This window comes from Euleptes europaea, chromosome 2, assembly GCF_029931775.1.
Source record: "Euleptes europaea isolate rEulEur1 chromosome 2, rEulEur1.hap1, whole genome shotgun sequence".
NCBI classification, from domain to species: Eukaryota; Metazoa; Chordata; class Lepidosauria; order Squamata; family Sphaerodactylidae; genus Euleptes; species Euleptes europaea.
The window spans coordinates 26093504-26165205 of record NC_079313.1 but is presented as its reverse complement, the minus strand read 5'-3'; the positions used below and the strand labels follow the sequence as shown (position 1 = coordinate 26165205).

The window sequence follows — 71702 nt, the reverse complement described above, 5'->3', positions numbered from 1 at the left end:
TATGAAGCTACCTTATACTGAATCAGACCCTTGGTCTATCAAGATCAGTATTGTCTACTCAGACTGGCGGTGGCTCTCCAGGGACTCAGGCAGAGGTCTTTCACATCATCTGCTACTTGATACTTCTAACTGGAGATGCTGGGGATTGAACCTGTGACTGTCTGCATGCCAAGCAGATGCTCTGCCACTGAGCCACAGCCCCTCCACATGTTTGGATGAATGTGTGCTTATGCATGCACTGATGTCATCATGTGTTCAGAAACTCTCCAGCATTCCCAGTTGCAACAAGAATATACCAGGCACATAGGATCTGTACACACAAGCCATTTTCAGACATTTGATTTGGGTACTCCAACTGCACATAATGGGAGCATGCGCTTTTTGTGATTCCCCTCCATATGTGCTGTTGTTGTTTTCTGTGAATGAAGCAACGAGTATTTTTTAAGCACTTAAAACTTTGGTGCAAATGAATGTGCTCCCTCAAAATTCTGTGGTTCTGCCTATGTGAACTGAGCTATTTGCACATGGAAAATATGCATGTTACCCCATTCACACAAAATGCATATTGGGAAGGTCATGCATAGCGTGCACTCCCCTTATGCATGGCTGGAGTGCCAAAACTCAACAGCAGAAAAGGGCCAAGTTCATTCGAAACAGTGGAGGTCAGAAGTGGGGACAGCCCATTCAAAGTAATGCCTGTCCAGGACTTGTGTCTCTTCCATCATGTCCACAATTACTTGATCATGTCGCTTAACCTGTCCTAGGGTTATCATACCATGTCCAAACCCAAAGCTGCTGCTGGTTTTGCTAAAGGGCATGGATATGGGGAGCTATTCCAACCCAGCCGGTGTGGTGTAATGGTTAAAACGTTGAATTAAGATCTGGGAAATCCAGATTCGAGTCCCTACTTGTGCCATGGAAGCCTGCTGGGTGACTTTGGGCCAGTCACACATTCTCAGCCTAATCTACCTCACAGGGTTGTTGTGAGGATTAAGTGGAGGAGAATGGTGTAAACTGCTTTGGGTCCCCATTGGGGTGAAAGGGGATATAAATAAAGTTAGTAAACAAATAATAAATAAAGCAATATATGTATGTACTGGCGTGCAGCTGAAGGACGAAACAAATGTGGCTTGTGAAATCCATGAGCAGATCTCCTGGCTTGCCCCCCGACTTTAAAGCATCTGTGGACTCCTTGGACTGGGGACATAGTAGATTTTTTAAACCTAGTATTCCATACTTTCCATCCAATTTAAATTGCTTCCAAGCTGTTACCCATGGGTATGTTGATACTTGGAATACTGAAATGGGAGCCAGGCCCTTGGGACACACGATTTTTCACAAGTATCTGAGAGATGTCAGGAGTTCTGGAAATTGCATGCATGCATGCATGCCCCAGGGCTTTTTGCACTCAACGTTTCTACTGAGTACTGAGGTACCCTGGAAGACTACATACCCCACAGCCCTTGCTGATCTCCAGATGCTCAGAAGTTCAGTTAATATTCTTATCTACAGAAGAACTTTCTCTCCTTGCCAGACTATTTCTGTTGGCTAGAAATTTATAAATTCGGATGTGCTTTCTTATTGGCGAGATGTAATGCCCTAGACTCAGCCGAGACACAAGGGCAATACAATAAAATTACTGCAGAAGAATGAAAATGCCCATTTTGTCTGGATCAAATAGACTACTTAGCCCACACTGTTTTAGCATGTCAACAAAATAATATTGCACAAAATAAGTATATCACTTCCTGGATAAAACAGCTAAAGACACTTTCTGAGAAGCGGATACTGCGTTATCTGCTGTCAAATAGATCGGTCAATTGTGTGAGAGATGTGGCAACTTTTCTTTTTATAGTGTCAAGGAAAACTTAAATTTCATTTCCCCTTTTTAAAGTGTGAAGTGGTTGATGGATAGCCAGTGGCTGTTAAATCTAGGGAAAGAAAGAAGAACTTTCTGAGAAAATGGCACTGAATTAATAATACAACTGAAGACTATCAGTTAAAGAAATATGTATTACAGGTAATCAACTTTGTTGATCACCCTAGAATCTGTGGGTTGGATCCCAGGTATCCATTTGGTGTATCTGGCACTTCAAGAGTTTCATAAATAAATAAAAGAAGGGTCCCTGCCAAAAGCAGCTTACAATCTACATTGTGACAGCTGCAGAGAAGTGAGAAAAGGGAGTAGTGGGGAAGGCAAGCATGAAATGGGAGGAACATGAAGAAAGTGGATTTCAGGACAGCTCACTCTGGTTTAGTGCTTGGAGCTTTGGCTTAGCTTGGGGATATGAGAAGAAAGAATAGAGGCAAAAACACCTCTGGGCATGTATAGATTGTCTTTTCTTCATCAGTGAAGTGTCAGGAGGCTGCTCACGTGTGAAGTTAAGGGGATAACTTTTCAGAAGGCTTGAGCCTTGGCACCCTGCATTCTAGAAATTGTACTGGGTGGGGATTGCCTTGAAACATGCCCCGTTTACTTTTGGGATGAAAATGCATGGCTGTTTTGTCTTGCGATTTCCCCGGTAAAGTAGCGAATCTCCGTTGCCCATACGCATGGACGTCTGCCTCCTGCAGGACCAACCCACTCCCATTGCAAAACTTTACCTGGTTTCCAATCCTGGTGTTGTTCCGATTTAAGGTAAAGTATCGCTGCAATTGGGAGTGCTCGCTGGTGCGTTTCTGCCTGCGGGTCGACTCCCCTTCTGTCTGGCGCCCTTCTCCGCCCCCTTGGCAGGCTCTCCTTGCTTCCTTCACTGCCACTTCCAGCTGCCTCTGGGACCCTTCCAGACCGGGGCTGGCGGGGTGGAGAAGTGCAAGGCCAGGTCGGCGGAGAGGCGGCCATGGTGTCCAGGGCTACATGCGGCGGAGACTTCTTCCGGCACCCCTTCTTCACGCATAGGACACCCCTGAAGAGTAGTGCTGGTGTTGGTGAGAGTGGTGGTGAGTGGAGTTAGTGTGAGTTTGTTTCGGGTGGCCGGTGCTGCTGATCTTGTGGGCGAGAAGGGAAGGCAGCTTCGGCTTGCTTTCACCATGCGTTCGATTTTTTGAATGCGGGATGTAAAAGCGTGGGACGTAACAGGAACAAACCAATGACATCCCAGCCATGTGTTAACGGCCTTGGTCCCCCAGATGAATTTTTAAGAAATCTCTGTCTAAATGTTTGTATAATGGACTGCTGTACGCATAGTTTAATTCACACAAATGGAAATGGGCTGCGATGTTCTTACATCTCTGCAAGAGGAATTCGTACTGTGTTTGTTTCCAAAACATTCTTGGGTATAAGTGTTAATGGAAACGTTAGCGTAGCTGGGGTGTTAGCAGGGTTTGGCACAGCATCCCAGAGGCTGGCTATCACACAGATAAATACAGGGAGCCAGCAAGGTGCAAGGTTGTGTGGTGTGGGCTTAGCATCAGGGGTCACGGTATGTGTGCTCAGGCATGGCTGATGAAACCAGCGAAAAATGTGTCTCCTGCTTAAGCGCCTTCCATCTGCCTGGCATGACAGCTCAGTCCCACTAAGAGCAAGGATCCTGCCCCAGGATGTGGTGATGGCTGCCAACTTGGAAGGCTTTAAGAGGGAAGTGGACATGTTCATGGAGGAGAGGGCTATCCATGGCTACTAGTCAAGATGGATACTGGTCATGATGCATACCTATTCTCTCCCAGATCAGATGAGCATGCCTATTATATTAGGTGCTTTGGAACACAGACAGGATAATGCTGCTGCAGTTGCCTTGTTTGTGGGCTTCCTAGAGGCACCTGGTTGGCCACTGTGTGAACAGACTGCTGGACTTGATGGGCCTTGGTCTGATCCAGCAGGGCTTTTCTTATGTTCTTATGTTCTCATGTGGAGTCTGTCCTTGCAGAACGCTGGGGGGAAGTAATAGTTAGATCCAGGGAGTTGGACTTGGGAGACATGGGTTCAGATCTCTGCTCAGTTGGGAGGCTGACACGGTATCCTTTAAGTCAGGGGTGGGGAACATTTTTTCTGCCAAGGGCCATTTGGATATTTATAACATAATTCGCGGGTCGCACATTCTGGCCCTGCCCCCTTTAACCCCTCCATTGTTGCCACTTCTGCCCCCAGCCCTCTTGTAGTACAGAGGAAATACATTTCTCCACAGCCCAGGTGGGAAAGGGTTAACATAGTTTCTTGGGCGGTCCTAGCAGCTTCATAGCTAATGACTCTTCTGCAAGGGAGAAAGAAGGTTCCTTTTCTCGGCAAAACAAACTCACATCTGCCTTGAATAGAGGCTATTCCTGGCCGCGGGACGATCGCCAGTCTTAGATCCTTCTGAGCTAGAGATCTGCCAGGACCCACGAAGGGCCAGACCAAATGATTTCACGGGCCTTATATGGCCCCCGGGCCTGACGTTCCCCACCCCTGCTTTAAGTAGTGTTGTCTGTCTTAACCGGCCCTGCAAGACGTTAAGCAGATGTAATGGCATAACCCCAGACATGCTGCAATGAAGTCCTTGGAGTAAAGGGGAGATACAAATTAATCAGGGCAGGTTTAAATTGTTTTTTAGGCTGCACTGTCTGCCAAAGACTTTCTCTGTGTGCGTAAAGTGCCGTCAAGTCGCAGCCGACTTATGGCGACCCCTTTTGGGGGTTTTCATGGCAGGAGACTAACAGAGGTGGTTTGCCAGTGTCTTCCTCTGCACAGCAACCCTGGACTTCCTTGGTGGTCTCCCATCCAAATACCAACCAGGGCTGACCCTGCTTAACTTCTGAGGTCTGACGAGATCAGGCTAGCCTGGGCCATCCAGGTCAGGGCTAGGCAGCTTTAAAAGAACATTAAAAACAACCATAACAGCATAAAAATATAACTACCAATGTTAACTGTAGAGAACATTTTAAAGACCAAGGATACAAACAAAGCAGCCACACTTAATCTGGTCTAAGCAAGACCAAGGTTTTGTATGCATGGCTGTTTCCCATGCCATCACCCCTCGGACAACTTTGGATCTTTGTGTTGGTTATGCATGCTGTTTCTGACCATCAGAGGTCGCCTCGCTCTCTCCCTGCGTTTCCCAATTCGAGATAAAACAGGTCCCTCAAAATGTGGGCAAAACGTGGGAAAACAGAGGGGGAGAGCCAGGCGACCTCTAACTGCCAGAAACGGCATGCATAATCAACACAAAGACCCAAAGTTGTCGGAGCGGAGACGGTGAGGGAAACAGCCATGCATAATAGAAGCAAGTCGCTTCAGCGTGGATCTTTTGCTTTGCCTTTCCTTGCCTTCCCACCTGCAGCAGGTCTTTGGGGGGCTTTTGCACTACATTGTTGTTTGGGGGGCTTTTGCACTACATTGTTGTTTGGGGGGCTTTTGCACTACATTGTTGTTTGGTCTTCCCCTTTCCAGGTTTCCCCTGGCTCCGCTGCAGGTGTTCTCAAACCTGGGCTGCTTTCACATGGAGGATTTTTCCCCATTTCAGCCAGCCGACCCTTTTCACATGATGCCATAGGCAATCTGTTTTTTTCTCTAAGAGATACACTTAAAAAAAAAAAAACTGGGGGGGAAACCCTGATTTCCCCCTGTACAGCAATGCTGGGGCATTCTTTTTTAATGTGTCCAGAATGGAAGGTGTTCCTTCGATTTCAATGAAAAGGAATGCCTCCCCCACTCCCCATTTATACATTAGGGTTGGTTTTTTAAAAAACGTTTTAAAATCTCAGTGTCACTGTCAAGTCACAACTCCCAGGGAATGGGGGCAGCTGTATTTAGGCTTTTCTAAACATGCTGTTTTCATATTTGTTTGTTTAGTATTGCAGAATTGCAGGATGTCTGTTACATTGTGTGGATCTTGGCATTAAGAAGAAAGAGGGGCTGAGGATTGTGAAGGAAAGATTCCAAAATGCAGGGTTGACAAATTGTGTACAGTTTCACCATAAATCAGCTGTAACTTGATGGCAAAAAAAGAAAAAAGAAAAAGAATCCCGCTCCAAAATTTAGGAGCCAGGTTCCTATTTCAGCCTTTAGGGTTTATATGACCACATTTTCTAATCATTGTGACCACAATAAAATGCTAGGTGCTGCAATGAAATTTCTAGGCACCATGGTGACCTGGCACCTGGGATTTGTTGAGCCCTGTCCAAATGGAAGGCATGCCTTCTGCCATTTATCCGTTAGATTTTTATTTTGTTCTCTGTAACGTTGTAATGTTGTTGCGCTGTTACTCAGCTACAGCACCCTTTTGCGTGTGTTTCTCAGTGCTGCAATTATCTCAGAAAGGGCTGGGCAGTCACCCACAGTCTCCTGCCCAGTGCTGAAATGTAGCCCTGAAGTTGGGCGAGGGAACTTACTCATTAAGAAAGCGGCTGTTTTGGTCACATTGGCAAGAATAAATTTTGCCAGATATTGGAAAGGAGCGAATTCTCCAAGCTTAAATACTTGGTTCGACAAAGTAATCTATGTGCTGATTAAATTAACTTATTATCAAAATAACAAAAACGTAGAAGAATTGGATAGAATATGGAAACCTACTATATCCAGGATGAAGAACACGCTTAAAAGTTTAGATTCTGTTGGTGGTGGTTCATAGAGTGTTTATTTAGAAAGTTATATGTTGTATATGTTTTATTAGTTGTATAAGTACTGGTCGAGTTTCGTTTATTCAACGTTTTTTAATATTGTATATTTGTTATTTTTAATAAAAAAATTTTAAAAAAGATTTTAGAAGTCAAGCAAGGTTGGCCTTGGTTAGTACTTGGATGGCAGACTACCAAAAATGTAAGCCCAGGGCAGCTCTGCAGAAGCAGGCAATGGCAAACCACCTGTGTTTGCCCCTTGCATTGAAAAGCCTATGAGGAGCCACTATAAGATGGGCTGCACCCAGGCAGCATTTCCCACCACCATCACAACTCTGTTTAGGATTGCACTATTAATCGGTTGCAGCCTCCAGCCAAATGTCTATTTAGAGACAGACTCAGTTTGTTGCCTTGTAATGTGTGAAACTGCCCTCAGTGAGTGTCATTCATCCTGGGAAAAATTACATTATAAATAAATTTCCAATTTATCTTTAAAAAAAAAAGCGGCTGTTTTAACCCCATGAGCTTATTGGTGTTGAAATTAACCCTGATAAGTGCGAGGGGAATCACCGACAGTTTCCTGCCCAGCACTGAAATGTAGTCAGCGCTGGAGAGGGATCTTTGTTAAGAGGGTGAAGAGTTGTGCTATAAAAGGCAGGCAAATACAAAGCCTGGAAGGCGTCACATTTTTCGTTATTCCTGAACAGCACTGTGTAAATATGCATACTTTAAAGGGGGGGGGGGCTTGTGTTATTGTGCAATTCCTCTTTAGCACTGTCCATGTGCTTGAAAATAAGAAAAGGAAAAAGAGTTGGCAAGGGTTCATGATGGAGGAGACACAGCAATGGAGGAAGAGGTGATGGTCATGAACACATGAACACATGAAGCTGCCTTATACTGAAATCAGACCCTTGGTCCATCGGAGTCAGTATTGTCTACTCAGACCGGCAGCGGCTCTCCAGGGTCTCAGGCAGGGGTCTTTCACATCACCTACTTGCCTGGTCCCTTTAACTGGAGATGCCGGGGATTGAACCTGGGACCTTCTGCATGCCAAGCGGATGCTCTGCCACTGAGCCACAGCCCCCCTAAATGCCCATGGTAACAGTCTCCCGAATAACATCAGGGCCCTGCAGGACCTCACTGAGGTCTGCAGGCATGCAAAACGGATCTGTCCCGCCAGGCCTATAACTGAGGGCAGCTGCTAGTTTTGTTACATCGTTCCTGGCCTCCCCATCCTCCCCCCCCCACTTTTTTATGGGGGGGGTTTATACTGCCTGGTCAGATCTCTGGTAGCTGTTATCCGATACTTGTAGCACGTGTTATACTCTGGTTTTCTCTCTTTTGGTTGTGGTTATCCTAGGGTTGCCAGGTCCCTCTTCACCACCAGTGGGAGGTTTTTGGGGTGGGGCCTGAGGAGGGTGGGGTTTGGGGAGGGGAGAGACTTCAATGCCATAGAGTAGGGTTGCCATTCTCCAGGTATTGCAGGAATCTTAGGCTATAATTAATACAACACAAATGAGTGGAACATCAAAATGTAATCAATGCATACAATAGTGGAAAAGGACAAACATACAACTATATACAATAGTATTTAAATAATCCACAAAGGTATGTATAAATATATTTTCTTCAATAGTCCATAAGGGTACATAGATCCAAGAAGATTCCAATAGTTGGTCACAAGAACTCAGCAAATGTGTAAAAGACTATTATGAAAGGAAGACGACCGTTTCATTCTTCATCAGTTCCATTCAATTCATGCAGTTCAAAAGGTATACACAAAATTCAAAAATTTGTGTCTCCCTTGTGGAACGATTACATTTGCAATGACTTCTGTTTATTCTAACTATATCCTCTATAGATTTTAAGTCATATGGACTATTGCAATTGCCAATGGATATAGTTATAAGATTTATCCCTAAGGGGAAGAAATGAACCTGGCAACCCTACCATAGAGTCCAGTTGCCAAAGTGGCCATTTTCTCCAGGTGAACTGATCTCTATCGGCTGGAGATCAGTTGTAATAGCAAGAGATCTCCAGCAATTGCCTGGAGGCTGGCAGACCTATGTTATCCCCTTTCAATGACTGCCACCTTGTTCTGATTGCTGTTATATAGAGGTAATTGTTTTAATTTATGTAGTTTTAATCCATGTTTTAATCTTTGTTTTATGGTTTTGAATGTTGTAACCCACTCTGAGCCCAGCTTGCCGGGAATGAGGTCGGGCTATAGGTGTGAATTAATAAATAATAAATCTAATGTGAAAGGAAAAACACCAAATACCGGATTACTCTGTGCCATGTGGCATCTCCATTGCAAGTGCAAATGGAGAAAATGTCACACCAACAACGTTATGAGCACCGTAAAACTCCCTAGTGTGCCAGCATCCCTGCTTTGGTACGATTGTTCCTAAAATATCATATCCAAAGCAGGGTTGTGGGAAGTGTAGAAGGGAAGATATAGATTTTCAAATCCCCATGGGCACATCTGGTGCCATTTTCCTGCCTGCCGGTCCCTTCCTCCACCTCCAGTGGCCTTTTTGCCATTTTAAAAAAATTATCAGTAAGAAATACCGTATATCGCTGTAGTATTAAAACACAATCCGATTTAATGTTCCGATTTCAAATACTGCCAATACATTTCTAGCTTATGGAGGATTTGCTGCCAGAGGGCTAGAAATTTGAAAGAAGAGATGTTGACGTATCCAATGCCCACAGACTTTGCATGACAGAACCCCCCCCAAGCCACAGCCCACTGAGCCCCCCCCATTACGTTCTTGGTGTGGGGGGGAGTCAGTGGACCCACAAATGGACATGCCATTCTGTCAGTAATGGTGTGATTGTATATGTGCCGCTTTATTGGTGTAGTACAGTGTTCCCAAAGTGGGCAGTACCACCCCCTGGGGGGCAGTGGGATTACCTAGGGGGGGCACCAAGAGGCAAGGAGCCAGCAGGGGGGGCACTAGAGGTGGGCCCCTTCAACTGTGTTGTTGGATAGGGTAGGGGGCGCTGGGGTTGAATTTGGGGAACCAAGGGGGCGGTGGCCCGAAAAGTTTGGGAACCACTGGTGTAGTACAGGGGTCGGCAAACTCATTAGTCAAAAGAGCCAAATATCAACAGTACAACGATTGAGATTTCTTTTGAGAGCCAAATTTCTTAAACTTAAACTATATAGGTAGGTACACTGTTTATTAACTTAATAAACTTTAATTAAAGTTTTAAGTCTTAATTAAACTATAGGTACACTGAATAAAACTTGATATCATACTTAATAGTGATCTTATTTATTGATAAAAATTAAATTGTAAGTCCCTGCCATTTCCCCCTCCCCGTCCAGAGTCCTCGTCTGGAGGCCTGGTCTACTGCCATAAAAGCCTATTGGTAGACCTGGCCTCCGGCTGAGTCCCATTGGGAGGAGAGGTCTACCCATTGGCTTTCTTGGCAGTAGACCTGGCCTCCAGAGGCCCATAGAAGCCAATTGGTAGACCTGGCCTCTGAAGGGGGACTTTTCCCCCTCCTCGGAGTCCAGGTCTACCGCCAAGAAAGCCAGTGGGTAGACATGGCCTCCCAATGGGACTCAGCCGGAGGCCTGGTCTACCAAAGGAAGCCTGCCCCGCCCAACAGCTGGTAGGCGGGGGGGGGCAGGAACCGCCGAGCTGCCCGCCCAGCAATCATGCGGCTAGAGGGGAGGGGAGGCTTTAGCCTCCCAACCATTGAGGGCAAGGGCAAGGGGGACCCAACCATTCTCCACGGCAGGGGGGGAGAGACAGCGCCCCCGCTCGCCCACTCTTTCTCAGGCGCGCCAGCTCCGCAGCCCAGCTGCCGGCGCAAGCGGGCGCAAGAGCAGGGGCTCCGAACCAAGTTCGGAGAGCCGCACTCAACGGGCCAAAGAGCCGCATGCGGCTCTGGAGCCGCAGTTTTGAGACCCCTGGTGTAGTACATTAATAAGTAGTCAATATCCTGGCCTGGTGGTAACTAATGTTTGTTGTAAGGGAGCTACAGGTATGTGAATTGTAATTTTTTCCTACAGGGATTTTGTTCTACAGACCTTGGTTGCTAGAGCACTGCTTTTTGCTGTCGTTGTTTTAAACACATCTCTTAACCCTCGTTTCTGGGTTCATTCAAAGAAAAAGAAAACCTTGTGAAAGTGGGGGAAATCCTCTGTGTCCCTTTGGTACCTTAAGCATTTTCCAGCACAAACAAGATGTGCGACAAATGAAATACGAAGCACATTTTTGCTGATGAGTCAGACTATAATTTACAGATTATCCTGGATTTTCAGCAGTGAGATCTGCATTCTCAATCCGTGAGTCACAGGAAGCAATCAACACCACGTCAAGCTCTACGGCTCCTTTCGAGCCGCAGAACAGCTCAAAAGGAGTTTGTTTCCATCCCCGCAGTTTGACGGTTGGGCCCCGTGAATGAGATATCGTCGAGCTGAAGAGTTTAATGGTTTAGTTGGCGGATTAATCAATGAAAGGTTTAATTGATTAACCGGTGGATCTGGCAGTTAAGGGTGTTTATCTTTACTTGGGCAGTATTTTTTATTCTGGTGTGTGGTTGACTTAATAAGGAATGGGAAAAAATACTGAAGACGGCCATCTCTTTTAAAGATTTAACATGTTTTGTTTGTTAAAGTGTAAGTTACCTTCCGCAATGCCGGCTCAAAAAGCCGACTATGAAAATGTATTTAAATGTAAATCTATTAAACAGTAAATGATAAACTAAAGTATTTTAATCTGTTGTAAACCCTCATATTTACACACTTCTATGGGTCACTTTTAGGTTTGTTTTTAAAAAAATACAATTTTCTAGCATTAATTCATTTATTTGAATGTTTGCAAACAGCTTTTCTCCCTGAAGAGATCTAAAACAGATTGCAACAATTAAAAATACAATATAAATCCCCAGACAATGAATGACATCTTTGGCTGGTCCTGGATTCAGCGGCTGCCTAATCTGAAGGCACAGTCTGTGAGTTATAGAGCCTTTGGTTCTTGCCCTTTGGCTCACGCATTTGGCCACACCATACCTTATACCTAGGGTTGCCAGCTCTGGATTGGGAAATACCTGGAGGTTTTGGGGGCGGGGCCTGAGGAGGGGAGGTTGGGGGGGGAGGGTCTTCAATGCCAGAGTCAAATTGCCACAGCAGTGGGACTAATAGTGGGAGCTGGCAATTCTACTGCAGGGCCATTTTGGTTTGGGAAAACTGGATGGGGACTTCTGACGCCCCTTGTCCACCTGTACCGCAGTCCCAATCGGAATCAGGCCCCTACGGGGTTTGGCAGATTAGTTCCAAGATTAGTGGAATGAGAGTTGTCCCCCAACCCAGCTCGTGAAGAAGTGCAACATCAAGTTTGGCCCTAAGTGCACCCAATATGAGATCAGAGGATTGTAGTGTCATGTCCCTCATCCTTTCATCTGAGCTGTGGGTGAACTGGCTGGATTTTATATAGGGTTTAGGAGAGCCATGATTACCTGTAGATTTAGTCAGTATCCGAAACTATGCCATGGATTAGGGCAGGGGTCCCCAGTGTGGTGCCCAAGGGCACCATGGTGCATGCTGACACCTTTTCTGGTGCCCACCAAGTGTTTTTAGGGAGTGGGTGGGCCCAGATGGGGTTTTTGCCCAGCCAGGCTTCTTCTTGACTATTGGAGACTTTCTTGGCTGTGCAGATTTTTTCAAATGTTGTTTTGGCAGCCGCTGCCACTACAGTACAAGGATCTGCACTGTGTTACTGAAGTTAAGCTGTGGCAATCGTTTTGTGGCTGGTTCCACCTCCTGTGGCAGCCATTTTGTGGCCGCCATTTTGTTGCTGCGCCCACCATGCCATGTCAGAATCCTAAATGTGCCCTCAGGTTAGTGACCCCGGCTTAGGGCCATGAAAGGGTGGATATATTTTCATTCTCCTTGTCCTGTGGGAGTGTTTGGAGTTACACCAGATCATCACCAGTGAAATGTTACATTGGCTCAGCCTGGAGTGGTTTAGGATACCAGCTAGGCCTCTGTCTACCCTTGATATCTCCCTATGTCCCCAGTTCACTGCTGGTGCTGGGGTTGCATTGGTGTATCTCCAGATACACTGGCCTGTCTTCCAATTATGCCAAGGTATTTTGGCATTGCATCCACATAAGGCTTAGCGGGTATCCTAAAATATTCAGAGGCAGCATTTAGGCTTGCTCTCTGAATGTGCTGCAGTTAAAGGGCCAAATGACACATTACGGTGTTCCACAGGTTGAGTCTGGATCCCCTAACCTGACCTTTGCTCAGTCAGTCACTCAGCAACCATGAATTTTCTTCTGGGATCTTGGTTCGCAAACATGTCGGGCTCCGATTTAGACCAAGACCAAGACGCAGGTAGAGAAGGGGCTTCTGCTTTCCCCAGGGCAAATAGTGCCTCCCAAGGGCCATTTCAGGTTAGGAAACCGGAGTTGGTAGCTGCTTCTCCCCCTGCACTGTAGTCCCAGTCTAAGTAGTGTAAGCTGGGCCCTAAATTAGGGTTCTAAACTGCAAAATCTTTAAGCCAGCCATGTTCGCAGTGTAAGACTTAATGACGTATTCTGTTCTTCTTTCTCCATGTTCTTACTGTAGATACCAGAGTCTTAAAACTGTTCCAAGATGCTCACTCCTGCTTGGGCAATAATAGCTCTACTGGTGCTGCTGGATATCCCAAGTGCTGCAAAAGCCCAGGTCAATCCAGGTAAGGGATAAGTCTGCTATTTGCTGGGACCACAGAACGAGAGGTCTAACATACATCGTGGCTTCCTGACACTGGGCGGTTGACTCCAGGAAGCTGGAAAAAGGCAAAGGAGCAGAAGGAGAGGAAGTGTAACTATAAGATCTTCCTAATAAATAAATGGACAAGAACCACAGAAGCAACGTTATAGAAAAGGCTCGTGTAGACTTTGGTTGGAAGGTGGAATAGCAGTAGAGGTCATAGCTATAAGGGAACCAGGATGAGGTTCATGGTGAGGATGACCCTCAGGAAGGGATCAAGGCAGAAAATACTTGGAAGGCCTTGATATACAGGGTGATAGCTTAATTGGGCCAACCATTAAATGATTGTGGTGTTTGTCTGTCACATCTTCATCTCACCTTTCCCTTGAGGAGTCAAGACAGGGCTCTCCTCTCCCCACATTCAACCCTCACAACATGACTGGGAGAGCATGACTGGCTCCGGATCACCCGAAATGCTTTATGGCCTGAAGGGGGGATTTGAATTTACATCTCCCCAATCTCAGTCGAACATTCCAACCATTGTACCACGTTGAACCTCAGTTTCTTTTTGCAATTGTTTCAAACCTCTGAATCACTCAGATCTGTTGTCCTAAGGGCTGTGGTATGGTCCACGGGAGCACGGAAGAGCCACAATATGTGGTACTACAATTAACCACAGAAAACAACTTCCTAAGAAGCTCAGCTTCCACTTCTAAAAATTAATCTTCTAGACCTTATGGTTTTAGTGAAAGGCTTGAAAGGAGTTTGGGCAACACTTGGTGAAGTTGCAGAAGCCAAAAAGATGTCCTGGGGTCAGAGAGTTGGGCTGAATAGCTCTTTGCCCTTCCCCACATTCACGAAAACATAAATGATTCTAACTAGTAAAAGATGTAGAATAAATAATGTAAAATCCGAGAAACAAAGCATATACAGAATTCACTTCTTGCTTTGAGTTAACTATGTGCAGTACTATCGTTCTTAGCAAAGACAGCAATGCTTAAGGGTTGCTACCTCTCACACTGCTAAAAAACAAGTCGAAGGTTGATTTCATCTTCAGAGGGGGAAGGCATTCCTTTGTAATGTTTTAATGACAATTCAAGCATTGGGTTGGATCGGCTGGAAAAATTCACTGAAGGTGTTGGCAAAGTGGGCGGTTCCCCGCCTCTCCCTTCCCCAAGCATAATTTGTCCTAAAACGTCTCTCTCAGCCAGTAAACTTAAAAACTACAGAAACTGGTCAAGTTGCTTCAGATCCTCATTTTGAAGCTAGAGCCCAGCCCTCTCTTCTGTATTTGAAACATGTTCAATAATATGTGAAGTTTGAATTTCTGGGGCCTCTCACCGGTTTCCTGGGGTTCCTCCCCTGATCTAATTAATGGCTTTTTGTATGGTGTTTTTCTGGATTGATTGTCTCTTGCTGCCTAAGTGAGAACGGGCTTCCTCCTCCAGACTATCAAACTGATGTTTCCATCATACGAAGGTGCTTTGTTTGATTTGCTCTATTTGACTAATTTTTAAATTGATTCGCTCTATTTGACTAATTTTTAAAATGCTGTCTTTACTCATTCTTTCATGGGCTTAGAAATATACTCATTCTGGGCAGTACCACTGCAAGATTTCAACCCATCGGAAACCCTTAAATGTGACTCTCTTTTTAGTTAAGCAGCGATGTAAATAAGCTGCTTGCTAGGACTGCTTGAAACTGTCTTGCAGGGAGGCAGCCAAGATGGGTGAACCCCTGCTTCTTCCCCAAGTTGACATGGCTGAGGCTATGAACTGAGAACTATTTGTAAGTCAGCTTCGAAACCTTCCGGGAGACAGTAAAGAAATATTTATGTTCACCTTTTTTTAAACATTATTTTAAACCAACTTTTCTGCTAGCAAAAAAGCCATTAAAACACAACCATTTAAAAACAGCAACAGCCTGACACCGGATCATGTAAGCCATAAAATAAACAGGCCAATGTCATTCAAACAAGCCAGGACATCCAATGTCATTCAGACAAGCCAGGACATAAACAACAACATAAAATACACACTGAGCAGCTTAAAACAATGTTGAAGAAAAGATCCTTTTTTTTTTAGTATAAATTTTTATTATTTTTATAATATAAAACAAAACAAACAAATACAATAATAACAAAAAACATAAAAAGAAAATACAAGAGTATCAGTTATAGTTGTACATAGTTATAAAGTTCAACAAAGCAAAAATACCCTTTTGACCCTCCACCCACCTTAAAAATGACCCATCACCTGACTTCCGCAGAAGTGTCTAAACAGTTTTGAAAATTATTAATAGTAATAATAGAAAAGTAAATAAACTTGTTTCTATAACTCACTAACTAAATTAGTAAAATCCATTTTTGCCAGTTTATCCCAATATGTGATGGCCTTTGCCCAAGTTTTTTTTAATTCTTCCATATCGTTTCCATGTAGGAATTCCGTTAATTTGGCCATCCTCATATACATCCATAATTTCCAGTCACGAATTGAAGGTTTATTCACTTGCTTCCAAACTTTAGCTATTGCAATTCTTGCAGCAGCAAAACTATATTGACAAATAACTCTATCGTTACTACCCATTTTTTCTTGTGGGATTCCCAATAAACAAAATGCAGGTTTTCTTTTAACTCTCATATTGATCAAATTATTAGTTTCTATAATAACTATAATAAAAGATCCTTGAGCTAGCGGCAGACCATAAAATGTTTAAAAGATAAAAACCCCTCACCCTTGACAGTTGGGACTTATACCCTCCAAAGCATTCATTTTGTCCAGGGGAATTGATCTCTATTGTCTAGAGGTCAGTTCTAATAGTGGGACACCTCCAGGCCCCAACTGGAGGCCGGTAACCCTAGGGGAAGGCCTTGGCCTCGGCACCAGGCATATTCTATGGGAAATAGGGTGCAGGATAAGTTAGACCGGGCTGTTGAACTCAATTGTTATGAGGGACGGATATGACATAAGTATCACTGGGTTGGGCCGGGCAGAGCCAGGCCTCGCCAGCCCAGATCGAGAGTGGTGTGTGTATGTGGCTGGCTCGGCTGGCTCACGGTGGTCAAATTATTCTTGTTCACAGGAGTTCCCTACAGTATGCACTACAGGTCTCCCCCCCCCAGCCCTAATTCCTGTGTTCAAATGGGCTTGAATGTGGTCAAGGTATTTTTGATAGTCCCCAGGTTGCTTTCTGATTTAATATTGCTCTCTCAGTCCAGGGTATCATGGGTATCAGTCTTCTTTCTAAAGTGGTGTAGCATTGGGGGGGGGGGATTCCCTCTTTCCTCTCTAACTACATTTTTTCTCCAGACCACAACAGACATGTTTAGAGGAACCCCAACTGAGCAAACAAGTTGGGGGCAAGAATTGGAGGGAAGAGACGGTACAAAAGAGAGTTTAATACGGTCCAAGACCAGCATAAAAACGTACCAGATATACATACATAATATAACACATATAAAAGTGCATCAGGTGTGAGCCCCTATAACATCTTACAATCTCTCACTCATAGAAGCCATTAAGCGCTTAATTAAAAAATATTACATGTTTAGAATTAGTATAAACATAAATATAAAATCGCTCAACCATTAAGTTCGACCCATGCACGCCTGATCCTCATTGCTTGCCACCCAAATTTGGCCACTTTAAAAGTTAGGGAAGAGACGGTAGAAGGAGAAAGGGTAGACTTACCATATGCCCGGTTCTGGCGGGTAATTGCCTGCCAATTAACCGGGCCGAACACAAAAGTCTTTCAGTCCAGTGATCCCGTGCGCACAGCCACATGCGGTGCAATTACGTCACTTTCAGGTTTACCCAGAAGCGCTGCATTGTGATGGGGACGCACTAGCATGCCCCCAAAACGTGGAAATGATGTAAACACTGCATGCAAGATTGCCACCCTCAGCACCACCCCAAAAAGTTCCCGCCAGTGCTGAAGGAGAACCTGGCAACCCTACGAAAGGGTTACACATGCTTTCTTCATTAGCTCTTTCCAAACTGCACCCTCCATACCTCATGTGTGGCAAAGACCTGGTTGCCCAGGTTCAGATCTTCTGCCAAATAGTTTGGCCCAGTCTGTGTCATTAAAGAAAAGACAGAAAGAGAGTTCCAGCCTAGATCTTGTATGTGTGCATGCCTTAGGGTTGCCAGGTCCCCCCTCTTGATCAGCGGGAGGTTTTAGAGGGCGGGGCTGCGCACACGCGATGACATCATTTCTGGCGTAGGGTTGCCAGATACCCAGTGGTGGCGGGTAAAATCCTGCCAATCCACCGGGTTGCCTGCTGGCCAGCTGAGGGCCAGCGGGCACAGCAGGCATGCGTGCATCACTTCTGGGTAAACCCAGAAGTGATGTACATGCGTTGTGGGGAGTGCATGTGCGTGCCGCGCAGGCGCGCCCGCGCACCACGCACGTCTGCCACAGCCCCGCAAAGCTCCCGCTGGTGGAGCTGCAGGGCCTGGCAAGCCTACTTCTGGGGTTTACCCCTGGAAGCGCCACATCGCTGCGGCTGCTTGGGGGTTTGAGTGCTAAAGCAGCTGTGGCCATGCGGCGCTTCCAGGGGTAAACCCGGAAGTGACGTCATCACGTGCATGCAGCCACGTGTGCAGATGATCACCTCTCTGGAGCAGCTGGGTGGATTGGCAGGCAATTGCCCATCAAAACCACCCACCTGTCTACCCTAGCATGCCTGTTTTGTCCCTCCCCCCCCCATTTCAGATGTAAAATATCTGTGTGTTGAGCATTAGGTAGCGAGCTTTGTTACATGTCAGACAGTTAAGGGTTAATATTGAATGTATAGATGCTGACCAGTTCAAGGAAATGATGTAATGTGTTAATTAGCCAAGTGGTCAGCGAGTATCCATTGCAGACGAGTTTGTTTGTCACGTACACATGCAATCTGCATTTTACTGCTTTCCTACTTCCTTTGTGTAGAAGCGAAAGCAGTACTCTGTCTGAGTTTTGATACCAACTTGAAAGGATGGAGAGGCAATCTTGTCTCCCAAGAATGCCTACTCGTGTGTAAGTGTAGTACCTGCCAGCTTCTGGCAAGGTTAGGAAACTTAGCTATGTAGAAAGGATTATTTGTTTTACTCCCGGTGAACCCTACCCTTGAGTTAACATAGTAAAGATTAGTTTTTACAAAGACAAACGACTTTGTCTGTTATTGTGCGTGTGCATGACTCATCCTTACTTTCAATAAGCCATAACCAACGATCCTATCCCTCTGAATGGTAGCAGTCATAAGCAAGTTCCAACACTGTGTGTGCTTATTTGGGTTTTAGTTGCTTTAAACTCAGTAGGACCTCTGAGCAAACCTGCCTAAGACTGAGCTGCAGAGCACCATCATTCTCTCCATTTGGGGCTTTTCTCTCCTTCCTCAACCGGATTCCTTTCAGCCACACTGTATGAGTACTCTGGTTCCGATTTGAAGCGGCCTGCCTTGCCCGCCCACTCAGAGTAACAAGGCAAACACACGCCTGATTTATTTCGTTCCCAGATTTCCCTCGAAGAGGGCCCCTCATCCCTGAGAAGCAGAGCCCATTTGGATTGTGTGCAATACCATCCCTTTGTAGACAGAAATCCCTGAATCAGCTTTGTTTCCAGTTATCCCATCCAGGGTGAGTTTCAAGTTAGGGAGGAAAACCTGTTGACTTGTAAAAGTCCCCACCACCCCCCTCCGTGATGGATGACTACTTGGATTGTGTATATCAAGGCTTCTTTTAGAAATGTTTTGCCTTCAGCAAACACCCAGGCCTCCAATACAAAGTTTTCCGAATGTTTTATAACAGGTTTCGCTGTCAAGCTGTGCCGCAAGAACTCTGGGATATGTAGTTCTGTGCGGTGCCTTCAGCATTCTCCACAGCCAGGGGTCGGCAAACTCGTTAGTCAAAAGAGCCAAATATCAACAGTGCAACGATTGAGATTTCTTTTGAGAGCCAAATTTCTTAAACTTAAACTATATAGGTAGGTACACTGTTTATTAACTTAATAAACTGTAATTAAAGTTTTAAGTCTTAATTAAACTATAGGTACACTGAATAAAACTTGATATCGTACTTAATAGTGATCTTATTTATTGATAAAAATTAAACTGTTAGTCCCTGCCATTTCCCCCTCCCCGTCTGGAGTCCTCATCTGGAGGCCTGGTCTACCGCCATAAAAGCCTATTGGTAGACCTGGCCTCCGGCTGAGTCCCATTGGGAGGCCAGTCTACCCGTTGGCTTTCTTGGCAGTAGACCTGGCCTCCGGAGGCCCGTAGAAGCCAATTGGTAGACCTGGCCTCTGAAGGGGGACTTTTTCCCCTCCTCGGAGTCCAGGTCTACCGCCAAGAAAGCCAGTGGGTAGACCTGGCCTCCCAATGGAACTCAGCCGGAGGCCAGGTCTACCAAAGGAAGCCTGCCCCGCCCAACAGCTGATAGGCGGGCGGCGGGGGCAGGAACCGCCAAGCCGCCCGCCCAGCAATCGCGCGGCTAGAGGGGAGGGGAGGCTTTAGCCTCCCAACCATTGAGGGCAAGGGAAAGGGGGACCTGGCTATTCTCCACGGCGGGGGGGAGAGACAGCGCACCCGCTCGCCTGCTCTCTCGTGCTCGCTTGCTCTCTCAGGTGCGCGGCTCCGCAGCCTGGCTTCCAGCACGAGTGGGCGCGACAGCAGGGACTCCGAACCAAGTTCGGAGAGCCGCACTCAGCGGGCCAAAGAGCCACACGAGGCTCAGGAGCCACAGTTTGCAGACCCGTCCACAGCTACAGTTCTGAGAAGTGAAATGATTATGGTTAAATTGGTATATCCTGTATGCCCCATTTGCTGGCGTACACGAAATGTGCTTCTAATCCTGGAGCATATCCTTCAAGTCTTCCTGTTTAGTTAGCAGAACAAATTAAGGCTGTGCTGGAGTTGGGTAGGTAAACTAGGGTTGCCGACCTCCAGGTAGGGCTTGGCGATGTCCCAGAATTACCACTGATCTTCATACTACAGAGATGAGTTCCCTTGGAACAACATTCTGCTTTGGAGGGTGGACTGTGTGGTATTATACCCTGCTGAGGTCCCTCCCCTCCCTAACCCCTCCCCAGGCTCCACCCCAAAATCTCCAACAATTCCCAACCCAGAGTTGTCAACTTCCTTGAGACTTGGGCCATTGACTTTGCTGGTGAGGGTCAGCCAATCGGAGGCCCCTTCAGGGCAGAGTCTGGGTCACTCCTAAGGCAGCTGGTGCAATCCTGGTAAACGGAACAGGGTCGGAGCAAGGGTCAAGGTCAAGATGGGATCTCTGAGTTAGGAAAGAGGAGTCTCAAGCAAGAGGTACAAGTAAGAGGTCCTAGGAACCTCTTGCATACTGCCTGCCTATTAATGGTGCCCAAAGTAGAGGAGGCCCTATTTGTTCAAATCAAATCAAACCTTTATTGGCATAAATCTTTTAAATACTATATTCAATTATTAAAATACAATCTTTGAATAGTAAGATACCAATAACCTAGTTAAAACCTCTGAGTCTTAAAGTGCTATATATTAAGTGATTAAAATACAATCTTTGAATGATAAAATATCAATAAACTGGTTAAAACCTCTAACTCTTAAAGTGCTATGTAATCAGTTTGATAGTTTGACTCTGTGGAGGAGCTTGGGGCAGCGCCCCTAGAGAGATTTCCAAGAATCTTGCTACCATCAATGTTGTGTGTGCATTACTGTCTTTTAATAGGTAGCGCACTAGGGCCACATCTGTTTGGGTTGGGCTATCCTTAAGTAATGGTAACAGGAATTTTTCCTGCAGGAGCACATAAAGATCGCAGTGTAGTAAAACGTGGGCTACCGATTCAGGTTGCCTCTTTGTGCAAACACAGAGCCTCTCTTCGTAAGGGATTTTGATGTATCTGCCTCTAGTCATTGCTGTTGGGAGTAAATTTAAGCGAGCCAGCATAAACTGGCGTCTTAACATTGGAGAGGTATCTCTAAGTGTGTTGCCTAGCCGGTGCTATGTTTAGAGTCGGGTTTAAACCTTTTGGAATCCAAGGCATGGCTGCACATATTTAAATTCTGGCTTCGTTTGCATTTCAGAGCCTCAGAGGCAAGCTTGGTTTGGCAAATGCTCTCTGACAGTTTTCAGTCATCCTGGAGAACTCGCATTGTTCAGAAAATCAAGTCTATAGGAGTTCCCTTTGAGTCCCTTCTTCTTTTAAATGAAGCTCAAGCTTTTGGAGTGCTAAAACAAAGGATCCCTGACCTGGATGGCCCAGGCTAGCCTGACCTCGTCAGATCTCAGAAGCTAAGCAGGGTCAGCCCTGGTTAGTCTTTGGATGGGAGACCCCCAAGGAAGTCCAGGGTTGCTGTGCAGAGGAAGGCACTGGCAAACCACCTCTGTTAGTCTCTTGCCATGAAAACCCCCAAAAGGGATCGCCAAAAGTCGGCTGCGACTTGACTGCACTTTACACACACGCGTATAAATTGCCCTGACCTGGATGGCCCAGGCTAGCCTGATCTCGTCAGATCTCAGAAGCTAAGCAGGGTCGACCCTGGTTAGTATTTGGATGGGAGACCCCCAAGGAAGTCCAGGGTTGCTGTGCAGAGGAAGGCACTGGCAAACCACCTCTGTTAGTCTCTTGCCATGAAACCCCCCAAAAAGGATCGCCAAAAGTCGGCTGCGCCTTGACGGCACTTTACACACACGTGTACATTGCCCTGACCTGGATGGCCCAGGCTAGCCTGATCTCGTCAGATCTCAGAAGCTAAGCAGGGTCAGCCCTGGTTAGTATTTGGATGGGAGACCACCAAGGAAGTCCAGGGTTGCTGTGCAGAGGAAGGCACTGGCAAACCACCTCTCTGTTAGTCTCTTGCCATGAAAACCCCAAAAGGGGTTGCCGTAAGTCGGCTGCGACTTGAAGGCACTTTACACACATACGCAAAACAAAGGATACTAGACATTGAAAGCCAGTTTGTATACTCCAATGCAGCAAGAACATGTTCACCACTCCTTTTTGGTATTTATCCGGCTCAAGATAAGCTTCCAGACTACCTCTCAAATTTGACCCTATTTGTTGCTGGACATGCAGAAGCCTTTGAGGCTAGATCATTTATCAGGCATTTTCGGTCTCCTGAAGTTCAGAATTTGAAGCACGGACAGGCCAGAGCCAGGGAGCTAAGGGGCAATGCCTGGCAGATCAGGGCATGGACCCAGATAATTTCCACTTTAGAATGGCTGCACTTGTTTCTGGGTTCATTTTTAGGTGCTGCTTTTGACTTTTCATGACCTTCACAACCTGGGACTTGAAGGACCATAGTGAGCCCATGTGTCAGTTTTGTTGCTTCTACCTGCCTCTTCTCTTTGTGGTGGCCCCAGCCCAGGGCCTTTTCAGTTTATTGCCAGTAACTCTGGATTGGACTGCCAGTGGAGGAGAGATGTATGTCTTCCCTATTTGCATTCTGGAGAGGATATAGGCTCTTCCTTGCTCGCTTTGGCTTGCTTTGGCATTGTTTTCCAGTTCTGTAGTCCTCAGCCTACTGCACTGTTGCCTGGATGTCTAAGCAGTTTTTAAAAATATTTTGTAATCCGCCTTGAGTCTCACTGGGAAAAGTGGGCTGGACATAAATTAAATAATACATAAAATATGACTGTTTTAGAGTTTTCTGCTGATTATAGCATTTGGTTTAATGGCTGCTTGTATAAACTATTGCTCTGGACGTGAGCGGCTGCTGCTTTAGTGAAGGCGATGCTGGTCTGTGGTTTTATTGTTTCCACTGGTTTGTGTGAGTGTGTGTGAAAATGCTTTTATAAACCATTGCGGTCCCAATAGGAAAGGTGATCTACAGATATCGAAGGATAAATAAAAATAGCTTGGGGTGGTGCGTGATGGAAGCAGAGGATGGCATCTGCTGAGTTAAGGTGACATCTGCTTGAGGGGGGGAATGACACACGGGTCCCAAACCTTGTGATTTAACTTCTTCCCCTGCAAAGTCTGTGAAGCCATCTCAAGCCCTGAAATTTCAGGGTCAGTCTAGGGTTGCCAACGCAGGCTTGAGAAATTCCTGCAGATTTGGGGGTGGCGCCTGGGGAGGGTGGGGTTTGGGGAAGGGAGAGGCCTCAGTAAGGTGCAATGCCATAGAGTCCATCCTCCAAAGCAGCCGTTTTCTCCAGGGGAACTGATCACTTTCCTCTGGAGATCAGTTGTAATAGCGGGAGATTTCCAGGTGCCACCTGGAGGTTGGCAACTCTACCTCCAGGGGAAGTGATCTTGGTAGTCTGGAGATTGTCATTCTGGGAGGACTCCAGGCCCCACCTTAGAATCTAGGTCAGACCCAGAGACCTGTCCACATCACAAATTAAACACATTTCACATCTTTTCTATTGTCAGGGCTGTCCTAACCAAGAAACACTGGGGTTCGTGATCCTCTGAAGACACATAGGTCATTTGAGCATGGGTTCTTTCACTCACTTTTGCCCCCGGACTGTCTCAATTGTTCCTTGGAGTTATGCATGAGTTTTCCGTCCATTAGAGATGACCTCGCTGCCAGCCCTCACAAATTCCAGGATTTCCCGTTCCTCTGTTAACCCGATTCTTCCATCTCCCCTAAGCTCAGCCCGGGTGAAATCCCCATGCATAAGGCAAAGTGTGGGGCACGGAAGCTAGCTTTCTCTCACAGCCAATTACAAAGCAGGGTGTAAAGAGGCAGGGATTCAAATGCTTCCTGCTTCCTTGGAGCTCTTTCTGAGCAGAAGAAAGGCTTTTAAAAAATGAGGCTTGGATTTCTCCCCCCCCCCTTTTCAGATTGCTCCGTTTTTTTGTTCTTAAAATGCTTTTTTATGCTGCCATTGGATTTGGGTGGTGGTGAAGGACTTTTCTCTCACAATAAGCGCTACGAAGTCAGCCAATTACAAGGCAGCATTTAAAGGGGCGGGGACTTGATTTGAGCTTGAAGACTGCTGGTGCATAGATTCCCAACAGGAGTGGGGAAACCAACCCCGTCCACCAGATTAGCGTCCGCCGCTCATGTGGAGGAGTGGGGAATCGAACCCGGTTATCCAGATCAGACTCCACTGCTCCAAACCACCGCTCTTAACCACTACACCACGCTGGGTGTGCTTTAAAGTAAAGATAGACAAGTTGGGAGGTTGGATCGGTGCCATCCCACTTCTTATGTAGCTTAGGTCTTACTGGAGTGTTGTATGCTGGGATCTGTAGTCCTTTCAGGCAAGACCTCTTTTGAAGATAAATTCATACCTATGGGAGGGAGGCAAACGACCTCTGAACATCTCTTGCCTTGAAAATCCTACGGGGTTTCCATAAGACAGCTGTAGCTTGATGGCCCTTTAAACACACGCAAAGGCTATATGAAATGTTTTGGAACGTGCTTTTGTCTGTGTGAGGGATTCAGATTGGCAGCATCTTCTTTGCCACACTTTAGCTGATGTGGCTCAGTTTGCTAGGAAGTAGCTTCCAGGCAAGTTACGGACACGGTTTTATGGGCTGGGGCCAGCGGTCAGACAGTAAACACTGTGGAACAAGCAGCTCTTTGAGAAGCTTTCTTGGCAGCTAATCATGAAAAAACAACACTCAGGTAGCTGTGCGGAGCTTGCCGAAGCTCCTTCGGCCGTCTCTTGCAAATCCAAACCAATTGCACGCTACAGGCATTTTTCTGGTATTTTTCCACTGGGCCCTGGGAAGTCGGCATGCAAAACTGCTCCATTCAGTTGTCCCTTTGGTGCTCATTTGACTTAATCTTAGGGCTCAACCACACAACCACATCAGGATGTGTTGATCAGTATGTGCCACGTGCATCGGTGGTTTATGTATTTGCATTGACTTGTACAATGCAGTTTTGTACATATTGTGAATCAAGTGAAAATGGCATAGTCAGAGGCATGCATTGTATGGTCATGTGAAAGAGTCGGAGTTGTTGAAATGAGTGTCAGTGTGACGTAGTGGTTAATACAAACTCATAAACACCTGCGATGTACAATCTGACATTGGCCAAAGTAGGATCCTTTGATCTAATACACTGCTTGATATATACACATCCTCAAGAGCCCAGCATGTAAAAGAAGGTGAGACATGGAAGCCATGTTCTCGTATGCAAGGAATAAATAAACTTACAGGGAGCTTCACTGTACTAGAAGGGCTTTTATACATTTTTTTACTGTTTAGTATGACACAATTATATTATCAGGATGTGTGCTAAATTATAATTCTATGACTGACCACTGAGGAAGGCCTTCTCAGGCCGAAACGCGTTTGGTCCTTTTTGGATCCTGCTTTGGTCAACGTAAGATTGTACATCGCAGGTGTATTTATGCTCCCTCGTTGCTATTTTACTATGCCAAATAAAGGTGTCTGAATCTGATTTTAAAGCTACATATTGGACCTTGTGGATCTGTTCTGCTCTCAATGGGGCTTAAATGAGAGATCAAGGCACCTTAAATGAAAAATCCATTAAAATCCAGTACTGGATAAATGATGTACCCTTCTCCTCTCTTTCTTTGCAGCCGTCTGCCGCTATCCACTGGGCATGTCAGGTGGGCACATCCCTGATGAGGACATTTCTGCTTCCAGCCAGTGGTCTGAATCCACAGCCGCTAAGTATGGAAGGTAAGAGTTGGATGCGCCCATGTCTGCACCAAAGCCAGACTGATGGATCTAGAGTAAGCAGGAGTTGTGTATTTTCTCTCTCCCCCTCCTCTTCCTTCTCTTTTTAATCTTATTTTGGAATAACTATCCTCTTGCTTGACTTCATTTACCTTTGCCCTCTGTGGAACAGAATTCTCTGGCTCTACTCATTTGGGACGGATTTCACAATAGAGTGGCCATCAAAGTAATTGTCCCTTCTGTATCCATGGCTGGCTTCTCAGGTTGACAGTTGAGCAGCTGAGGACCATGACTGCCATCTAGGCTTTCTCTTAGTACTGGATCCAACAACTCAGTGGCACACATACCACCTTCCACCTGTCCAATCCCTAGACCAAGTGAGAAATGTGCCCCAAAGTCCCCTCTGACAATGCAAGAGATTTGCATTGTCTGTGCCTCTTATTAGCTGTGCACCCTTCCCACTCACAGGTTGGGTGTTTAAAGTGTCCTCCTAGTCCTGGTTGCCCATGAACCCTCCAAAAGCTGGAACTGGTTTCATGTCTACCATCACAAGAATCTAAGGATAATACGAGGCACCAATCCCTTGCCAGAGCTTGGCCCTCAAACCTGGTTTCAGGGCAGGATTTCAAGCTGTCCGTTTGCAAGGCCTCAGAAATGGAGCAAGGGAACTTAACATTGGTTGCCACTTTACTCCCAGCTTTGAGCTGTTATAGACAAAGTCTCTCACACCGCCATCTGTCTTCCCCGGCCTGTCATAAGCACCACACTTTTATGGGGTTACTGTCTCCCTCTACCCTGCCCACCATGTCACCATTCCTGCCTCCCCAAATTACCCCAAGAACCGTCAATGGCTTTCCCCATCTTGTCCCAGTCCGTGTTTGTCATATATGAAGAGTTGAAGAAAAAGAGTTGGTTTTTATATGCCAACTTTCTCTACCACCTGGCAACCCTAGGTGTACACCGTGAAGGGCTTGGCAAAGTCCGGATTCTGCAGGACTGGAGAATGGGAAACAGCCGCCCGAAGGTCACGCCAAGCCGGGTCTCAGTCCAACGGACTTGATTTGATTCGGACTTCCGCAGACTGTCAGTGAATGGACTGGTGCGCATTGTGTAATGGGGTATGAAGAACCTGTAATACCCAACTATGCCCAGGAACCTACGGAATTGCTTCTTGGTCTGTGGTTGGGGGGCTTGCTCCAATGTCACCACTTTTTCCGGCGGTGGGTGGATGTGACAGCGGCCCACTTGGAATCCAAGGTACTTCAACTTGCCCAGTTGGCTTTTCCCTGGATTGACCTTCAGCCCTGCTGTGTGGATTGCTCGGATGACCTGCTCTAGGTGCCCTTTATGGGATTCCCAGTCAGGAGCACTGTGGTGGAGTCCTGAGATGGCGAGGGAGGGCCCTGGCTGGGGACACAAGCTTTGAAAATGTGCAGCAATAATAAGGCAAAACAAAGAAGTGTCTTTGAGCTTGGCACATTTTCCCTACCATGGTTATAATGGCAGCAGCCCCCCCGCCCCCGCTAGAATTAGGAAGCCAGGCTTTCAGGCTAGAGGACACACTCCTAGGTAACCTAGGGAAGTCTGTTTATCTCTTTCTTCATCAGTTTTTTTACAGGGCATTTTCTCTCTATCTGTGCTAGAACATGAATAAAAGTCCTGTTGCATCACACCAAAGATCCATCTAGTACAGTTTCTGGTTTTAATTGGTAGCCAGCCAGATGCTTCTGGAAAGTCCAAACACAGGGCACGAAAGCAACAATTTGTGCCTCAGTAATTAGTATTTGGAAATATACTGGATCCTGAATAATGTGCAAGATCACTTACAAGCTATAGGCCCCTGTTAGGCAGATGTAGACTAGTGCATTAGGCAAGTCTGTTGGTTTCCAGAGGGAAACAATATATGCAAACCAATATCCTCTGAAGGAGAAATTTCTGGCATTTGTGATGGGCAGCAACAAAATAAAAAGATGAGCAGACATATGCAGTGGCAGAAAATCAAAGTTTCCAGATTGTTTTTCAGATTCAGCAAGGGGATAACAATTTTCAATAGGAAAAAGATACGGAGGAAAGGGTTACATTGCCTGTCTCTCCCTGGGCTGGCTTTCCTTCCCTTTTAAGGCCTCTGCAGATACAGTCTTTTTTAATTCTGGAAAAGCAATCATAGAACTATACATAACATGAAGTTCTTCTCTAAATTTCTCTTATGGTCTAGGGTGGAAATATCAGAGACCTAAGTGATTTATTTGTAATTTCTCATATTCCATATTTATATTTTCCTCTTTTACCAAACCAGTGTCCTGTGTTAAACAGTGACCTAAATAAACTTAGACATCTCTTGGGCTGAAAGTCTAGGGGATTATGTATTAGCATAGTCTAAAGCAGTGATGCCCAGTAAGGTTGCCAACCTCCAGGTACTAGCTGGAGATCTGCTATTACAACTGCCAGCCAATAGAGATCAGTTCAACTGGAGAAAATGGCCATTTTGGCAATTGGACGCTATGGCATTGAAGTCCCTCCTGTCCCCAAACCCCACCCTCCTCAGGCTCTGCCCCAAAAACCTCCCTCCAGTGGAGAAGAGGGACCTGGCAACCCTAATACCCAGTGTAGTGACCATGGCCACCACAGTGCCTGTCAATGTATTTCCTGGCACAAACTTCCCTCCCATCCCGCAAAAAAAATCTTGGTTTTCTTCTATCTCATTGGAACAAGAAGTACTTCAAAGAGCCCAGGAGGCATCACTTTTGTGTATCCATCCAGACACAGTTGCCTCCATCACAGGATGACATTTTACTTGGAATCTCCAAACCTTCTGCAATAGGCCTCAGCTTCTAAGACAGCCATTTTGGTTGTTGGCTCAACCCCCTTGTTGCAGTCATTTTGTGGTGGCATCTACTAGCTAAAGCAAATAAATGCTACAACAACAACCACCACAACCACCACCACCACCACCACTACCACCACCAGCAGCAGCAGCTTTTATTTATATCCCTCCCCAATGATGCCAGGCTCAGGGCAGCTAACATCAGAATTAAAATCCAATATAACAAATATAACAAAGTAATGACTACAGGAGAATTACACAACTTTAAGGTTGACAATGAGGAAATTGAAATGGTTCAAGACTTTCTATTCTTTGGCTCCACCATCAACCAAAAGGGAGACTGCAGTCAAGAAATCAGAAGGAGATTGAGACTAGGAAGGGCAGCCATGAAGGAGCTAGAAAATATTATGAAGTGTAAGGATGTGTCACTGGCCACCAAGACTAGATTAATTCATGCCATCGTATTCCCTATTACTATGTATGGGTGTGAAAGCTGGACAGTGAAGAAAGCTGATAGGAAGAAAATAGATTCCTTTGAAATGTGGTGTTGGAGGAGAGTGTTACGGATTCTATGGACTGCCAAAAAAATAAATCAGTGGGTTATAGATCAATCAAGCCTGAACTGACCCTAGAAGCTAAAATGACTAAACTGAGGCTGTCGTATTTTGGTCCCGTCATGAGACGACAAGAGTCACTGGAAAAGACAGTCATGCTAGGAAAAGTTGAGGGCAGCAGGAAAAGAGGAAGACCCAACAAGAGATGGATTGACAATAAAGGATCTCTAGTGCCTCTTCCTTTTCGGAAAACAGCTTGAACATCAGGCATTTCTCGTTCCATATATGGTAACAGCCTTTGCTGTAAGATTTTGAGCATCACTTTACTTGCATGAGAAATTAATGCGATGGTCCGATAGTTGCTGCAATCTTTGATGTCTCCTTTCTTGGGAATTGGAATGTAAATGGATCGTTTCCAGTCTGTGGGCCATTGTTTTGTTTTCCATATCTGTTGGCATATTCTTGTCAAGATTTTGATGGACTCTGTTTCTGTAGCTTGGAATAGCTCTATTGATATCCCATCTGCTCCTGGTGATTTGTTTCTCCCGATTGCTCTCAATGTAGCTTTCACTTCACTTTCTAAAACTGTAGGTTCTTCTTCAAAAGATTCTTCTTGGAAAGAATCTTTTATCCTTTCATCTCTTCTGTATAGTTCTTCAGTGTATTGTTCCCACCTTTTCTTTATTTTGTCCTGTTCAGTTAATGTATTTCCATGCTGATCTTTCAGCATGCCTAACCGTGCTTTAAATTTCCCTTTGATTTCTTGGATCTTGTGGAACAGATCTCTTGTTCTTCCTTTTTTGTTGTTCTCTTCTATTTCTTTACACTGGTTATTATAATAGGTCTTTTTGTCTCTACGTGCGAGTCGCTGGAATGTTGCACTTCCAAGACCACGGTTACACAGCCTGGATAACCTACAAGAACCAATGAACTCTGACCGTGAAAGCCTTCGACAATATGTTGCACTTAGACTTTTGATTCTATTTCTGTCACCTTCTACTTTTGTTTCTCGTCTAAGAGTTTCCTCAGACATCCATCGAGGCTTTTCTTTTCTTTTGGCTACGGGAATAGTCTTTGCACATTCTGCCTTGATAATATCTCTAGTTTCCACTCATAGTTCTTCAGGTTTACATTCACTTGAACTCAGCAATGCAAATCTGTTCCTTACATAGTCTTTAAACTCTTCCGGAATATTGCTTAGATTGTATTTTGGTGCTATGAATGTTTTGGTGTTTTTCTTAAGCTTTATCTTGATTTTCGATATTAACAATTCATGATCTGTACCACAGTCGGCTCCTGGTCTTGTTTTGGCCGAGAGAATAGAGCTTCTCCATCTTCTGCTTCCAATTATATAATCTACTTGATTTCTGTACTGGCCGTCTGGTGATGTCCATGTATACAATCGTCTATTTGGTTGCCTGAAACATGTGTTTGCAATGAACAGATTGTTGTCTTCACAGAATTCTACGAGGCGTTCTCCTGCTTCATTCCGTGCTCCTAGCCCAAATCTGCCAACAACATTTAATTCTGCTTTGTTTCCTACTTTTGCATTCCAGTCACCTATGATTATCAGCTTATCTTGTTTAGGTGTGTGATCAATTTCTTCCTGAACACTGGCATAAAAACTTTCAATTTCTTCCTCATCAGCATCTGTAGTTGGGGCATAAACTTGAATGATGATTATGTTGATAGGCTTTCCCTGAAGTCTGATTGATATTATTCGGTCAGACTTTGCATTATAGCTCCTGACTGCCTTTGCTACATCTTGCCTCACTATTAAAGCAACTCAATTTCTTCTCTTTTTGTCATTCCCTGAATAAAACACTTTGTAATTTTCTGATTGAAAATGTCCTAATCCAGTCCACTTTAATTCACTTACTCCCAGGACTGAAATGTCCATACGTTCCATTTCTTGTTTAACAATTTCAAGCTTACCCTGATTCATGCTTCTCACATTCCATGTTCCTGTTATATGCGTCGAACAGCTTCGGACTTTCCTTTTGCATCTATTAATGTCAACCACTGAACGTCCTTTTGGCTTTAATCCAATCGCATCATTAAGAATAGCGCTACTCATACTTGTCCTCAGCTCTACCCCAGTAGCAGATTGAGTGCCATCCGACCTGGGGTCCATCTTCCAGCACTATATCTTTTTTTCATTTGGATTGTCTCATCATAGGGTTTTCAAGGTAAAGGTTGGTCAGAAGTGGTTTACCAGTGCCTTCTTCTGCGCAGTACTAACCAGGGTTAGCTGTAGTGGCACTGCCGTTGTCTACGAAAGATCCTCTGCCAGTGTCACCTTCACTACTGCTGCTGCCCAGTAGCTAACCTTCAGGGATTCCTCTGCCCCCATCCCCATTGGAACTGCCTGTTCTCTTCTGCGGATGTGGCCATTGATCCCTTAAGGGGGTGGATGCATCTTCGTCTGGTGTCTCAGCTGTAACCATTCCGTCTTGAGTGACTCTGCTAGGAGTTTAGTCTCTTGATAGAGCCTAGATCCCTTACGGTATTGTTCTCAGCTTCCCTGACACACACAAACCCCCTCACCACATTAAGGTGTGCATCCAGAAGGGGGTCTCCTAATTTACTAGAAGCTAAATAGCTAACTGGTGTGTGTGATACAAGCATCTGATGCAGTTAGCAGCAGACCGCGGCAATCTGGTCAGTTTCAATTAAAGGGGCCACAGCCTCAAATGTACTGATGAATCTTACAAAAAACAAGATAGATCGTTCTCCATATTCAATCCATGTGGTGTGATAGTATTAAGGAGATGAATGAAATATGATTCTTTTTGTCTAAGTATTCTTTCCTTATCAGATCTATCAAATTTCCTTCCTACAAGGTGCCAGATGACAAAAAAACTTAGTTCGTTTTTGTTATGTTTAAACTGGAGAAAATGTTCTACAACCGGGGCAAAAGTCAATTGTGCATGGATTCTGGACCTATGTTCAAGAATCCTATTCTTGATTGGTCTAATGCTAGATCCTACGTAGGTTTTCCCGCTTGGTATTCCATAGTGTCTAAAAAAGCTACTTGCTGAGAATCGGCTTTGCTGGTGAATTGAATGTCAAAACAAGAATTTAACCATGACAAAAAATTATCAAAATTGGTATCTGAAGAAAGTAGAAATTGTGTTTGTTGCCTTCTCTGCTTGTGTCTGCTTTTTCCACCACCTGGAGGTTGGCAATCCTAGTGAGGGCGTACACTCTCCCTTACTCGTAACTAGCATAAAATAAATCTGAAAATCTAACTTCAAACCTTAAGTCCAAATAAACTAATTAACGAGCAGCAGTTTCTAAAGTGTGAACTAAATCTGCTGGCAGGAGCTCAGAGCTAACGCTCCTGCCGCAGCACCATCAAAAGCACATACAGGATCAATAAAGTTGGTGATCCCTGGTAGAGACATATGCATACACAGTATGTACAGTGATCGGTACTCTCTGGTTTAGGGACAGATTAAACCTTTGAGCACAAATGCATTAAAAATGACCAGTAACTAAGAAAGTCTATTGAGCCTGTGAGCACTTATGCAATTTTGAGAAAGGGTAGTGGGTGCCACCACAAAAGGGCTGCCATGGCAGGATCAGCCACTAAATTTCAGCCATGGGGAACAATGTTGGGTGGTTTCAAGCCAAGCATCCTTCCATAATGGGAGCAGTTATTTCTGAATGGGTCTTCCCTGAAGACCCCAAGCTGATGTCTCCTTAGTTCTTGTACAGTACCTCCTGTTCCAATGAGAAGGAGGAAAGCTCTTTGCTTTGGTGAAGAAGTGTTTTGCATAAGAAGCAAGTGGGCACCGGGAAATGCTTTGGAACCATGTTGAGGATCACTGGCCTATCGCTAAAAAGGTGCTGTGTGATGCAGCAGGGCCAATAAAGATGGGAGTTTTGGAGCCCAAAGCTCCAAAATTAAGTACTCTGAGGTCAAGGACAAACATACATAAGGGCCAAAATTAATACCAAGTGATAATGAACTTCTGTAATTATATATAATGAATTTATTACAGACAAAAATCAACAACTTGTATACAGCCCTACTATAGCCTCTATATTTTTATAAAAAATGTGAATGTGAAACACACTTAGACACACAATTGCAACCAAAGAATTAGACCCAAACTAAGGCCAAACGCATTTCGGCCATGTAGCTTTGTTCAGTGGTCTAAATCCATTAAAATCCAGAATGCAATTAAACCATTATACAGATATACAAATATATGTCATATTGGGTCTAACTGTAGGTCTGTATGCAAGTTGTTGGTTTTTGTCTGTAATAAATTCATGATATATAATTACAGAAGATCATTTTCACTTAGTATTAATTTTGGCCCTTATGGATGTTTGTTCTTGACCTCAGGGTACTTAATTCTGGAGTCTTTAGGGTTAAGTTCCCCCCCCCTCTTGTTGTTGGCCCAAGGCTCCAAAGCCTGGAAGAATGAGGCAAGGCAACCTTGTGCCTGGAGCCTTAGGAAGAGATCTCCTTCAGCTCTAGAGTGATGGGCTGTGTGTGTGTAAAGTGCCGTCAAGTCGCAGCCGACTTATCTGACGAGATCAGGCTAGCCTGGGCCATCCAGGTCAGGGCTAGAGTGATGGGCTAGATCTGCCATATTCACTGTCCTGTCTCCTCTGTATTGCTCTAGGTTGGGTTCTGAAGAAGGGGATGGTGCTTGGTGCCCCGAGATCCCTGTGGAACCAGATGACCTCAAGGAGTTCCTGGAGATTGATTTGCATGCCCTGCACTTCATCACGCTGGTGGGGACCCAAGGCCGCCACGCAGGAGGGCACGGCAACGAGTTCGCTCCCATGTACAAAATTAATTACAGCCGGGACGGTGCCCGCTGGATCTCCTGGCGGAATAGGCATGGAAAGCAGGTAAAAGCAGCAGGAGGAGTATTGCTCCAGAGAGGTACCGTTATTAGTAATTAAAAACAACCAGGGTTATTGCAGAGTCTTCAAGAAGAACCAATTCAGAGGGCACTTCCTCATCTGATGGAAACAGGCTCTAGTCTGCAAAAGCTGATGCCGCAATGAAGACATCTGCTAGGTTGGTTCCACCTGGCGACAACAGTACAATCCAGCATTTTGTGTCTGTTTCCCAGAGCTGATTTGTGCTAATTCTCCCCCCCCATTTAAAATACAACAGCAGCCCAGTGATAAACAACACTGTGAGTAGTAGAAAAGAGCAAGAGTCCAGTAGTACCTTAAAACTAACAAAATTTCTGGCAGAGGATGAGCTTTCGTGAGCTACAGCTCATGAAGTGAGCTGTGAAGTGAGCTGTGGCTCACGAAAGCTCATACCCTGCCAGAAATGTTGTTAGTCTTTAAGGTGCTACTGGACTCTTGCCCTTTTCTACTGCTATTGACAGACTAACACGGCTACCCATCATGATCTAACACTGTGAGTAGTCAGTCAAAATGCTCGGGCGGCCTCCTTGGTCTATATACGAATGTGCCTTCAAGTCACAACTGACTTATGGCGAACCCAGCAAGGGGCTTTCACGACAAGTGAGAAGTGGAGGTGGTTTGCTCCTTGGTCTACCTCCCCCAACCCCATGTGCCGTTTTCTTGGGCTGAAACATCCCAGCAATATTCTGTGCATTATTCCGTGCACCTGCCGTTGTAAGAAGTGAGAAAATCTCTCCCCCTCAGGGCTGTTTCAGCTTTGGAAAATGGCATGCAGGGTTGGGGGATGAGCCCCTCTTCCCACCACGCCACAGTTTCAAGCCAAATCATGCTGATTTCCCAACAGCTGCTGTATAGCTGCGGGGAAAGTAAGTTGAGTTGGGATCTGAAGTGACTTGACTTCAGGACTTCCTTAGGTTTTATATCCTGATTGGAGGCTTCAGGAGACCACTTTGAAGATTGCTGAAGGGTTTAGGATAGAAGGAGACCCACCTTGCCTCTTCCAAGATTTAAAATACCTCTCCAGATCTGCAGTTGCCTTTTGCAAGGAAATATTCTTGCAGCATTGGGAAGGCTTTTTAAATCATAGGAAAGAAATGGGAGGAAAGAGCTAAACACCTTCACCAGTTTTCAAAGCAGCCAATTGCAGCTGCGAATTAGCATTTTAAAAAGCCCACAGAAGGCCCCAATATATGAGCTTTTTATGATTGGCCCTAATAAGCACTAAAGTGGTGAATCTGTGTTTGGACTGTAGCATTTCTGCCTCCAGTGGGAGCTCACATGATGTTCATCTCCCCCTCCCCTCCCAAGCTCTGCATTATAAAAATTTAACACGTCAGGGAAAAGGGTGCTAGCCTAGACTTCTCGATATGTTAAGGTTTTTTAAATTTATGTTACTGTTTTGTATGGAGGACAATTCCTTAATGTTAGCCCTCACTTGCAGACTGGTGGAACAGCAGCAAAGACACAGGGCCAAACTAGATGTTATGGTGGCCTCAGGTCAAACCCATGGCCACAGACACCATTTTCGAGAAGATTTTGCCAATTTAAAAATGTTGTGAGGGGCAGTTTCGGCACATGACAAGATGTGTGTGGGGGACAAAGTCTGCTGGTCCCTCTGCACCTTGGTCCAGATCAAGTTTGGACCCTCAGAGTATTTTTTTTAATGACAAAATCTTCTCTAAAATGGTTGGACTCGTGGTCAAGGTAACGTTTAGTTTGGCTCCCAGATTTACCACCTCAATGAGAGCCAGGCCAAGAAAATCAGAGACTTCTCAGTATTATGATAAGATTCCAGTTCCCAGGATTTTTAGGGAGAAGCCATGACAGTTAAAAGCGATTTGAAACCGGTTTCATAACTAGAGGCTTTTCCACATGGATTTTTTCCATAAGTTCTGGTTCCGTTCTGCCTCTGTTTATCCCCTGATTTCTGACTGCTTTTTTTGTGCCTTTAGTTTTTACTGTATCAATATATTGATATAAGCTTTCACAGAAAACAAAAAACATCTAAGTTCAGTAGTTTCCCTGAATTCCCAGCTTTCATTTTTAAAAAGCTTCTAGCCTCTTCCCTTGCAGAGATATGCCTTTTTCCTGATATCTCTACAAGGGAAGATGCTGGAGGCTGACTTATATTTTTTAATGAAAGCAGGGCATCCAGAGAATCTGGTGAACCTATCATTACAATGGTGTGTCACTATAGTGATATTTTAGTGCCTTTTAAAAAAATATATGCAAAAGACCTGGTGGGGAAGGGGTGGCTACTTCTATCACGAGAATTTTTTTTGAAAATGATATAGCACTTCACATATGAGTCATAAACAGATGGATGATGGAGCTGCTCCCTTTTTAGGCTTCCCCATGCAAAGACAGGCAGACATGGGGGGACTCACATCAACCCTCCCCCATAGCCAGATGCAGACCCCTTGGGAAAACTACCCTTCCTCCCAGCACCTTTGCATGTTTCAGTGGAGCACCCCCGCTCTTTCTTGTCATCCCTAAGTGTATGTTCGTTTTCAGTCTTTTTAAAAATTCAGCCATTATATCAACCTAAGCATGCACAAGAAATTAAAACTGTGCGTGTGCTATGACTCCACCAATGATGCCACTGATGATGACCGCACTCTCCCTGGAAAATCTTGATTCTTTAAGGCACATGCAGAAGAAAATAAACTGACTCCACAACTGTGAAAATGCATAGGGAGGGCAGATGTGTGGAAGAACTGTATCCAACCCAATTCCAGTGCTTGTGGGTTGAATGCCAAGAAAATCAAAAGTAAGTCGAGTATGGCCTTTTATGCAGGAACGTTTCCCCCTGTTCATCCCCGCCGGCTGCATCAGGGCTTCCTTTTGATTATGCATGCCTTTTCCACCCCTCAGAGGTCACCTCGCTCTTCCAGTGCGCTTTGCCCGTGTTTTCCGGATGTTGTTTAAAACAGAATCTGGAAAATGTGGGCAAAACATGCGGGAAGAGCAAGGCGACCTCTGACGGTTGGGAAAGGCATGCATAATCAAAAGGAAGCCCTGAAGCAGTCGGCGGGGGTGACCGCAGGGAAACATACCTGCATAAAAGGCCTATGTGGAAAAGCCCAAGGTTAGACTCAACCTAAAATTGAATTAATTTGATTGCTAACTGGAAAAATTATCCATGCGCAGCAGTCAGAAGGCACCGTGGGAAGAATATAATGTGAACACCAGCGCCCCATTTTAAGGAGACTTCTGGTATGTGTGTCTCTGGCTGCTAGATGCTTTCCCCCTGCTTATGGTGTGTTTTTTCTTCTCAGGTGGTTGACGGAAACACCAACCCATATGATATTGTCCTCAAAGACTTGGAGCCACCTATAATTGGTCGATTTATTCGGTTTATCCCTGTGACTGACCACTCCACGAATGTCTGCCTCCGGGTAGAGCTCTATGGTTGTGTCTGGCTGGGTAAGTACCACAGTCCATTAGCTATGACCCAATAAGACGATCCATGGTGAAGACTGGTGTAATATTTTTAGAGCACTGAAGCTACTCGCAAAGTGCTCTTAACGTCTTTCAGTCCAAACTTACTTTTTCTATTCAAGGCTGAACTCTGAAAAAGAATGGCTCTGCAAGTTTGAAAGAGAAGCTGAATGTGCACACTGCTTTTAGTTTTTAAAAGGTGAACGATGCCCCTGAAAAATGTGTGTATGTATGTATGAGATGAATTGAGATGTATGTATGTATGAGATGTACTGTTGATGAACTGAATTTTCATACACTCATAACTCAACTGGGTGTCGATCAATTTAACGCTTTTCCTGACTAAGGGACATTTGCAGCATTTGACAGATTTCAGAAGTGTTCACCAGGCTGACTGAACCAAAACACAATGGTCTTTTATGCATGGCTGTTTCACTTGCCGTCACCCCTCTGACGACTGCGGGTCTTTGTTTTGATTATGCATGCCGTTTCTGACCGTCAGAGGTCGCCTCGCACTCCTCCTGCGTTTCCCTTTGTTTTGCCCGCGTTTTCAGGGACCTGTTTTATCTCGAATTTGAAAATGCAGGCAAAACGTGGGGAAACACAGGAGGAGAGCAAGGCCGCCTCTGATGGTCAGAAACGGCATGCATAATCAAAACAGATACCTGAAGTTGTCGGAGGGGTGACTGCAAGGGAAACAGCCATGCATAAAAGGACACTTTGTGTTATGCTAGCCATGGGTGTGGCTTTTGTAGGACTGCATCTTAGTTAATTCCAAAAGCAGTGGTGTGTATCCTATGGCGATGCTCAGCAGAGTTTGAACCCCTCATCTTCCAGTATTGAGTATATGTAGTAGTTGATATAACAAAGCTGTACAGTCATAGAGGCATGGTATTGTGTGCAGTAAACAAACTCCAAATAAGTATATTTCAAAAACGGTAAAACTTAAATTAATTGAGGTAGATTCAGTTCACGTTCATGCTGTAACTGGAAAGAGAGAAACAAGCCTAACTAAAGAATACTATTCCCTATCGCATATGGCCAGGCGGCACGTGTGTGCAAGTAAGATTGCATGGCTTCTACAGGAGAGAACTGCAGATGCATCTGGCTCCTTGGAGAGAGAGAGAGAGAGAGAGAGAAAGGGCACAGGAAGAGAAAGAGGAGTCAGAGAACTCCCTGGTAAAGACAAAGGGAGGCATCTCATTAAATGAGAAGTCAGGGCTTTCCGCAGGTGCCAAGCTGCAAATGGGCAAAATAAGCAACTGCCCATACAGGTACTTCCTCTGCTGTGGCCCTACCTTGTGGAATGATCTGCCAGAGGAGGTCAGGAAGGCTCCCCCTTTCCCAGCTTTCCACAAACTATGCAAAGCTGAATTATTCTAGATAGCTTTTCCGTGCTGGTAATAGGGCCGTTTGGTACAAAATGACTCTCAGTTGTTTGGATAAACTATTAGGAACTGTTGTCTGTACTACTATGTGTAGTTTGCTGTGGGTTGGATCCTGTTGTGTAATTTTGCATCCTTTAATGTGTCATGTTAACATTTATGCTTTGCTTCAGTTCTGTTTTTTAGATTTCTGGTTGGTTCTACAACCCAAATCCTATTTCCTTGTTTATTGAATATCCCATTCTGTTGATTGCATTGATTCATTCTGTGTAATCTGCCTTAAGTCCCAGTGAGAAAGACTGACTGTCGTAAATAAGTAAATCAATAAATAAAATCTAGAGCACCCCCTAGTGATCCAGCATACTGAAGTCGTCTTAATCCAACATAAGGAGCTGCTGGAGAAAAAGCTGCTGCATTGGAAAAGGTTCCTTAGGCTGGAGGAAGGCTTCCGATTTTGCTGAGTGGCAACTTAAGATACAGCCAATGACTATTCCAGATGGGTAGCGAAACAAACAGAAGTCACTGGTATTTTAAAGATTAGCATTTATACGCACGCACGAGTCATCATGCTGCTGATGAAGTGAACTCTGACTCATGAGTCTTATTGAAAAAATCAGGGAATGATATCGATGTTATAACTGTAGTGCTATACCATTTATCAGATTTTTTTTTTTAAAGCCCTCCAAAAACCCTCTGGTGGCACAGTAGGGAAAATGTAGGGGAAATGGTGGCAGATGGAGGAAAGGCACAGAAAATACCTGTGTGGATGCTGTTTCCTGTGCACATACCTCTGCATTCACAGCAGCAATGAATGCAAAATGGATAGTTGTCACCCTGTGGCTGCAGGACTACAGACAGTGGGTGTAGTGGTTAGGAGTGGTGACTCTAATCTGGAGAACTGGGTTTCATTCCCCACTCTTCCACATGAGCGGCGGACTCTAATCTGGTGAACCGGGTTGGTTTCCCCACTCCTACACATGAAGGCAGCTGGGTAACCTTGGGCTAGTCCCAGTTCTCTCAGAACTCTCTCAGCCCCACCTCCCTCACAAGGTGTCTGTTGTGGGGAGGGGAAAGCGATTGTCAGCTGCTGCGAGACTCATTAAAGGTAGAGAAAAACAGAGTATAAAAACCAACTCTTCTTCATCTTCTAGTGAATTCATGGCAGAGGTCAGCTGTGAAGCAGACTGTGTTTCATCACCTCTCTTCCACATCAAAGCCAGAGATGGAATAAGTGTTGATTACAGATAGGGTTGCCAGGTCCCTCTTCGCCACCAGCAGGAGGATTTTGGGGTGGAGTCTGAGGAGGGCGGGGTTTGGGTAGGGGAGGGACTTCAATGCCATAGAGTCCAATTGCCAAAGTGGCCATTTTCTCCAGGGGAACTGATCTCTGTCAGCTGGAGATCAGTTGTAATAGCAGGAGATCTCCAGTTAGTACCTGGAGGTTGGCAACCCTAATTACGGAGCCCGCTATCATTCCTGCTGTCATGTGATCTAATGATCCTAATTTTCTTGGCCTTGGAGGTATGTAGGTTCCCACCCTCCGAACTGGGACTATGTGCTTGCCTGTCCTGTCTCAGGTCTGCATTTTCATTAGCAGAGGTGACTGTTGAGTGTGGCTGGAGGGCTTTCAGCCTGGCAGTGAAGCAAGAGTAATCCCTGTTCTGTCCTTTAACAGATGGGTTGGTTTCATACAGCGCTCCAGCAGGGCAGCAGTTGGTTCTACCTGGTGGCACTGTGATTTACCTGAACGATTCAGTCTATGATGGAGCTTTTGGCTACAGGTGGGTTCTCAGGTATCCTATTGTGGAGGAAGAGTTGTGGGTGGTGGAAAGGGGGGACAGATGGACAGGAGAATGTTTCAGAGTGAAAAAAACAGGCCATATGGAAGTTTTGGGAGAACTGCTGCCTTTTCACATTAAAATGATAAAAAGTAAACTGTAATTATTTTCCAGAACCCCTGTGTTATGTTAATACTTATGCTATGCTTCAGTTCAGAAGCCCCGTGGCACAGAGTGGTAAGCTGCAGTACTGCAGTCCAAGCTCTGCTCATGGCCTGAGTTCGATCCCGACAGGAGTCGGTTTCCGGTAGCCGGCTCAAGGTTGACTCAGCCTTCCATCCTTCCGAGGTCGGTCAAATGAGGACCTGGCTTGCTGGGGGTAAAGGGAAGATGACTGGAGAAGGCACTGGCACCCCACCCCACAAACAAAGTCTGCCTAGTAAACGTCATGATGTGACATCACCCCATGGGTCAGGAATGACCCGGTGCTTGCACAGGGGATCTTTACCATTTTTATGCTTCAGTTCATTCTGGTGGTTCCAGACTTCTAAAATCATAATGCACTGGTTATTGAATGTCCCATTTTGTTGATTGTACTGACTCACTGACTGAGCTCCACGGCGCAGAGTGGTAAGCTGCAGTCCTGCAGTTCAAACTGTGCTCACGACCTGAGTTCGATGTTGACGGAACGGAAGTCGGTTTAAGTAGTCGGCTCAACGCTGACTCAGCCTTCCATCCTTCCAAGGTCGGTTAAATGAGTTAACCCATGGGTCAGTAATGACCCAGTGCTTGCACCGGGGACTACCTTTACCAACTCACAATGTGTAATGTGCCTTGAGTTCCTGTGAAAAAGGTGGACTCTAAATAACTTAATGAAAAATAAAAAATAAAGATAAACCTCTTGGCCTTTAAGTAACTTCTTGAAGTTCTTTTGTGTTATATATTTCCAGGCTAGAATCATTCCTGAGCATTCACTGTCACACACCCACGCAGCAACGGACATATCACAATCACATGCCCCAGGCAAATAGCCCTATTCACATGTTGCAGAGAACACATGTACATACTGCCTGTATGTGGTATATCTGTTTGTCAGAAAGAGCCAATGCATGTTCACTTTACAAATGAAAAGGAGACCAGTACCTGGGTAAATGGGGGGTTTAACTCAGCTCGGCTGGGCATGTTTTGCAAGTAACACGAGAATTATTACTCAACACACATCTAAAGAAGCATCAACTGTACACTGTACACGGATTGTACCTCTGTTCACTGTAATTTGTGAAGAGGGCTTATGACCATCAGTCAAAAGGTAATTGTTTTTCAGAACATTGCTTTCTGGCAAGCTAATAAATGAATTAATTGCAAGCTTGGGGTTTGGGAGAGAAACAAAATGGTGCCAGGGACAGAAGTATAAAAACGTGATAGGCAGTAGGGGTGTATGGGCAGCACGATGGAAGCTTTATCTTTTGGGGGGAAAGAAGCCTTTAGATGCAGCTTGAACACAGTTAAAGTATCTCCCAGTCAACGAGGCACCTTAAGAGAGCCAGCGTGGTGTAGTGGTTAAGAGCGGTGGTTTGGAGTGGTGGACTCTAATCTGGTGTACCGGGTTTGTTTCCCCACTCCTACACATGAAGCCAGCTGGGTGACCTTGGGCCAGTCAAGGCTGTCGTCGAACTCTCTGAGCCCCACCTACCTCACAGGGTGTCTGTTCTGGGGAGGGGAGGGGAAGGTGATTGTAAGCCGGTTTGATTCTCCCTTAAGTAGTAGAGAAAGTCGGCATCTAAAAAACAGCTGTTCTTCTAATAGCCTCAGACCACCCCCAGTGTGCCTTAAACTCCATTACTTCTAGGAGAGGTATGATAAAACCCATCCCTACTCCCATGATGGACAGGGACTGTTTCCATATGAGGATGTTTATCATGTGGATGTGAAGGAAGACTGTGCGGACGCCCAGAATCACAGGGCTGCCTCCACAAGAACAGAGAGACTTTTGAGGTTTCCCCTCCTTATACCAACCCCCTGCATCGCACAACAGAAATTCAAAACGGTTGCGGGGGGGCTCCTTCTAGAGTTGCCAGGTCCCTCTTCGCCATCGGCAGGAGGTTTTTGGGGCGAAGCCTGAGGAGGCAGGGTTTAGGGAGGGGAGGGACTTCAATGCCATAGAGCCCAATGGCCAAAGCGGCCAATTTCTCCAGGTGAATTGATCTCTATTGGCTGGAGATCAGTTGTAATAGCACGAGATCTCCAGCTACTACCTGGAGGCTGGCAACCCTAACTCCTTCCCAAGCAGTGAGGCTACAGCTGGGAACCATAACTGGTAAAGAAGAATCTTGCTGGAGCTCAGGGAAGTGATGTTGGGCCTCATCCTGCGTTTTTGTTTCCTTCTCTGGTATCTCTCACTAGCATGACAGAAGGGTTAGGCCAGCTAACAGACGGGGTTTCAGGCCTGGATGATTTCAGTCAGACCCACGAATACCACGTATGGCCTGGCTATGACTACATTGGCTGGCGCAACGAGAGTTTCACGAATGGCAATGTGGAAATCATCTTTGAATTTGACCGGATCAGAAACTTCACCACCATGAAGGTTTGTCATTGAAACCAATACTAGCTCTTGTGTTCCCTTTCACTTGGCAACAGAATGCCACTTTATCTCTCCTCCTCCCCTTTCCCTCTGTCAGAGCATACATGGGGTTGGATCTCATGAATCTGTTCCTCTAGTGATGGCCCTTGGCTGTGGCACTGGAGCCTTCCCCTGACGTAAGAAGGCTCTTTTACCTTCTTGCACATAGGTCACGCCACCCTTATAGATCCACAGAATCCAACCCATTATTATTTTGCAGAAGTACCTATATTTCTGGCCAACTCTCTGAGTGACCATGGTTATAAACAATTACATGGCCCTGTGTAGTAGATATACATTCTTTGTATACATTCTTTGGCTTGGAATAATTTACCTGAAATGACATTTTTATACTTACTTTGCAATCTGACGTTGTGTTCTTGATTGGCAGGATAGAGTAGTGGGTAGGGAGGAACAGAATGATTGAAAACATTTTGTACGGGGGCAGAAAATCTGAGCAGCACCCCTCCCAACTCATTGTCATTGGAGGGTATTGATTAGGACTTTCTCCTTGACAAGCCTTATGCAGCTGCTGTTCCTTTCAGTGGAGCCTGTTCAGGAGAACTTCCCTGATCGTTCTGCTTTCGACTCTTCTGCCCTCCAAGGCATAACAGATCCATTGCTTAAGGCAACCACCTTTCCCTGCCTCTTGCTAGTGCCACCTCTGAGCAGGGAATTGCAATCATAGAAAATCCCAGATTGCAGCAATTTCTGTTCCCACGTAGCCAACCACAGAAGGAAAGACAGAACAGAACTGAGAATAATGCCTTTCCCACCATCTTGAGTGAAGGACTGCAGGCTTTTCCTTTTCTTGTGGCTGGTTCCACTTGAGAAGAAGAAAAGAAAATCTGGGCCCCATGTAAGTCAGGTTGCTGGATCTTCTGGGGGTCAAATACTGGGATTCTGTCAGTCCATCTGGCACTTTTTTGTTTTGCCTTTCCTCCAAGAAGCCGAGGGCAACATCAGCTTCTCTGCGACACCATTTTATCATCATGACAGCCCTGGGAGGGAAGAGAAAGAGAGGTCATTTATGCATGGGAGTTTTACCTGGGGTTCAATGCTCACTCCAAGGATTAATCGAGTCAGACCAGGGGTGAACTTAAGTGAAAGTACCCATGCATAAATGACCAGAGAATCACCTACTAGTCAGCTTCATGATTTGAACCTGGGTCTCCCCAATCCGAGTCCAACACTCTAACAACTGAACCGCACAAGGCAGGATTTGAGGCAGTGTCTTACAGATCAGAAGGTAGAGGCTAGTGTTGTGTGGCATAGGCAGGGGGGCGCCTGGCTGGTCAGGGGAAGAGCATGGCTCTGCCAAATGCTTCAGGTGGTGCAGCCTCATGTGCATGATCGGCGCACAGGCTTGGCAATAGCAAGTCAAACCGAAAATTGCTCATCTCTACCCCACAGGTTCACTGCAACAACATGTTTGTGAAAGGAGTGAAGATCTTCAAGGAGGTGCAGTGCCAGTTCCGCTCTGATGCAAACGAATGGGAGTCGAACGCCATCTCCTCAGTGCCCGTGCTCGATGATGTGAATCCCAGTGCCCGCTTTGTCACAGTGCCCCTATTCCATCGCATGGCCAGTGCCATTAAATGCCAGTTCTACTTTGCTGACATCTGGATGATGTTCAGTGAGATCACCTTCCAGTCAGGTATGATCCCTATGGTGCAGTGATGGGTGCTGATACTTTTTGTTGGTGGTGTGCATGCGCACATTTGCACGTGCGCCGTTAATTCAGCTACCGGTTTTGAGAAGGAGCCAGGAATCCTTGCTCAGCTCATGCAATAGTTTCTCGTTACTCGTTAGAAGTGGTTGGAATCTCTTCAGGAAGCACTGATGTGCTAGGACGTAAAGCTACTGTCCTCAGAAATAGAGAAACAGTTTTGCCTTTTGGGAGGTTGCATGCACCAAGCCTGCAAAACGTCTGAGCCGCCAAACACAGCCCACCAGGGGAACATATGAAGCTGCCTTGTACTGAACAAGGCCAGTGGTCCATTTGGTACAGTATCATCATCATCATTCCTTTATTGGCATAAAAACATAATACAGAAGGGTAAAAAAGGAATGGAGATATTAAAAAGTGCCCTTTACGGAATAGTTAAAAGACAGTTACATCGAATAGTGCTGTTTGTTGATACTGCCATCTAATTAACTGTTTGGCGGGCTTTTAAAACAAACTTTAAAAAACTGTGCCACCATCTCCAATATATGGAGCAAACGATTGTTCAATAAATAGGAAACGTTAAAAGAATCTTGAGACATTCTGCCTATTAACCAACAGGGGGCTTAAAAGTTCGTTACGAGGTTCTGTGTAGAAGCTACAATAAAATAAGACATGAGCAACCGTTTCAGTACAATTGTTGCCACACTAGACTCTCCAGAGCCTCGGGCAAGAGACTGGATCTGGGGCCCTTAGCATTCGACCTATGTGCTCCTCCACTGAGCCCATTCCTCAGCCGCCTCCCTGTTTTTTTTCCATTACAGTGGAAGCAACAAATGAGAAGGTTTATTGAGCTCTGTTCAGCCGCCATAGGATTATTGAGGGCTTGGTGAACAGAGAGTGCCTGTTCTATATGTGTAGTGAAGCAAAGTAGCGTGTACCATAGACAGGGGCAGCAGGATTGCTCCCACCCACCCCCATCTCACAGGCCACCTATCCATTTGCTATAATATCTAAATGGCCTGTCTTTGTGAATACAGTGCAGGGTGCACAGCATGATCCTAATGCAGAGTGCTTACTGTTCAAAATCAGGAGAGGACTGAGTACTGCACATGCCAATTAGATATTGCACTAATGCATTAATCTGAAGGAAGGTGGGTGGCTTTGGAGCTGCCCCATCTTGTGCTGAGTGTTCTCATTTTGCTGTATGTTTAGATAATACCACATAGCGAGATCTATCACAGGCTCCCTGCTCCAGAATTAGGAAGTTTCCATCTCTAATTCTATTCGCCCCAAGTCCCACTATCTTCTGGTGCAGCTTCAGATGTTATATTACAGTTTATGAATGAGAGATTGTAATAGTCAGGAATTGTGTTTCTGATGATGCTTCCTCCCTTCCTTTTAATAGATGCAGCCATGTACAACAATTCTGGAGCCCTTCCTGAGTTTTCAGTTACTCCCACCACGTACGGTATGTGTGATACTTTCTGTTAGCTTGGGATGTGGCCGGTAGCAAGAGTGACCTAGTTTATCCAGAATGTTCTTGTTAACTGCTTGCTCAGGCGGCGGCTGAAATAACAGTGACTGATAAATGTCCATGGAAACGGTGGCAATAGAAGTACTTGAGTATAATAATTTAAGAAAGATGAATAATAGCACAGTAAAGAGAATTAGGGGGGAAATGCAATAGAATGGTGGAATGATATGGCCTAAAATTATGTTGAATGTATAAAATATGAGGTTATAAATTACAGTTGTGCACAAAGTAGAAAGTTAGCTTGGTTGTTTATTTGTATAGGGGTTGCAAATAAGTAAGTCTAGCATAACATTTACTCTTCACAATGTTTGTTTCCTGGCTGTTAGTATCTTAGATGGAGAACTGAACCAAACTCTAGCTGTATACAGATTGGGCCAACTAAGGGCCCAATCCTACGAACACTTATTGGGACCTCAGTGAATGCTGGGCATATCACCAGTCTCATCCCAGAAAGCCTGGAATGGTACAGCCACCACCTACTCAAGTGTGGTGTAGTGGTTAAGAGCTGTGGACTCTAATCTGGAGAACTGGGTTTGATTCCCACTCCTCCATATGAGCGGCAGACTCTAATCTGGTGAACCGGGTTGGTTTCCCCTTCCTCCACATGAGCGGTGGACTCTAATCTGGTGAACCAGGTTTGTTTTCCCACTCCTACACAGGACGCCTGCTGGGTGACCTTTGGCTAGTCACAGTTCTCTCAGAACTCTCCTCTGCCCCACCTACCTCACAAGGTGTCTGTTGTGGGCAGAGAAAGGGAAGGTGATTATAAGCTGGTTTGAGACTCCTTAAAGGTAGAGAAAATTGGGGTATAAAAACCAACCCTTCTACTTTATCCAAGAATCCAGAAGGAGCAAAATTGAAAACCAATTTCATTGAGGGCAATAATAGAAATACTGGGAATTAAGACAGTCAAAATAATAATCAAGCACTCATTGTATGTCAAAAGCCAGTCACTCCAAGCATTAAAATACTATGCAAGCTGCTTCATTCAGGAGGGGAAGGCAAGAGTAGGGCTGTGCATTCAGTAAAACCTGACCAGAAAAAAAGCCGGAAAAAGGCTGTTTCGGTAAATTTTGATTTTGGGTTTACCGAATTCCAAAACCTGGGGGAAAGCCAAAGCTGAATTGGGGACCTCTACCCCCAAAAATGCCTTTACAGGAGCTTTGCAAAAAATCCCCATTGGTTTCTATTATGAGAACTTTTCAATCGGCTGACCTTTGCTTCAAAGACGCAACCCAACACAAGTTGGCTGATTGAAAAGTTCTCATAATAGAAACCAATGGGGATTTTTTGCGAAGCTCCTGTGATGGCATTTTTGGGGGTAGAGGTCCAAAATTTTCAGGGTAGCTCTCAGGAACTCTCTTTGCATGAACCCCAAAGTTTGGTAAAGATTGGGTCAGGGAGTCCGGAGTTATGGGCTCTGGAGTGGTCGCCCCTCCCTTCTCCATTGACAAGCATTAGCAGACTCGCGAAAGAATAGAGAATCTGATTCTTACCTTCCAATGCATGTCTATGGAGACAGGAGGGGGTGACTTCCAGACCCCATAACTTCGGACCCCCTGACCCAATCTTAACCAAACTTGGGGGTTCTTGCAAGGAGAGTCCCTGCAAGCTACCCTGCATGTTTGGGGACTATACCTCAAACAATGCCCCCAGGGCTGAATTTTTTCAGGAAACCCCAAAACAAACCGAATCCCCATATTTACTGGTATGGGAATTCAGTTTATTTCAGGTTTCCCGAAAAACATCGGGCCCAATAAACCTGAACCTGAATTTTAGTGATTTTTTTTTTTTGCACACCCCTAGGCAAGAGTCTAAAACACATTCACCAATGCCTCTGAATTATAAACTGTATCACTACACTTGTTGGCAACATAAGATACGTACAAGGCCAAGTTGCTGTCTGATTATCCCAACAGTTAGTCAAAGCACATCCCATCTTATTAATAGTCTTTGTAGGATAATCCAGAAGTACTGATGCAAAGGCAACTGTATAATGCCTGAGGTGGGGGAAGAAAGCCTTTCTACAAGGGGATTGAGCTGGCTGATGGAAGATATGTGGTTTGGTGCTGCAGAGGAGTGCCTTCCATCCTATAACAAACAAACATAACTGGGGTAGGGGGAACAAAGCGTTGGCTGACTTGTAACAGGTGAAGGAGGTAGATGGGCTTGTGTTTCTTCAAAGGGCTGAGTGCTCATGCACATGAGTAAGGAACCACACTACTTATAAGTAGGGTTGCCAGCCTTCAGGTTGTAGCTGGAGATCTCCCGCTATTACAACTGATCTCCAGCCAATAGAGATCAGTTCGCCTGGAGAAAATGGCCACTTTGGCAATTGTACTCTATGGCATTGAAGTACCTCCCCTCCCCAAACCCCACTCTCCTCAGGCCCCGCCGCAAAAATCTCCAGGTATTTCCCAACCCAGAGCTGGCAACCCTACTTATAAGGCATATTATGTTACAGAGCAAACTTACCAAAGTGGCATGCGCACAAGCTGTGTGGATTGCCACTAGATATGACACAGGAAAAAACATACAAAATCAAAGTTAGCCTGCTGTAAAGATAGGTGAGCAAACTGGTACAGCAATAGCCAAAAATATATAAACATACAAGGTAATAATCCAGTCACTGTAGCGTATCAAAAATGTCACAGGAAAAGGCATGCACAATCAAAGGGAAGCCCCAAAGCAGTTGGCAGGGGTGACCATGGGGAAACATCCCTGCATAAAAGTCCAAGGAAAGACAGCTGGATGTTGTGTACCAGCATGTATTTATTGTGCTGTAACTGGTTGTCTGGAGAGGCATTAAAAATGAACTGAGAGGTTGAATTCGTGATGAAAGAGAGTCATTGTCACAATGCAAGACCAGAAGCTGCCAGCTTAGAGCTGGGCTTTTCCTAAATTCACCACAAGCTCATGGTATGTAGCTGGCTTTTGCCCTTCCTCCTTTGAACAGATCCAACCCTCAAAGTGGATGACAGCAATACCCGCATCTTGATTGGCTGCTTGGTTGCCATCATCTTTATCCTGGTGGCCATCATCGTAATCATCCTCTGGCGGCAGTTTTGGCAAAAGATGCTGGAAAAGGTAAGTCTATGATGACAGGTGTGTTACGAACGCAAAGCGAAACAAATACATTCGCCAAAGGTAATTGCTTGCTCAGTGATAGGAGCTTGTGACTAAACCGTCTTTGTTGAAGCTGGCTAATGCAGTGATCTTCAATCCATAGGCTGGTGCTTTGTGAGCCCCTGTAGAGATGCCCTACCTTTTGCTGCCTCAGTCCACAAGTATACAGAGCAAGGGTGCCACTTTCCTGCCTCTCTTTGCAAGCACACAGAGAGGAGCAACGGGAGGGTGAGGTGAGGTGACTCAGTGATGGAGAGGATTCCACTATGGCTCCGACCCATGGCTTCTTCTTCACTCCAGTTCATCTTATGGAGCTCCCTGCCCCAGGGTGTGGTGATGGCTACCAACTTGGAAGGCTTTAAGAGGGGAGTGGACATGTTCATGGAGGATAGGGCTATCCATGGCTACTAGTAAAAATTGATAGTAGGCATGATGCATACCTATTCTCTCTAGTACCAGAGGAGCATGCCTATTATAGTGCTGTGAAACACAGGCAGGATAATGCTGCTGCAGTCTTCTTGTTTGTGGGCTTCCTAGAGATACCTGGTTGGCCACTGTGTGAATAGACTGCTGGACTTGATGGTCATTGGTCTGATCCAACATGGCCTTTCTTATGTTCTTCTTATGTTTCTTGTGAGGGGCTGTGGCTCAGTGGTGGAGCATCTGCTTGGCATGCAGAAGGTCCCAGGTTCAATCCCCGGCCTCTCCAGTTAGACTAGGTGGGTAGCTGATGTGAAAGACCCCTTCCTGAAGCCCTGGAGAGCCGCTGCCGGTCTGAGTAGACAATACAGACTTTGATGGACCAAGGGTCTGATTCGGTATAAGGCAGCTTCATGTGTTCATGTTCTTATTTTCTTATGACCTTTGCTTGTGTTTCCTGTCCCTGGCACTCTCAGTCTATTGTATTTCTTTACTTATTTGGTTGATGTCCTGCCTTTCCTCCCCAATGGGGACCTGAAAAGGCTTACATCATTTTATCTTCCACTATATCCCCACAAAAACCTTGTGAGGGTTTTTTTTTTTAATGGGAAGGAAAGAAAATTCTGACAGAAAGAAAACCTTACACAATTATTACATAATAACATTGCTCTGTCAAACTTCTTTCCTACGTCTATCTATCAAAATCACCTTTCCCCTTGTTACGGCTGTGGCTTTCTCCACTTTGCCCCCCCCCCAATTTCCTTCTGCAACACTTTGTATATAATGCACTGTTTTTAGACCTGGATTGGCATCTCTATAGAAAAAAATAATGAAAAAATCCCCTTCCCTTCCCCCATGAAAGTATTTTCCATAGGGCCTTTTCCCCACCCTTATATCCTTTCACCTTTTGTATTTAATTTTAAAGTTAATTTTTAGAGTTGTTGTACACAAGAAACCTGGATGCAAGATAGATACTATATTTAAAAAACCAACCTTGTGAGGTAGGTTAGGCTGACTGGCCCAAGGTCACCCAGCAAGCCTCTGTGGCTGAGAGGGGATCTGAACCTGGGTCTTCCATATCCTAGTCTGACACTAACCAATACAGCACACTGTATTATAAAGATTCTTAGAATAACTAGGCCATTACCTGTCTGATAAGGGACCCTTACATTTATTTATTTTTACTCAGGAAGGAGCTCTGACACAAGCTCACAATAATATGTAGAATGAATAGTTCTGTGAATCCAAGAATGGCAATTTCTAATATGACTTTGAACACTAGCGTATTGATGATTCTGACACCAACATTTGGTGCTCTTTTGATGGAGCAGTTTTATGCTGGAATCCAAGATATTAGCTGGAACTAGAGACAGCATGATGTAGTGGTTAGTTTGTCAGACTGGGATCTGGGAGAGCCAGGTCTGAATCCCTGTGGAAACGTAGCGGGTGAATTTAGGCCAGTTGCTCTCTCTTAGCTTAAACTATGTCACTGGGTTGTTGTTGTGAGGAGAGAATAACATTGAAAGCTGCTTTGGGTCCCTATCAGGGAGAAAAGCAGGGTATAAATACCTAAATAAATATCTTCTGTTCCATTGTACAACATGGCCAGCCTTCCCCCTTCCTCTTTTTTGTGTCTTTCACAGGTTCCAACCACCTTTTAGTATAAAAGCATGCACATATATCGACTTGCCTGATGAAGTGTTATGTGTACTTTAAAAGCTTGAATGCTTTTGCATCAGACAACATTGATTGAATAGAGATTCTATGTATTGTAGCATTTTAATGGGTCCCCCAGCCTAAGGAGTTCAGGGTGGTGTGCATGTTATTTGAGGTTATTCTCAGAACAACTTTGCGAGGTAGCTTGAGCTAAGCAGTTATGTCTGGTCAAAGGTAACCTACTGAGTGTAACTCTGTGGCTGAGGGCCTGTTGCTCAGGCTGGCAGTGAGGTCATCTCTAATGGATGGAAAACTCAAGCATAACTCCAAGGAACAACCGAGACAGACTGGGGGAAAACGTGAGTGAAAGTACCCATGCATAAATTACCTACGTGTCCTGTCTGGGAGCTCTCAGTTGAAACTTTGATTCTCATGTGCATTGGGGCCAATTTGGATTGGTACACAAGGATATGGGGCTTAAGCCCCCCCCCCTCTCCATGCAGTTTTCCCTACCCAAATGCATAATCCTTCAGGAAAAAAACTTTTCTGTGCTCTTCCTGTCTCACAGGCTTCCCGCCGGATGCTGGATGATGAAATGACTGTCAGCCTTTCTCTGCCCAGTGAGTTCAGCGTGTTCAACCACAACCGCTCCACCTCATCGAGTGAGCGTGAATCAAACTCCACGTATGACCGCATATTCCCCCTGGGTCCAGATTACCAGGAACCCTCTCGGCTGATCCGCAAGCTGCCTGAATTCACCCCAGGGGAAGATGAGGCAGGTCAGAACAGCCAATTTTAGAAAGATAATCAGTTGTTCGCATACCCACATCTGTGTCTTCTTGTGAATGATTAGATATACTGAGTTACTAACTCCTGAACTAAATTCAGCTTCTGACTATTATTTTGCCGGTTTATGGAATGAATCAGATTGCAATAGCTGAGCATTAGCAATACATAACAAGTGTTGGAGCTCTTAACATCCCCTTTTCATCTTGATATAAATGACCCAGTAAACTCTGCTGAACCATGAAACACTCTGGTTGGCTTTGGCCAAGAAGTATCCCCTCTCAGCCTACTCTAGATCACACTCCTCTGAGTACATATCGCAGTGTGAGCTCCTATGGATAGAGAGTTCACAATTCCATAGAGAAACACAGTAGGCTGTGAACAACCCAAGATAATTGGCAGGGAGAATGGCTGAAATCTTTCAATTCCTTGTTTATGTAGAGCAGGTTTGTGAGCTTAGATAATAACTATGGACCATAAGAAACCTGAGAGATTAACCTTTTAAGCCATAAAAAGCTAGTATTCGTTGGGTTGAAGTGGGGCTGTAGGTAGAAGGGCATCTACATCCCAACTGGAAGTTCTGCAAATACTTGCCTTAACTAGAAACAGTGACTCTGTGTGTGTGTGTGTGTGTGTGTGTGTGTAAGTACCGTCAAGTCGCAGCCAACAAAAGACTAACAGACATTACAATTGTCTTCCTCTGCATAGCGATCCTGGAATTCTTTGGTGGTTTCCCATCCAAATGCTAACCAAGACCGACCCTGCTTAGCTTCTGAGATCTGACAAGATCAAGTTAGCCTGGGCCAGAGATTTAAACCCTTACCTTCTTTTTGAATAAGGCACTCCTTTGATAATAAATTCCAGAATGGTAGTCATTTAAGTCTTGTTGCACTATAAAGTGTCACAGATTGATTATGGTAGAAGCTTTCATGCACTAGAGTCCACTTCATCAGATCCATGAGTGTCTCCTCAGTGAGCAGATATTCTTATGCATGGACATAGAGGTTAAAAATCGTAAACAGCGAAGTCTAGAGGTCATAAAATACAAAGGTACAGGTTGAGTATCTCTTATCCAGACATCCAAAACATTTAAAGATCCAAAATGTGGACATTTTGAACCAACAAGCAGGCATTAATTACAGGCCCTTAGCAGCGTGCCAAGCTGCTTTCTGATGGTTCAAAACTATTTAAAATATTGTTTAAAATTACATTCAGGCCATGTGTATAAAGTGTATATAAAACCTAAATGAATTTCGTGTTTAGACTTGGGTGTCATCCCCAAGATGTCTCATTACGTATATGCAAATATTCCAAAATACAGAAAGATCCGAGCATTGTGGATAAGGGATACGCAACCTGTACAGGCTTTGTAATGCAATGCAAAGATGTATACAAGGTTAACATAGTGACCGTTCACAGTGGTAGTAATACATGATATCTGAGGGCTAAATTGTACATTACGAATTCTGCACTGTTTTTCCACGTCAAAAAGGCCTGGGGGGAGTAATTTGTGCCACTTTGGAGCTGCATGTGCAGTCCAGAGTGGGGCAAATTACTCCTCCCAGGCCATTTCCGGGTAGGAAAATGGTCCAGAGGGGCAAGAGCCCCTTCTCCCACGCTGTCATCCCGAGGTGACTTGGGTCCTGGTGGACTTGAAAAATTCCTTTTGCCTGCAGCTGCTTTGTGACTATGGTGAAAGCATGTGGGTTCCGGGGAACCTGAACTCACCAAAATTCATCATGTGCAGTCCTCAGTCTAAGTTAAGACAGATGACCCTATATATTTAATAAACGGCAGAGGCCAAGCACTTCATCCAGTCTGGTGGGATAGCGTCCTTGAAAATGTTCCGCAAAAGGCCGGGTGGGTGGCTTGTTCAAGATCACCCAGTGAGAAAAAGGTTCATCCAGAATTGAAATAGAAGCGGTTGAGTCTATGGGATCACAGAAAGTAATTCTGAATAGGGTACTTGCATAACATTTAGTGTTATGAGAATCACAGCTTTTGAGAGTTTTTTAAAAAGAAAATTTTTAACCCTTATGATTGCAAAAGATGTTTGAAAGGATGTGGACCAAGCCTGAGGAGCCCAAGGGATGGTTGAGTATGGGTCTCATTACATGATAATATGACATTTTATTTGCATTTCACATCTGACCCAGCACTCACCTTAAAGATAGTGGAGGAGGCCAATCTGCTCCAGAGCACAGTGCAGCACCATGAGGTGCTTCAGTCTTCCCTCCTTTCTACCCCATGCCAGTGTTGACAGAAAAAATGGCCATGGTGGGGGGCTGTTTGTCCCACTGCTGCAGTTCAGAAGTCGGGGCTTCAGTCCTTTCACAGCTTTATGAACCTCGAGACACTCTCGTTGCGCCAGCCAGTGTAGTCATAACAAGGCCATACGTGGTATTCATGGGTCTGACTGAAATCATCCAGGCCTGAAACCCTGTTTGTCAGCAGGCCTAACCCTCCTGTCATGCTGGTGAGGGATACCAGAGATGGAAACAAAAACAAAGGATAAGGATTAAAATAATATTGGGATTAGTCCCGTTAGCAAAAGATTATACAATTTAATTTTAGACGGAAGAGGGAGAGAGGGAAGTCATTTGATTGTTAAATTAGAATACTATTTGTTCCTCTCTTTATTATTATTATTATATTGTTTTCATGGATATATTAAATGAAGAAAAATTAAAAAATATTTTAAAAAAACAAAACAAAGGATGAGGCCCAATGTCATTTCCCTGAGCTCCAGCAAGATTCTTCTTTACCAGTTATGGCTCCCAGCGGTAGCCCCACTGCTTGGGAAGGAGTCCCCCCCCCCCCACATACAACAGTTTTGCATTTTTGTTGTGGGATGCAGGGGGTTGCTATAAGGAGGGGGAACCTCAAAAGTCTCTGGGGTATTCTTCACGGAGATTTGCTGCTGTTTCGACGCTGATTTGCGTCGGAGTCAAATTTTGGTTATTCACTGGAGATCCGTATTTTCCCCCACTGAGCAAAATAAGCCGCATTAAAAGAGAGGCAATCCAAACCACTTTTGAGACAATCTTTCCTGTGGACGTGTGTTTTGTTGCTTGGATGCCCATGAAAAAATGTTTGCTTCGCTCCCCGGGACATCTCTTTTCTCCTCCCCCAAGACCAGTGATTGGCTGGGGGAGTTTCGCGCTCGGACAAGAATACCGCCCCTTTTGCTGCCTGCCTGCCTGCCTAGAATCCTGGCACTTCTCTCCCTCCGTCCCGGAGGCTGGCGTCTGGCCCGGGATGGGCCTTGGAGCTGGGCCCACACCTCTAAGCCCAGGGGGACGTCGGACAGGTGGCTCCAGGGGGAGACCGGCGGGGCCACGCCATGTGCGCCTCGCGCGCTGGGGGTGGTGGTGGTGGCAGCTCAGTCTAGGGCAGCTGGACCCATGGGGGGATGTTCAAGGGAAGGGGCTGTTGGCCCCTCTGCCCCAGCGGGGAGGGGGGATTTTTGAGAATTTGGATGGGAAAAATGTGCATCCTGAGAGCGGAAAACCCAAGGCAAAACTCCCTCCCATCACTCTTCTGAAGAGGGGCGGCCAGCCTGCTCATCTCCCTCCTCTCTCTCTCGATGCACTGTGGCCAGATCATGGCCGGCGCGCAATCCAGGGGCCTTCTTTCCTCTCCCCACCCCCGCCATGCACACTGGCTGGATTGGGGCTGGCGCGCAAGCTAGGAGTCCTCCTGTCTCTCACGATGCAATGTGGCCGGATCATGGCCGGTGCGCAATCCAGGGCCCTTCTTTCCTCTCCCCCCACCCCGCCATTCCCACTTTCAGCTAAACACTTCTCTGGGCACATGGATTCCCTGCCCCCCCCCCCATCCTGTCTATCATTAAAGGGCAATGGGTTCCACACCTATAGAAAATAGAGGGAAGCTTTGAGGAAAGCGCTGCCTTGCCCCCCGCCCCCAAATTGGAATCTGACTGTTCCAAAAGCAGAACAGAGCGAGGGTGGAAGAAAAATGGAGGAGACCAGAGGGACCGGTGCTTGTTTTTTGCGCTGGGGCTGGTGAACCGCACAAGGTAATCTGCTGGGCGGAGTTGGGGCGGAGCTGGGGGCAGGCATAAACAATGAGCCTGTTGGAAGGGGAGGCCTCCTGCAAAAGGGACAGACCAAACCGTTGTCAAATACAGCGTGGTTTGTTCCCATGAAAAACCAAAACTACAGATAATTGACGGGGATCAATCGCGGCCATGAAAAAAACATTTAAATCGTGTTGTTGTTTTTTAGTCCGCAGCAAAACAGAAGCAAAATCTACCGTGAAAAATGCCCCTCTCTGTTCTTGTGGAGGCAGCCCTGTGATTCCGTGCGTCCACACAGTCTTCCTTCACTTCCACATGATGAGTTATTTTCTCAAAACCACTTCCTCATACGGAAACAGTCCCTGCCCATCCTAAACCACACCGAACTAGAAAATATATTTTATGCAATTTATGTCACAGAATGCAGCTTTTCGGAGCTGAAACTTAAGTGCAGAGTGTACGCAATCCTGGCTATTGCCTGTGCTGAATATTCACCAACAGTGGCGTTGACGAATGCGGGCACGTCTCTGCTGTAGTCCTTTTTGCAATTCCCTTTTCTCCATGGAGCCCCTTCCTCCCCCGCAACACCGCTCCCAAGGTGCTGTGCTAAGGTCATCTTCCACCTGTTTTTCTCTTTCCAGGCTGCAGTGGCGCCACCAAGCCTGCCCAGCCAAGTGGGGCCGAAGGGGTCCCTCATTATGCGGAGGCAGACATTGTCAACCTGCAAGGGGTGACCGGCAGCAACACCTATTCGGTCCCTGCTCTCACTATGGACTTGCTGTCTGGCAAAGACGTGGCTATGGCTGAATTTCCTAGGAAGTTGCTGACTTTCAAGGAGAAGCTGGGAGAAGGCCAATTTGGAGAGGTAAGTGCTCATGGCTCACTCCTTCCCGACCACATAAAGCTGCTGAGCCATAGTGAGTCAGACCTTTGGTCTGTCATGGTTAGTATTGTCTATTTGGACTGTCAGCGGCTCTTCAGGAACTCAGGGTCTTTCACATCACTTACTACCTGATTGGTTTATCTGGAGATGCTGAGGACTGAACCTGGCACGTTTTGCATGTAAAGCTGATGCTCCTTCCATTCAGCCACAGCCTCTTGTTTTATACTGAATCCCTTGGTCTGATCCAGGTTGGTATTGTCTATTCTGAATGCCATCAGCTCTCTAGGGTCTCACGTAAAGATCATTCACATCGCCTGCTTTCTGATCTTATAACTGGAGATGCTGAGGATTGGGACCTTGTTCAGGCAAAGCAGATCTCTAACACTGGGCCAGGGCTCCACCTCCGCTTCCACAAGGAGTGAGAAGTTCCAAGAGTAATTCTATGGGGTTTGGTTTTCTTTAAAAGAGAGAGCCTTGGAGATGTATCTTTAGAGATTTCCAGTTGGGGGTAGGCGTATGTAGTTTCCTGTTGCTGGTGTAGTTGCTGATATGCGTAGCGGCAATGGGGCTTCCAACATGAAGGGTTTCCCCATAGATTCCCTTCCCCAGTTCCCCAGCAGCAGCCATCTTCCCTCTCCCAGCCACAGAGGCTTTTCACATGTTGAAAAATCAGCAGTGTCACATTTTTATATCTGTATACCATTATAATAATAAGTGTATAAGGCTCTGTCAATTCCCAGTTTTTTTTTTTTTAAACTTAGCCCAATTCTCCAGCCTGTCAAGATCATCCTGTAGCCTCGCTCTGTCTTCTACCGTATTTGCTACCCCTCCCAATTTAGTATCAATTTAGTATTTAGGAGGAGGGGTCCGACTGCTTACATCTGCTCCCAAGATGCTTCTCCCCCAGCCAATCATGGCTCTCTTCCTATTCCTGTCTGTCACCTTCTTCCCAAGTCAAACTATACAACTAGCTGTAAAACAACTTTCCTTCTCTTTCCCATCTGCTGGAGGACATTGCTTTCACACACTGTTGTGAGCATTGACATTCCAACGCTAGAGAGAGCTTCTTCTGCAGGAGCATTAACACTCCTGACCCACATCAGGCTACACTATAGGAAAAATAACCAGTGAATACTGTTTTTTTTAAAAACCTCGGCACAAACTGCAAATGCACTTATGGGGGGGGGTCTAGGCCTTGGGCTTGCTGTTGGTCTAGTTTGGTGGGTGGTCATGACGAGAGGTCATTTTTCATCCTGTTGGATGTAATGTTGTGTCTGGGACGCTTCCATCATTGATAACGGGATTCTGGCGGGATGATAATGGACAACTAGAAGATCCAAATATCCCTCTGTGCAGAAATTCACAAGCAGCCCTGAAACTGGCTGCACATTAAATGCACTTTTTATTTTAATCTACATACAATGCAAACAAAACTTCAACACATAGTACATATACATAATACAATACATAAACACTACATAGACAGACTTGAAATCTACAACACTTTGATAATAGACTTTTCTCTGGGTGGACGTAACCAATTATGTTTTGTTGACTATACTAGCTTAGTCACATTTTATATACACTGCTTAATATAAAATCCTTCATTCGCATAATTATATACCTTATACTATCTCATTTATAATCTCTTATTAATTAATCAATATTAATAACTGAGTTTCAATATGCACTTTTTGCTTGATATATTAGATATAACCTTGTGACTAAACTTTTTCATTTAATTTTTTTAGAAGATATATGCACTATATAATTTCCAGTTATTTGGAAACTCTTAGTTGGGTTGTCTCTTTACAGAACTTGCCCTCTTGGCCCTCACTGCATACTCTACTAACTTATCCTTCCAATCGTCAATGTCTGGGCAATCTTCTGTTTTTTCAAATGCATTCTCCAAACATAGTGGAAAGTGGGGGCAAGGCAGAGAAGACTCTTTTGTGGGTTGATTTAATCTCGCTTGTCCTAATTCTCCCTTAGGTCCACCTGTGTGAAGTGGAAGGGATGGAGAAGTTTGCGGACAAAGATTTTGTCCTGGACGGCAACGTCGGCCAGTCTGTCCCAGTGGCTGTGAAAATGCTGCGAGCCGATGCCAACAAGAACGCCAGGTGCTTGGGAAATAATGATTTTATTTAGTATCTTTTTTATCTGCCAGTCCTCCAAGGAGCTCAGGGTGGCGTGAATCATTCTCCCCTTTTCCAATTTATCCTCACAACAGACCTGTGAAGTAGGTGAGGCTGGGAGAGAGTGACTGGCCCCGAGGTCACCCCGTGAACTTCATGGAGGTCTTTAAACATAGGCTAGATGGCCATCTGTCAGGAGTGCTTTGATTGTGGGATCCTGCATGGCGGGGGGAGGGTTGGGGTCTCTGGGGATGTGCGGGGAGGTAGTTGTTAATTTCCTGCATTGTGCAGGGGGTTGGACTAGATGGCCCTGGTGGTCCCTTCCAACTCTGTGATTCTATGTGGGGGTCTGAACCTGACTTCCTAGATCCAAGTTTGACACTCTAACCACTATGACACACTGGCTCCTGACATGCCATATATGCAGCATTCTTAAGAATGGCTACAGTAGGTTTTTACCCACTGCATGTGTACCCCCGACTTTTAAAAATGGTTTTAATAGTCTGCTTCTACCATGAGGACTGCTGCATGAGACTCTTTTTAAAGTTGCCTTTATGCTCTTTTTATTCCCTTTCTGGGTTTTTAATTGTTAACGACTTTTATTGTTTACGTTTTACTTTGTCAGCTGCCACCAGCAGGTTCTCTGGAAAGGTGGCATAGACATTTTCTAAATACATCGATAGCATATGTATGGAGGGCAGGTGAGCCATGCTGCAGAGAGCAGAGGACCGAGGGTGCAAAATTCCCAGGGCCCGAGGGCGCAGTGAAGCTAGAACCACAAACACATTTCTGGGTTTGTTTTTGATGTTTTTAGTGCAATTCTGCTCTGCAGCCCCTAAGGGCCCAGGCGAGTCAGAGTAGACTGAACGGAAAGAAGCTGTGACTCTGTTGCTGTTTGCCCCACTTTAAAAAAACACACCAAGTGATTTGTATGCTCTCCATGGCTGCAAACTTTTAAAGCTATGGGGCTGAGGAAAACATTTCCCTGTTGTGGGTTGTTCCTAAGATCACCAACCAACCTGGTATGCCTTCATTTCTGCCCCGCCCCCCGCCCAATTCTTCCGTGCTTGTCCCCTCCTCTTCCTTCCCAGCCTTATGCCTTCTCATCCCCGCCCTGGCTGGGGCGTTAAAACATACTTAATAGTAGAACCTCTGTGTCAAGTTAATATTCCCCAATAATCTGTCAAAGTAGTGGAAGGAGGATCCCTCTCCACACACTTTACATGCATCACAATCTATGTATGTATTAAAGGTTATAAATGTGGAAGAGGGAATGCCTTCGTTTCAGTTTTTATCACATGCTGCATAATTAATTGAATAAACTACTATAAGGGGACATCCACTGATTTAGAAGACTTTAAAAAATAGATTCATTGGGGGTGGAAAGGTCCACAAGTGGCCATTAGTTACAATGACCAAATAGAACCTCCATCTTTAGGGGCAGTATATTGTTGAATGCCACCTCTGGGGGCAACTTTTGGGGGTGGCTGTTGCCTTTATGCCCTGCTGGTGGGATTCCCAGAAGCATCTGCCTGGCTAGCGGGGGGAAATAGGGCATCGGACTAGAGAAACCTCTGGTGTGATCTAACAAGCTTCTTATTTTATTCTTATGGAAGGCACAGTGCATTTAATTATCCTATCCTAATTTTTATAGAGGGTTTCAAAAATATTATCCCGTGATCCCACTGCTTTCTCTGCATCTTTAAATATGCTACTGAATTATTAAAGTGTGTGGGAAGAAAGGGGACTGCGGTTTTTTAAATGTTCTGATATAACAATCACGTAAGGTAGGGCAGTAGTATTATTATCTCCATATTGGGAATTTGGAGGAGCCAAGAATGACCTCTTAAGTCCTCCTAGTGATTTCCTTGCAGAGGTAAGATTTGGAACAGAGACGTTTACATTCGTAGGTCAGTCTGTTAGCCACTACGCAACCCCAACTTTCATTGCTGTAGGTACTTTGGGACCATTAACTCCCCCTTCTTTCTTTCTGAAAGGAATGACTTTCTCAAGGAGATTAAAATCATGTCCAGGCTGAAGGATCCCAACATTATCCGGCTGTTGGCCGTGTGCATCACTGATGCCCCTCTCTGCATGATCACGGAGTACATGGAGAACGGGGACCTCAATCAGTTCTTGTCTCGCCAGGAGCCCCAGAGCTTGTCAGAGAGCCCCGCTTCTTCTGTCAGGTAGCCAATAAAAGGCCTGTAAATGCTGCTCTGCACATTGCCTTTTCCAAGTTGAGGTGCACTTCATGTGCCATCTGTTACACATTGTAATCATGAAGATCTGAGCTCCGGGGGTATGTATGTGTATGGGTAATATGTAGTTTTACAGGAAGGAATAAAAGCTTCACAGAAGGAAGCTGAAGAATTCACAGAAAAGGAAGGCATTGAAGACCTAGAACGAGGTGGCACCATGAAAGCATTTAGTGAGGGAGTCCGAGGTGAAAAGATAACAAAGGGCAACAATTTAAGAGAGTAGGAGGCTTTCAGGAAAGTATTGGGCCATTTATGCAGGGGTATTTAGCTCGTGAGGCTTCCTTTGCATTATTCATGATTTTACCAACCTTTAGAAGTCACTTCGCTCCCACCTCATTCTTTCCTCGCAGTTCTAGGATGCTGCTTTAAAACGAATTTAAATTCTGCTTTGAGGCAAGAATGAGGCAAATCCCCACCATTTTCATGCATAGTCCTAACTTTAGGTTTCTCTCCCCATGCCCATTCTGGCTTCCCCATCCCACATGTCTGTCCCTCTCATCCAATCCCTTCCCTCAAAGCAAAGTACAAAAGTGAGAGTGAAACCTTCATGAAATGTGCAGGAAGACACAAACTGGAGAGAGACTGCAAAGGCTGGAAGGCATCTCCTGGCAGGGAGCTGCTGAAGAAAGTGGGGGAGGAAAACCCAGCTTTGCGAAAGCACACACACAGACAGGGAGCAGTCCCTTTAAAAGCTGACCCGCCCCCTCCAAGTAAACTGCAACAAGGCTGCGTTTTCAGGGGGAGGGACTCAGAAGCTCCGTGATTCACTGGGGATGCATAATTAATCACAAGGCACTCCTGGAATTTCCCGGGGGTGGGGAGCCCTCATGCATATAGTGCTTGAGAATTTGTATCAGAAAACTGTGCAGCAAACCAAACACACACTTCCCCTGCACAAATGACCTTGGAGTTCCATCTTTTCATCTGTTTTAATGGCCTTTCTTCTGTACTGTTTTATAAATATTGCTTAGGCTGCTGAATGTAATTTTATGATGTTTTATGCTTGTTTTTTTATATTCTGTTGCCAATTTTAAAAAATTAAAAAGCCTTCTGGTGGCAGGGAAGGAAATGGGCACCACAGGGGCAAGGAAAATGGCTGCTGTGTGGGTAGGACTAAGAAAATCTTCACTTTCCCACCAGTGCTGCAGCCATCTAGCTTTTGATGCAATGTTTCACAAAACCTCAAGGCAAAAAAGGTTTGGAAAAGACCGGAGAAAGGCTGGGGAAACCCTGGGAAGTGTGCGAATGCACCACAATGCTGTGGGGAAATGGGGCAAAAAACCAACTTCTCAACAGCATTGAACCCTGGGCAACAAGAAATAAGAACAAAATGTACAGTAAGGCCATGGAGGACTTTAGGACTTAGAATCGTAGAACTAAAAGTTAGCAAAATGACATCTAGTGTTCCTCAGAGCAGGATTCCTTTATCTGGGGGCTTTTTAAATTGGCATATTAATATTAAAACAACCCCCACACCTCCCATTGATTTGCCTACAGAATAATTTGCAAAATTAGGACAGTGGTTGTTCATACAGTTCCTGCCACATTATTCTGTTCTTCTATGAGTTTATCATGTGCTGCCTTGCCTGAAAGGGGCCAGCTGTCTGCCGTCTGACAATTTGCTGACTCGGCATTTGGCCTGATCCCTCCTCTGGCTCTTCTTTTCATCTTCAGCTATGCTGACCTGAAATTCATGGCTACACAGATTGCTTCTGGCATGAAGTATCTGTCCTCCCTGAATTTCGTCCATCGAGACCTGGCCACACGCAATTGCCTAGTGGGGAAGAATTACACCATCAAGATAGCTGACTTTGGAATGAGCCGGAACCTCTACAGTGGCGACTACTACAGGATCCAGGGCCGAGCGGTGCTTCCCATCCGCTGGATGTCGTGGGAGAGCATCCTTTTGGTAATCTTCTTGCACCCTGCACTTCCCACCTGGTCTATTGGAGCCAAAACATATCCTTCTGTCTCAATAATTAGGGCCAGTTCACACATTGGAAAGTCCTGGGGGAATTTCTGTCAGATGTGCCATGAGAGTTTTATTCTCCCCAGATGCACATGGGTCCACGTCTGATTACTACCACAGTGCGCATGGAGTTCAGCCCCTTCCATGCCGTTTTCACATTATGAAACAGCCATGGGAGCTGCTGTTTCCCTGTGAAGATTATATATAGCCATGCATGTTGCAGAATTTTTGCAGCAGAGTAAAATGCAGCTCCCTGGTACAGTGTCAGGACATGAAGACGGCTGAAGCCCCTTCCCCACATGCTTTGGTTGGAATCATGCATGTGGGGGCACAGGAATCCCATCACTGGATTCAAAGTCCTCAGAGTGTCCATAACAACTTAGTAATGTGGGAATTGGCCATAAGTAGGGTTACCAGGTCCCTCCTTTTCTCCAGCGGGAGATTTTTGGGGTGGAGGTGAGGTGAGATTGTGCATGCGCAGCCGCACCGATGCGATTGTGTCACTTCCGGTTTACACCCAGAAATGCCGCATCACAAGGGGCCTTTACTACACAAACTGGGAGTTTGAGTGGTAAAAGGTCCCTTGCGATGGGGCGCTTCCGGGAGTGAACCGGAAGTGATGTAGTGCCGCGCGTGCATGCGTTGCCCGCCGACCCTCAGCTGGTCAGCGGGCAGCCAGGTGGATTGGCGGGGGTTTGCCCGCCACCACCTGTCACTTGGCAACCCTAAACCAAACTCAAGAATACTCTATGCTGTACAGATATCTGAACAAAACCGGCAGCATGCGAAATAAGCAGTGCAAAAATCTATTCAAAAAGCCTAATACAAATGCCACTATAACTCTGACATACAATAAATATACTAAATACACTAAAGAGGGCTTCAAAAGAAACACTAATGAGCCCTGGGTGAGTTCAATATGCAAAGTGAGTGGTTAAGAGTTCCTGTAATACTGTTATCTCTACTGCTTGTCTCTATTTCCTCACCGCTACGAACTTTGTTTGCCTTATTGGATACATGAAGAAATTTACTTGCTAAACAATTGCTGTAATAGTATATTCATTGTGTGTTAGTGTTATAGTGGCATTTGTGTTTAGTGTATTTAGTATATTTATTGTATGTCAGTGTTACAGTGGCATTTGTATTAGGCTTTTTGAATAGATTTTTGCACTGCTTATTTTGCACTTGGCAACCCCTAGCCGTAAGTGTGTTCTGTAAACTTATCCTTTGTCCCTCCCATTTCCATGTAAGCAAATACTCAAGGCCACTAATCCAGATTTTTTACACAATTACCAGTCACCCTGTGCATGCTGCATTTATCAGGTTGCCAGCTCTGGGTTGGGAAATACCTGGAGATTTTTGGGGTGGAGCCTGAGGAGGGCGGAGTTTGGGGTAGGGAGGGGAAGGACTTTAATGCCATAGAGTCCAATTGCCAAAGTGGTCCATTGCAACAACAATGTGGAATTATTAATGCAGAAAATGGCTTTGTTTCACAAAATAGATTAACCCGCTTATACTTTGTTGTAATGGAGGGGGGAAATGCCTACAAAACAGCTACACATAGGGGAAGCAGGATCAAAAATGGCAAATGTTCTAACAATGCAAGGTGGGGGGGGGTTTAGGACCGCCCCCAACACTACTTTGTTTTCATTTGGAAATGAAATGGGAGCTCAGTTAGTGCAGCCTGGTTGTAGACTGACCCAGGAACTGCCACCACTCCCTAGTTCTAGATCTGCATAAAGTACCATGGATTATCCCCATTTCAGTCATGGGTCCAATTTAGGGTTGCCAGCTCCAGATTTGGAAACTCCTGGAGATTTTAAGGTTGGAGTCTGGGGAGGAACAACAGCAGGGTATAAGGCCATATCGCCCACTTTCCAAAGCAGCCATTTTCTCCAGGGGAACTGGTCTCCGTCTGAAGATCACTTGCTGTTTCACGAGAGCTCCAGCTGCCCCCTGAAGGTTGGCAACCCTTTAGCCCAACTACACATTACATTCTACCCAGGGATGCTCCAGGGTTTGATAGAAAAGGTATGTTCTGAAGTTCTCCGCTTCCCAGGAACACGGGCCAAATCCGGATCAGGACCATGACGAGATCTGGGGTGGTGGTGGAGTGTAGACCTTTACCATTTCATGCCTTTTTCCCAACCTAAAAAGGCCCCAGGGAGTGCTATTTGTCTCTCTGTGGAAACATATTGGCCATTTATGCTTGGTAATTAGCAGTGCGTTCCAGGCTGAAGTGCCCAGCATATTTTTTTTTAGTTTTTCATGCTGAACCATCATTCAGGAAGTAACTGCGAAGCTGGCGCATACCTGCTTCGCATTTCTTAAGAGCCCCTTTAACGGGACCTTTTGTGTTTGCTCCGCCCTCGCCTCGAAGAATCCCCTCAAGGAAGCATGCAAAATGATAGCCGTGCGTTAGCTATGCAAACGGCTAATGCAGGGATGGGGAACCTCAGGCACGGGGGCAGTATGTGGCCCCTGAGGACATTTTTTGTGGCCCTCGGGAGATCCGGGGCCCTGACGCGGAGGCGGGGCGCAGGGTGGCCCTCCCCAAGGGTGTTCCTGGGGCCGCGGCTTACAGGGGCGCTGCAGCGCCCCCTTTGGACCTCCTCTCGCCGACTGTTGGCTGTTGGTCGGCGAGAGAAGGGTAGGGGGAGGGATGCTTCCCCCAAGGCTGCCCCCTACAGCCGTGGCATGCAGGAACGCCACGGCACATTGTAAGCCCCTCTCGCTGCCTGTCTGCTGTTGAGCAGCGAGGGGGGGGGAAGAGGCCAACGGCGCCCGGCGGCAGAGCATGCATGTGGGAGCCAATCAGGCTTCGGGGTGGGGGCTTTTGTGGACTCTGGGGGGGGAGGGCATGGAGACTGGGGCCCGGCGTGCATGGGTGTGTGTGTGGGGGGGGAAGGCTTTTCTCTCTTTTCTTCCTCTTTTTCTGTCACTCCTTCTCCTTTCTTTCTGTCTCTTTCTTTCTTCCCCTCCATCTTTTCTTTCTTTCCCTCCGTCCTTTTCTTTCTTTCTCCCCATCCTTTTCTTTCTTTCTCCCCCTCTCTCCATTTCTTTCTCCCTTTCTCTCTCTTTCTCCCTCCCTCCCTTTTCCTCTTTCTCTGTTTTCCTTCCTCCCTTCCTCCCTTGCCGATTGACTGTGTGCTGCGCCCCCCTAGCGCCTTCTTTACTCGGGCCCACCTCTGGCTGCCCTCCCGCCTGGGAGGGGGGAGCGGGGGAGCCCTGCAGGCCTTCTCTGTGTGGCCTCCCCTGGGTTTGCCAAACTCCAGGTGGTGGCTGGAAACCTGGCAACCCTAGCCTCTCCCCCCACCAGGAGATCTACATTTGGTATGGCCCCTGAATGATGTCATAAATGTGCAAATGGCCCTTGGCAGGAAAAAGGTTCCCCACCCCTGGTCTACCCCTTAAACAAATCTTAGTCGATTGACTGTATACATTTAAATTGATTAATAATATAAATTTGCATACGAATAAAAGCAATTTGAGCAGTTCCTTGTTTTTAAATGATGCACATAGTTAAAAAAATACTACCACTCTTTCAATCTGTACTTACACTTTTTCATTCTTTCCTTTTTGGATGCTGGGTTATCATACCTGCATTATTCTGATTTGCACTCTCTCTCTTAATCCAGGGGAAATTCACCACAGCAAGTGACGTGTGGGCGTTTGGTGTGACGCTCTGGGAGACCTTCACATTTTGCCGCGAGCAGCCCTATTCCCAGCTTTCAGATGAGCAAGTCATTGAGAATACCGGAGAGTTCTTCAGGGATCAGGGGCGGCAGGTAGGGAAACATTTGTGGTAGCAAAAGATGCTCTTTTATAACAGGAAAAAAGGGAAAGGCTCCAAAATGGTCCTCTGGTCCAAACCCACCTCCAGCCTCTGCAGGGACTATCTACTCAGACCTTTAATAAAACCTATAATAATTAAATAGGATAAACGTTAGCAAACTACAGATATCTTTTTGGATGCTGTGCAACTTTGGTAGGGGTGCCAAGCATGAAGGAAATGATCTTTATTCTGGGTAGGTCAAAGAGTTTGAGATGGTTGCAGGATGTCTACGTTCTCCAGGCTGTGGAGAATCCCACCTGCATCCTATGCAGCCATCAGGTTAAATGACCTCAGAATGCCAATTTGTAAGGCATTTCCTAATAAGAAACCTGAAGTAGTATAAATTTAAAAAACTTTAATTAGCTGCTGGAGAACTGGTGACTGGGACAGCTGTCCAGCATTCCTCCATAGATGCTTTTTGGCAGATATACACTCGCTTCCCATAGTGGGATTCAGGTGTCCTTGTGCCACTCAAGCTCCTTGGCCTGCCCAGGCTTCATGCCCACCCTTCCCAGGTGTCTCTTTAATGCAGGCCTTATGACAGCCCAGCCTGCTACACGTGTGTCCTTATTCACAGCTCCTGTTAATCAGGACCAGGGTTCAGGCTGCCCCAATGGCGGTCACCTTCTTGCCCTTACAGAATAGTGTAAAGAGAGACCTAATGTGGATCGAGCAGGGGTCCCCAACCTTATTGAGCCTGAGGACACTTTTGGAAGTTTGAGAAAAGGGAGTGAGGGCAGCACCACAAATTAGCTGCCATGTGGGGCATAGTCAACTACAAGATGGCTGCCGTGAGGACTGAGACTAGGGCCTTTTATGCAGGGACGTTTTCCCTGCTTGACTGTTTCGGGGCTTCGTTTTGATGATGTACGCCTTTCCAGACCATCAGAGGTCGCCTCGCTCTTCCTGCATGTTTTGCCCACATTTTCCAGATTCTGGCTGAAACAGCCAGAAACACAGGCAAAACACACAGGGAGAGCAAGGTGACCTCTGACTAGGCTTACCAGGTCCCTCCTCTTCTTCGGTGGGAGGTTTCTGGAGTGGAGGTGGGGGGGGGGGTTGCGCACTCCCGGAACTGCTGCATTGCAAAAGGCTGGTTTCCACTCAAACTCCCAGTTTGAGTGGTAAAGGCCTGTTGCGATGCAGCACTTCCAGGTGTAAAACGCACCACAAGGGATCGTTTTCCACTCAAATGTACCCTTGTGATGTGTTTTACACCCGGAAGTGCTGCATCGCAACAGGCCTTTACCACTCAAACTGGGAGTTTGAGTGGAAACCTGCCCTTTGCAATGCAGCACTTCTGGGTGTGAACCGGAGGTGACCTGTCCCTGCCTGCACAGGTTGCCCGCCGACCCTCAGCTGGTCAGCGGGTGGCCAGGTGGATTGGCGGGGTTTTGCCCGCCACCACCTGGCACTTGGCAACCCTACCTCTGACGGTTGGGAAAGGCTTGCATAATCAAAAGGAAGCTCTGAAGCAGTCAGTGAGGGTGACTGCAGGGAAATGTCCCTGCGTAAAAGGCCTAGACCAGAAAAAGTCCTATTAATATCATGGTTGCCTTCTGTTTCTGGTGCCTTTGAAGAAGGAATAAGTCTTTATTCAGTGTTTACCTTTTTCTCCCTTTTCCAGACATATCTCCCACAGCCTGCCTTTTGCCCTGATCCTGTGTATAAGCTAATGCTCAGCTGCTGGAGACGAGACACCAAAGACAGGCCTTCTTTCCAGGAAATACATCGCCTCCTCGAAGAAGCAACCACTTCATAGTCAACGCCTTTGATTCCTACACCAGATGCTCTGGGCCACCTCTCAAAGAAACCCCACACGTCAAGCTGAAGCAATGTCACCTGGACTTTCCATTGCTTTGAGTAGCAGAGCTGGGACTTTAATCGGCCACCAAAGGAAAGAAGGTGGGATCTGACCAGGTCTGCCACACAACCTTATTCAAGGTGCTGTGCTTTGGACTGGCAAAGGTTGAAACAAATGTTTATTTATCTTGTACATGTTATAGCTTCTGATTCATGAATGCATTTTTTTTCTGCAAAAGGAGGTATACTATTTTTTTCCTCGAGGAAACATTTTGAGATGTGTCCTGAAGATGGTATTGGTAAGAGGCATATGGAAATAAGAAAGTGACGAAGTACCTACCTGGTATTTTATGTTTGGGGCTCTATGTATGCTATGAACCCATAGGGCCACAAAAAGAAAAGCACAGAATGAGATATCCAAGGCAGGATATCCTGCCTTTAGCTTCTGTAGATTCTCAACTTTTAAAAAGACCAAGATTCTAGTCCTCGGGGGCTGCAAAGATACATCAGAAAGTAGTTGGACAGTACATCCTAAACCCCAGTACATCCTAAATTGACTAAGATTTCCAGTTGTTGAAGGCAGGGCTTCATTCTTCCCCATGACTAACAAACCCAGAATAAATTATACCAAAATAAGGAGCATTGAGCAAATTTACTCAATTTGTACACTTTACGCTGGTAACAGAATTCAGTTTTACCTGGTGTAGGATTTTATTGCTTGTAGGAAAAAATATATATTTTTAAAGCTTGGAGTATTCACGGCCCTGTTTGTGCCTTGTGCTACATGAAATATCAGAATGTTGTCACCCATGTTTCCTGGATCTGGAATACCTGAGCCAGGTGCTGTCCCCACCTGATCCCTTGGGTCTCCTCCCAAGGCATGAAGGCCTTAGCTCCTTCTCCCTACATGTTGTGGTCCCAATTTGAATTGGGTCCCTGCTAGGGTTGCAGATCTCCTGGAATTACAACTGATCTCCAAGAGTACAAAGATCAGTTCCCCTGGAGAAAACAGCTCATTTGGAGGGTGGATTCTGTGGCGTTATACCCTGTTGAAGTCCCTCCCCTACCCAAACTTTGTTTTTCCCAGGTTCCACCCCCAAATCTCCAGGAATTTCCCAACCTGGGGTTTGCAACCCTAGCCCCCCCCCCCACGCATGAGAATTAATTTCCGAGCACAGGCACACCTCTGTTAACAGTCCATATGCCTGCTGCATGGTCTTTGTGATGTGTCAATTGACTCTTGATTAAACAGAGAAAATGAATGTCACAATGTTAGGTTGATTGACAGCTGCAAGTTTCAAACTCCAAAAATCAGTTCTAGAATGTTGCTGTTGGTTATTTGTCTGTGAACTTCTTTTGGAAGTGAAAATGGATGTTAGGGGACTTTGCATTTTTACTTGCCCCCAGGCTCTTGGATAACGGGGCATTAAGGTATGGCAGAAGAGTAGTTGGTTTTGCAAAGCAGAGGCATTAAGAAAGCTCTTGTGATGATGTCAGAAGTGACCCTGATCTGAGGCAAGGGGAGGTGTGCCAGTGCAACCTCAGGAAGTCAACTTTGGGGGCAGAGCTGCAGATGGATTTTGACAGGTTATGTAGCTCCTGTTCATTTCATGGGGACCTGTGAAGGAAAACTAGCACTCTGTAGGAAATTAGGTACCAACTGGGTAAGTTGTCAAACTTCGACACTGGCAGGTGGGCTGGAAGCACTCCAGGACCAAACTAGATGTGGTAGGGAAGCCATGCTTGTTTATACAGATGCCTCCCCTGTTAGGGATGCCAACCTCCAGGTGGTGGCTGGAGATCTCCCACTATTACAACTAATCTCCAGGTGACAGAGATCAGTTCCCCTGGAGAAAATGGGCCCTTTGCCAATTGGACTCTATGGCATTAAAGTCCTTCCCCTCTCCAAACCCCGTCTTCCTCAGGCTCCACCCCCAGAATCTCCAGGTATTTCCCAACCCAGAGCTGGCAACCCTATCCCCTGTTCATGTATAGTTAGAGGTGGGGCGGTGCATGACTGAAGGAAGCTGAACGCTTCCTTTCCAACCCTGACTTGGTTATGTTCTGCAACTTCATATGTGAATAAGACAGATCCAGGAACAGCATGCAGCTGCCCCCCCCCCCCCATTTTATTTTGCCCTTCAGTCTGTACCTGAGACTGGGAAGACAGGCCACAAGATTTAGAGGACCAGGTGGAACCTTATTGGCTCCTTGGGTCATGTTACCACCATTGACTTAACAGCTGCAATCCTTCCCTCTGAAC

The 71702-nt window shown here is 45.7% G+C and overlaps 1 protein-coding gene across 1 annotated transcript; it reads left to right on the top strand.

Annotated features, from left to right (window-relative positions):
• Window positions 1–13118: 13118 nt before the first annotated feature.
• Window positions 13119–69723, top strand: DDR2 (discoidin domain receptor tyrosine kinase 2). The gene is made up of 16 exons (XM_056845676.1): window positions 13119–13229; window positions 25714–25816; window positions 33832–34063; window positions 37375–37522; window positions 40598–40703; window positions 43104–43287; window positions 44737–44980; window positions 46398–46460; window positions 49483–49613; window positions 52297–52507; window positions 57195–57418; window positions 59429–59556; window positions 61569–61760; window positions 63507–63741; window positions 67440–67589; window positions 69264–69723. The coding sequence occupies exons 1-16, from the start codon at window positions 13148–13150 to the stop codon at window positions 69396–69398; spliced, it is 2568 nt and encodes an 855-aa protein (XP_056701654.1). The 5' UTR covers window positions 13119–13147; the 3' UTR covers window positions 69399–69723.
• Window positions 69724–71702: the final 1979 nt, after the last annotated feature.

Bases quoted from the DNA above. Each gene is read 5' to 3' on its own strand.
- DDR2 (XM_056845676.1), top strand. From the start codon at position 13,148: ATGCTCACTCCTGCTTGGGCAATAATAGCTCTACTGGTGCTGCTGGAT. The intron at 46,461-49,482 runs GTATGTGTGATA...TCCTTTGAACAG, and splicing joins AGTTACTCCCACCACGTACG to ATCCAACCCTCAAAGTGGAT. The intron at 67,590-69,263 runs GTAGGGAAACAT...TCCCTTTTCCAG, and splicing joins TCAGGGATCAGGGGCGGCAG to ACATATCTCCCACAGCCTGC.